This window comes from Dermacentor albipictus, chromosome 9 (assembly GCF_038994185.2).
Source record: "Dermacentor albipictus isolate Rhodes 1998 colony chromosome 9, USDA_Dalb.pri_finalv2, whole genome shotgun sequence".
Lineage (NCBI taxonomy): Eukaryota > Metazoa > Arthropoda > Arachnida > Ixodida > Ixodidae > Dermacentor > Dermacentor albipictus.
In genome coordinates, this window is record NC_091829.1 from 94850874 (window position 1) to 94922962 (window position 72089).

At 46.5% G+C, this 72089-nt stretch overlaps 3 protein-coding genes across 4 annotated transcripts in view; all 3 read right to left on the reverse strand.

The window, feature by feature from the left end:
* Nucleotides 1–3382: 3382 nt before the first annotated feature.
* Nucleotides 3383–4580, reverse strand: LOC139049508 (transcription factor Jun-like). The gene has a single exon (XM_070525038.1). The coding sequence runs from the start codon at nucleotides 4433–4435 to the stop codon at nucleotides 3596–3598; it is 840 nt and encodes a 279-aa protein (XP_070381139.1). The 5' UTR covers nucleotides 4436–4580; the 3' UTR covers nucleotides 3383–3595.
* Nucleotides 4581–26764: 22184 nt separating this feature from the next.
* Nucleotides 26765–47266, reverse strand: LOC139049509 (gamma-secretase subunit Aph-1-like). Of its 2 annotated transcripts, XM_070525039.1 has the most exons (7): nucleotides 46901–47266; nucleotides 45277–45420; nucleotides 41808–41819; nucleotides 38001–38086; nucleotides 32444–32566; nucleotides 29051–29178; nucleotides 26765–27125 (listed from the first exon to the last, which is right to left on the reverse strand). In XM_070525039.1, the coding sequence occupies exons 1-7, from the start codon at nucleotides 47011–47013 to the stop codon at nucleotides 26949–26951; spliced, it is 783 nt and encodes a 260-aa protein (XP_070381140.1). In that variant the 5' UTR covers nucleotides 47014–47266; the 3' UTR covers nucleotides 26765–26948. The 2 variants fall into 2 exon arrangements, with proteins under 2 accessions (XP_070381140.1, XP_070381141.1); XM_070525040.1 differs by lacking the exon at nucleotides 41808–41819 and having other exon boundaries at nucleotides 46901–47264.
* Nucleotides 47267–68238: 20972 nt separating this feature from the next.
* The window catches only part of LOC139049924 (uncharacterized), an 8418-nt gene continuing 4567 nt past the window's right edge, over nucleotides 68239–72089 (reverse strand). Inside the window, exon 3 of the mRNA XM_070525800.1 lies at nucleotides 68239–68671. Coding sequence (XP_070381901.1) covers nucleotides 68283–68671 — 389 coding nt within the window. The 3' untranslated portion in view covers nucleotides 68239–68282. The remainder of the gene's footprint in view (nucleotides 68672–72089) is intronic.

Here is a 72089-nt window from a genome sequence, read left to right on the forward strand (position 1 = left end):
CTGCCGTGATTTATCGCTCACGGTCAACGCCGCAAACGCCGACGCCGACGACACCGGCTTTTCTGCGACACGAGCTCCTTAACGCTATCGCGTTAAAACAACTTGCCACTTGTGGGAGCCCGACCCACAACCTCGTTAAAGAAATGTTAAACAGGGTTAAAAAGAAATTTAAGCGAAAGCTTTTAGCTCGGGATCTCCTAAATGCACGAGAAAGGAGAAACCATTTAGCTCGGCATCAACTGCACCGAATTGCATTAGAGTTATTGCAGTCGAAACAAAGTTAAAATGCTGTGTATACTGTAAGAAGCGGATTTTCCATTTATGCCCCGTCAATTTCACAAATACCAATTATTGAAACGTTAGAAAACACAACTATCCAGTTTACAACTTAGTAACTAAATAAAAACGATATCACAATTCTGTAAGCCGCGCCTAGTAACACATCTGAAGCGGACACAAATTGGTGTATTTTAAACCCGTCTGAAGTGTATCGCTAACTTGTGAGTAAGATATTGCAAAACCCTCGCGAACATTGCAAGATTGTCTTGTGAGCTGTAAATTCATATATCAAGTTTGTCCGTTTTAGATGTTCAAACAGACGCAGTTCTTTAAACTGCGATACCCGTTTTTAGTGCACAGTTGCGGATTTCTGATTTTTGTTTTTCGAAGCTTTTCAATTTCTGGCAACATTAAAAAAAGACGGTCGCTAGAATTCAACGTCCTCTCACAAATGCAACAAATTTCATCCAAATCGGTCTAGCAGCTATCTTATGAGAGCCTTTTTGCGTATTACATGCAAAATTTGATTAGGGAAATCAGCGTTGGTGTCGAGTTGATGCGATAAATGACAGGTGATGCTTTTAGACTTGAATGCGATACTTTTCACTCACTCAAGAAAATAGATCAGCAAGTGTCGAAAGCAAGTCGAAAACGACCCGATGCTTCGAAATTTCGGTTATTCCGGTTATTGTCGGGAAGCGAAATTGTGGGTACCGACCAACGCCTCTTTGTTATCACTCTTCCTCTGAGCGCTCAACGTACTGCTTGGGAGGCTTTGCTTGGTGTAGCGTAGCGGGCTTACATAACTTCATAATCTTCAATCGTATGCACCATCTAGCCCAAATGAATGTTGTCCTGAACCATATTATTCGAAATGGCGCGTGCGTTCGAAGAACGACGGGCTCCCGTTATCCCTGCCGCTTATCGTTGCCCAAAATGGTCCTAAATTCGCCTAGCAAATCATTTACATAAAACGTAGAAGCGGCTTTCTGTTGGCTTTTACGTTCGCGCCTTATCGAAAAAAAACTGATAGTTTTGCGCGTGTCAATGGGTCTGCGTGTTACTTCAGAGGGTAAAGGACAACGGAAGAGAAAGACCTCGGATGACTTGAGCAATAAGGAAAAAGAAAACAAGCAATAATAAAAGTTAATGTATAGAATAGTTACACAACTTTGCGATCCCGTCAAGAGTACGAGTTATCCAAATGACGGAAGCGGCTCCTTTGCCCCACATCACTTGTAACATGTGCGCTCCCTATGCGTTCTTTATCGGCGCCCGGAGAAGGGTGAATCACAGCCAAGCGAGAAAGCCCATTGCATCATAGTGTGAAAGCGACAAGTTCAGAACTGCGCACAGATGGCGGGCAAGGCCAGGCAACCCAACATCCGGTTTAATGTTGGGGAAGGGGGAGAGGGGGCTTGCCCGAGCTAGGGTGGATTCTAGCCACCCTACCCGAGCTTTACCACGTTCATGTTGCGTCCATGCTTGATAGTCTGCGTCATGTGTGCACTGCAGCAAAATGTCCATGAGCGATTCGACATAGCAGCAGTAAAAGAGGTCACTGCAATAAAGGAGTACCGACTTCGCGTGTTAGACGTTGTGTGTGTGTGTGTCAAGGTCCAAACGCTCTAAACCCTAGAAAAAAAAAGAATCCGGCCGTGTAAGAGCCTGAAACAATTTCCTGTAACACTTACCAAACAGCCTAACACTTACCAAACAGCCTGCCTTACCTCTTCTAGGAACTCAACATAATATATCTGAGTAAAACAAGTTTTTTTTAAAGTCATTTTTAAACGGGGACTCCGGAAGATAACACGAACCGCTGCAATTTCACAGCAAGGAGTACGTGCAAGGAGTAGGGAGACTCCGAAAACCTGGAAGTCGGCTGCCCTCTGGGTCACGAAATGTTTTTTCTTTTTTTAGAACTACGTCCGCATTTTTTTTTTTTTTTTGAAAAGCCGAATGGGCGCGCCACTATCGCTCCATGTTCTTATGACCACGAGGAGGTTGTCCTTTTTCAGATTGCAGAGTTAGATCTATTCTAAGACACTATCCCCAGGGTAGTGACGGAGAAGATAATCTAACGGGGGCGGGGGCATTGTCGGGAAGCGAGATTGTGGGTACCGACCAACGCCTCTTTGTTATCACACTTTTCCTCTGAGCGCTCGACGTACTGCTTCGGAGGCTTTGCTTGATGTAGCGTAGCGGGCTTGCATAACTCCATAATCTTCAACCGTACGAGCGATACCGTATCTGTGCGAGCCAAGCAATTTTTTAAGCGATAACGCCTACGATGAACTCGGCGATATGTATAGGTTGGCGATAGCGCAGCTCGTAATGTGGGGGGGAAACGGAGATAGGTGCAGAGTTCAACTAACCGAACGACGCGATTGTACGGGCGAGGTCTTCTACAGCGATTTCGTTAAGCACGCCCATACGTACGAGAAATCGCAGTTAAGTAAACTAGGTGGTGACAAGCTCTAGAGAAAGCGCCGGAATGATTTCAATTCCCCGATCCTGGCGCAAAATTTCCAAAAATCAGCGTTTTCAGCCCCAGTGTAATTTTACCTAAGTATCCCCGAAACACACGGACCATTGTATCGTATCCATACGAGCTAATGGCACCGCGGACGCTAAACCACGCCCCTGATAAACACATCACAGCGGAAGTTCGAGCAAAATATTATAGACTCTGCGCGGCCTGTACTAAATGTACTGTGTACGTGTTGCCTCGGGAGGCACTGGCATTACGAGAACGGCAGGGCTACTTTCGCAATCCCGTGGCCCCGCTAATTCGCAGAATTCAGCAAACCGCGATGTACAAACGAAACCAATTGCACACAGAGAGAGGCTCCTCCCTCTCCCCCTTTCAATCGTTTCGCAAGACGCAACGGGTCGCGCGCGCTGCGCACTCGCGCGACACAAAGAGCAAAAACAGGCAAAACCGCGCGACCTTGGGGCGTGCGGCGCAGCAAACACACAAGCGACGCAGGGCCGAGCGCGGCACAAAGAGAAAGCCAAGCCGCGCTCGCGTCACATGGCTCCGAAAGCGGCGGCGGCGGCCGACGGAGGGGAAAAAACAAGGAGCGGGGGCGACAACCACTTCGCTTTACACAATGGCGTTTTATTGGACAACGCCCGAAACGCGCACCGTTTCGCAGGCGGCACACGAAGCGTCCAAGCTCTCGATCGGTGGTTGTTCGGGGCGGTGGTGGTGACGATGAAGGAGGGGCGATAGCGAGATTCATCAGTCCATGTATGTACACACGGCGCGAACACCGAGTCTCTCAAGTCCGGGTCCAAGTACGCGCGCGTCCTAGGGCGCGTACGACGACACCATGATCTGACAGCCCTGCTTGACGTGCGTCATCACCTCCTGCTTGAGCCGGCACACCTGGTCGCGAAGCAGGCTCACCATGGAGCCAAGCTCGGCGTTCTCGCTCTTGAGCGCGTTCACTTTCTCCTCGAGCCGCGAGATGCGCTCGAGCTTTCGCTTACGGCACTTTGATGCCGCGATTCGGTTCCTCAACCTCTTCCGTTCCAGCTTAATCCTCTCTTGGTCGCGCATGTCGATGGGCGACAGCGGCGGCGTGGCGCCCAGCCGAGGCACCGTCTGGGGCTCGTCTTTCACGTCGCCGCCCGTTGCCGAGTGCTCGGACGACGAAGGCAGGATGAAACTGTCGTTGGAGGTCGAGGCGCCCGAGTCGGACATGTCGGGGCCCGACGTGGTGTGCTGCTGGAGCGCAGGTGGCTGCTGTTGAGGCGCTTGCTGCTGCTGGTGAAGCTGAGCGAGCGCGTCGACGAAACCGCGCGCGTACTGCTCCTGTTCCTCGGTGGCGGTCCGCGAGAACAGCGTGGTCGGTGTCGGCGTCGGCGTGGTCACCAGTCCGTTGTGAGCGATGATGAGCCGCTCGAGCTCCGGCGACGCCAGCTGCAGCATGTTCAAGTCCGGAGAGGTGAGCAGGCCCGAGCAACGGGCCTGCTTGCTGCGCTCGGGTCTCCCCGCGCTGTTCAAGTCCAGGGTCATGCTCCGCTTGCGCGAGCTCAACTCCTCGCGCCTCGACAGCTGCTGCTGCTGCTGTTGCTGTGCTGGCTGATGCATCGTTGGGCGCGCGCTGTTTCCTCCGCTACTGTCCTCGTAGAAAGTGGTCTCCATCGCGGTCGACCGCGCCCCTCGCTGCGCGCACAACTCCTTCCAGCGGGCCGCGCTTTGCTCGTGCACCCCGAAAAAAACACGGACACTGCGATGCTCCTCGGACCGACACGGGTGTGAGTCACGCGCAAATTCCCCCCCACATCGCCTTTATAAACTGGTGACTCACCGAGATGTGTTCGGAGACGTCACTTCCGTCTGACATCATGTAGAGGCAATGTGATTCGCTAAGCATGATGTCATATGGTTCACGTGATCCGTGTCGTCACGTTCTTGGTTGTTTCCAGGAAGAGCGGAAATGGGGAACGATGAGAGTTGTTTTGTCCTATCTCAGTGGGTGCGCGAAGGGAAAAGCGTGGGGTGAAATTTTTATTCTGGCGCTGTAATCGCTTGTGGTCAAAAGTGCACACACATATGTGAAACAAGAATCAAACTTTATATGTGTGAAAACATAAATTCAAAAGCACTGAATTACTCAAATATTCTAAGCAGTGTGAATGAAGTGCTTGAATCTATGAATATAAACATACAAACGTCGTTTCAGTGTTTTATCGTTTGTGATAGCAGCGCTTTTCTGTTTGAGACGACAGAAGTACGAAATAGCAACGTGGCAATAATAATGGGTCCACTAAGAAACACCGTTTCATTTTTAGCGATTTGACTCTCTGCGTGGGTAGGAACGGGCGCCTTTTTTCCGGTTCGAAATTAGAGATCACGTCATACTCCCTGCAGTGTTTATGCTCGATTCGCCCTTGCTTCTGCGGCCGGTACGACCAGTACTACGGCATACGAATGCGCTCAAGTTGGTTCGCGCGTACACCAACGAGCTTGGTACAGGCACTCGGTCAGCATGCCCCGCTGGGCAGACGGGCGTCAAACCGTGCTGTCATAGAATTTGGTTCGTACGAAAGCATGTCAATAAGCAACCAGGAAGTAAAGGCTCCACAATGTATAGATCTGCGGCGCTTGAACGGTCATGCGCAGGTTCACGGGGTTGCGTTCCGTTCCGGAACAGGGCAGCTAGCCAAGTTGTGCGAAGCAGCCGCATACATGTCTACTAAGTGGTGCTGGTGGTGCCAAGAAAAGGAAAACGAGACAATTCTCACTTGCACGGCCAAACAACTCGGGGGAAGGTGGTGCTGACTGGGAAGTTTGTCGCGAAGGGCTTAATTCTGCCCGCAACAATATTTCTTGAACGCGCGCATCTTCATGGGAAACTCGGACAGGGGTGGAAACAAAATGATGTTATGGAAAGGGCACAGGCGGCAGATCAAAGAAAGTGAATACGGGAAAAACCGCTAGGTCTACAAGAAAGAACGCAGGAAAGTGGGGGCGAGACAAGCGATGTTTTGTTTTTATAAATAATCTTGAAAATGTCCATGACCAGCAGTACCCCTCCTTGAAGATAACCAAAGCCGCGCATTCCACGACTGTCTCGGATATCGAATTGTCCACAACACCGACGGTCTCTGGAATCGACGTTCAACACCTGATCCGAAACTCGCGAGTTGCGATCACGAGCCTGTTTATCGCATAACGGAAAAGAACAATGCGCAGTAGCCGACGCAGCGTTCGTTGAGCGATGGGCGGCTGTCCCTGCTGTTGCAAGGATTCCTGGATGACTAGCACCAGCAGGTGTTTCTCATTTGTTTTTTCCTAATCATTCTTGTTCATTTTCTCTTTTACTTTTCTTTCCGCGGAAAGTTAGTATTGCAGGCTTCCCTTGTCAATTAACATTCCAGAGCTGTAGCGTATCGCGCGAGATTCACAGGCGCTGTTATCGCTAAACGAAAACAGCAATTAACTGCAGTACTTGTGCAGAAATGGCAATTCGATCATGCTCTGCAACAGAGATAAGCCTATGACCGCCCGCACGTCCGGTCGATATCCTACAGGCATCGAGTGCCATGTGCTCAATACGTACAGTGGACGTCCATTGCATGTCAGGCCGCGCTTTACACATGTCCTGCAGACAGCCCTTGTACGTCAGTGGGGTACAGTCAACCGCAAAAGTTTACGGGACGCAGGATCTGCCAAAAAGCTGTATTCTCGCGAAGCGTGGTCACACGGCCTCGAATTAAATGTTCCAACATGTAGTAGCCTTCGCCACCTACACAGTGATTCATTAAATACGAAGTGTCATGCCTTAACAGCACAGGAATTCACATTTGAAGGGGAAACCGCATCCCATAAACCTTTGCCGTTGACTGTACATTATGAGGGGGGGGGGGGGGGGGGCATACGTACTGTGTGCATTGCACGAACATGTTGGGGCCTTCTGCACACTTTTGGATATAATTGCCATGTTTAAAGCACTGCCAGTAGAATCGCTGTGAATAGCCTTAGTTATTTGTACATATGCATGGCAATCTTGCAAATTTAATGACGGTTACATAGTAAAAAGTGTGCATGGCTATTGTGTTACCCTTGATTCATGTGCACAAACATTGGTGGTTTTGTGCATCGAAACTGACATGTCTGTAAATTGTGCTAATCTAGTTTCCATAAAATTTGTGTTTTTTGCTTGTGTATTGCATGAGCACGTTTCAAAGCCATGGTATCACCACCCTGAGACACACTTTTCAACATTCTCTCTCTCTCTCTCAACGTCATGCCGTTTGGCTTGTGCTATGCACCTGCAACATTTGAAAGGTTTACGGACATGGTACTGCGCGGCCTGAAATGGGAGGTTTGTTTATGTTATCTAGACGACGTCGTCATTTTTGGCTGCACTATTGTGGAGCACAACCATTGACTGGACATTGTTCTCACGTGCCTTGAGCAAGCTGCCCTTACCCTCAACTCCAAGAAATGTCACCTTGGCCAACGAGAGGCGCTAGTACTTGGACATCTAGTAGACAAATAGGGGGGGGGGGGGGGGAGGTGACCAGACCCACAGAAGGTCGCTGGAGTTAGCGGCTTTAAACAACTGCAGTCACAACGCAAGCTGAGGAGCTTCTTGGGTCTTTACTTGTACTCCCGACATTTTGCGCCCAATTTTGCTGGTACTGCCTACCCTCCCACTTCGTTGCTGCGCAAGGATAACCCTTTCACCTGGACAGCAGATTATGATTCCTCAGTTCGTCAACTAATGTTGCTGCTCTCTTCCGGACCCATACTTCACCATTTTGACCCCTCTGCCACAACAGAATTGCACACCGACGCGAGTGGAATCGGCCTCGGCGCCGTCCTCGTCCAGCATTTTGGTGAAGCCGAGCATGCCATTGCCTACGCCAGCTATTCGTTGAGCAAGGCCGAACAGAATTCCACTGTCACTGAGCAAAAGTGTCTCGCTGTCATCTTTGCAGTCCAGAAGTTCCGCCCATATCTCTATGGGTGCCGCTTCACGATCGTTACTGATCCCCATTCACTATTTTGGTTGGTTGGTCTCCGCGACCCGTCTGGCCGCCTTGCTCGATGGGTGCTACGTTTGCATGAATTTGACTTCGCAGTCCGTTACAAGAGTGGCCGACATCATGTGGACGCCGACTGTCTTTCGAGGCTCCCTCTACCAAGAAGTGCATGTGACGCCAACAATTTCGATCCGTTTCTGGCTGCCATTGACGACAATCTTTTTCCCGACCTGGCCACTTTCTGGAAAGAAGGCAGTGTGACGAACGCAGCCTCGATGCCCTCTTCGCCTCAGCTGCTCAACTACCAAGTAAAAATGGTTTTGTCACCCAAGATGGCCTGCTCTACAAGAAAAATTATGCAGCTGATGGCGCCCGCCTCCTCTTAGTGGTCCCTAAGAATTTGAGAACCCACATCATCATCATCATCATCATCATCAGCCTGGTTGCGCCCACTGCAGGGCAAAGGCCTCTCCCATGCTTCTCCAACAACCCCGGTCATGTACTAATTGTGGCCATGCCGTGCCTGCAAACTTCTTAATCTCATCCGCCCACCTAACTTTCTGCCGCCCCCTGCTACGCTTCCCTTCCCTTGGGATCCAGTCCGTAACCCTTAATGACCATCGGTTATCTTCCCTCCTCATTACATGTCCTGCCCATGCCCATTTCTTTTTCTTGATTTCAACTAAGATGTCATTAACTCGCGTTTGTTCCCTCACCCAATCTGCTCTTTTCTTATCCCTTAACGTTACACCTATCATTCTTCTTTCCATAGCTCGTTGTGCCGTCCTCAATTTGAGTAGAACCCTTTTCGTAAGCCTCCAGGTTTCTGCCCCGTAGGTGAGTACTGGTAAGACACAGCTATTATATACTTTTCTCTTGAGGGATAATGGCAACCTGCTGTTCATGATTTGGGAATGCCTGCCAAACGCACCCCAGCCCATTCTTATTCTTCTGATTATTTCCGTCTCATGATCCGGATCCGCCGTCACTACCTGCCCTAAGTAGATGTATTCCCTTACGACTTCCAGTGCCTCGCTGCCTATTGTAAATTGCTGTTCTCTCCCGAGACTGTTAAGCATTACTTTAGTTTTCTGCAGATTAATTTTTAGACCCACTCTTCTGCTTTGCCTCTCCAGGTCAGTGAGCATACATTGCAATTGGTCCCCTGAGTTACTAAGCAAGGCAATATCATCAGCGAATCGCAAGTTACTAAGGTATTCTCCATTAACATTTATCCCCAATTCTTCCCAATCCAGGTCTCTGAATACCTCCTGTAAACATGCTGTGAATAGCATTGGAGATATCGTATCTCCCTGCCTGACGCCTTTCTTTATTGGGATTTTGTTGCTTGCTTTATGGAGGACTACGGTGGCTGTGGAGCCGCTATAGATATCTTCCAGTATTTTTACATATGGCTCATCTACACCCTGATTCCTTAATGCCTCCATGACTGCTGAGGTTTCGACTGAATCAAACGCTTTCTCGTAATCAATGAAAGCTATATATAAGGGTTGGTTATATTCTGCACATTTCTCTATCACTTGATTGATAGTGTGGATATGGTCTATTGTTGAGTAGCCTTTACGGAATCCTGCCTGGTCCTTTGGTTGACAGAAGTCTAAGGTGTTCCTGATTCTATTTGCAATTACCTTAGTAAATGCTTTGTAGGCAACGGACAGTAAGCTGATCGGTCTATAATTTTTCAAGTCTTTGGCGTCCCCTTTCTTATGGATTAGGATTATGTTAGCGTTCTTCCATGATTCCGGTACGCTCGAGGTCATGAGGCATTGCGTATACAGGGTGGCCAGTTTCTCTAGAACAATCTGTCCACCATCCTTCAACAAATCTGCTGTTACCTGATCCTCCCCAGCTGCCTTCCCCCTTTGCATATTTCCTAAGGCTTTCTTTACTTCTTCCGGTGTTACCTTCGGTATTTCGAATTCCTCTAGACTATTTTCTCTTCCATTATCGTCGTGGGTGCCGCTGGTACTGTATAAATCTCTATAGAACTCCTCAGCCACTTGAACTATCTCATCCATATTCGTAATGATTTTGCCGGCTTTGTCTCTTAACGCATGCATCTGATTCTTGCCAATTCCTAGTTTCTTCTTCACTGTTTTTAGGCTTCCTCCATTCCTGAGAGCATGTTCAATTCTATCCATATTATACTTCCTTATGTCAGCTGTCTTACGCTTGTTGATTAACTTCGAAAGTTCTGCCAGTTCTATTCTAGCTGTAGGGTTAGATGCTTTCATACATTGGCGAACCCACATACTCCACGCTATACACGATGATTCGACCGCTGGGCACCTAGGTTTCACCAGAACATACCACCGCATTCAGTGCTGATTCTACTGGACTAGTATGCGATGGGATATAAAAAAGTATGTGGCCAGTTGTAACAAGTGCCAGCAATTCAAGCGCCCTAATACTGCTCCAGTTGGACTCCTTGACCCTGTGGAGCCACCATCATTTCCTTTCGAAATGTTTGGACTGGACCTTCTCGGCCCTTTTCCGCGCTCAACAAACGACAACCGTTGGATTATAGTCTTCGTCGACCATCTGACGCGTTATACTGAAACCGCAGCAATGCCAATGGCCATGGCTCTTGATGTTTCGAGCTTTCTCCTGTCCTCCGTTATACTGCGTTATAGACCCCGCCGTGTTATTGTGAGCGATCGTGGTCGCCAGTTCATGGCTGACATAGTCAAAGAGCTGTTGCGTCTCCGTGCTTGCCAATTTCGCCATATGACCCCATATCATCATCATCAGCCTGGATATGCCCACCGCAGGGCAAAGGCCTCTCCCATACTTCTCCAACTACCCCAGGCATGTGCTAAGACCCCATATCACCCACAGACAAATGGTTTCGTCAAGCACACTAACAAAACTTTGACCAATATGCTTTCGCTGTACGTTGATTCCAGGCACAAAACTTGGGATGATATCTTGCCTTTAATCACATACGCCTACAACACTGCAAAGCATGAAACTAACGGCTACAGTCCTTTCTGTCTTCTTTATGTCGGACCACCCGGCAGCTTCCTTGACACCATTCTACCTTTTACTCCTCATGCGGACTCTTCTATTGCCCAGACTCTCTGCTGTGCTGAGGAAGCATGCTGCACAGCTCAGCTCCATACGTTGGCATTCCAGGACTACTCCAAGATGAGCTACGATTCACGCCATAAGAATGTGTCATACGACAAAGGGGATACAGTTTGGCTTTGGACACCAGTTCGCAAGCGCAGCCTGTGCCTGAAGTTTCTGGCTCGTTACACCGGGCCTTTCGTCATCACAAATCGTCTCTAATGGTTACTGGTCTAAGAAGACGCAGCTTGTTCACCTCGCCCGCCTGAAATGCTGTCATCCCCGTGACTCTGAGTGGACGTAACAGTTACTCGCCCAGCGGGCTTCGTCTGTGAAGGGAGGAGTGTTACACTAAAGCTACAGGAAGAACGGATGCAGAGGAGAACGAAGTGCGCTTGTCTTTTCAGCGGCTCGGTGTCGGCGCGGCCCCTTTTCATCAATTCATCTTTAAATAAACGCACCCCATTGTAACAAAATATTTATATATATATATACATATATATTGCAACTGTCGGTGGTCTGCAGCAGACCATCCTGAGTTTGAGCCTCGAAGAGGCAAGATGTGTGTCGAGTAAACCTGAATAACACTTTGCAATGTAGTGAACCTGGTTTATATCACGGATCCGGGACATCAAAGAGGCGCAACCTAATGCTAATGCATTTCTCTCGCATTTACTGCTAGATCTCCACTGAATTTTTTTTTTTCTAGGTGGGTTCCCTTAAGGCCATAGTTATAAAACATCACATACACTTTCAACTTATGTAAAAAAATGGCGGAACTCATCTCTCAATGACTATTGACGGTAATGCAAATAGCATTCGAGCAATATAACAACAGACTGTACTCCTAAAGTCACATTTATTTACGTGCTTAGTGTTGATCGTGAGAGCTTTGTTGCTTTGGCTATGTATACATACTCCGATATCATCCCACTTTGGTAAGGTTCTCACTTGAAAAGGTCGCCCACGAGTATGGCATCATGACGACAATTGCATGACCCCAACACAGTGACGATGGAATGGCGAAAGAAGAATGATATTGATAGAACAACAAAGGAGTACAATGATGACAGCATGACGACAATGAGATGTAGATTAATAAATTATGTAATGGTGTAATCACAAGAGCATGACAACAATGAGATGACGATGGCTGTATGGCAATGATGGCGTGATTACAATGGTATTACGAGAACCAGAGGAAGAAGCTGGAATGACGAAGATGCTGCGATGGTGGCTCCATCACGACGGCAGCATAATCACGATTGAATGACATGATTACAATATGATAACAAACAAGGAATGACGTCGGTGGATCGACGAAGGTGGTATGACGGTGACAGAATGATTAAAACTGTATTATGATGACTGTGTGATGACGATGGCTCACAACGATGGCATGACGAGAATAGGATGCCGAAGTTACTATGACAACAACACAATTACAAGGATGGCATGACAACCGCATGAGAACAATGGGATGGTGATGAGTGTATGATGACAATGGTGTAACATTCACTGTATTATGAAACCTGTATGACAATGATAGCATAACGACATGGCATGATGAGTGTCAGATGATGAAGCTGGTGTGATGACAATGGCAAAACACGACGGCATGATGACAACAATCTGACATCAAGGCACGATTGCGACCATCTCACAATGACGGCATGACAAAAGCGGTATAATCACAAATGAATGACGACTGTATAGTTATAATAGAGTGACGAAGAAAGATTGCCGTCAATGGAATGACGAAGGCAGTATGATGACGATGGCTTGATGATATTACTGAAGTGATGACAATTATAAAATGATCATGTGACTATGATGGTGTGACAATGACAGCATGATGAGAGTCGGATGACAAAACTTCAATAAAGACGATGCAACTACCACGTGCCCATATTTAATGGCACGCTATTAGACAACTGGGGGACTGAGTTGGGGCAGAAGGCGTGACTCATGATGACGGCATGACAAGAGTAAGATCACGAAGCTAGAATGATGACGATTGTATGACTGCAACAGCATCATGGTGGTGGTGCAAGGGATGCATGATGACTGTATGATGAGGAAATTATGAAGAGAGTTTAATGACGAAGCTGGAATCAAGACGATGCAATGACCACGACAGCATCACAATCACGAGCCCATACTTGGACAACTTGGGTCACTGGATTAGGGTAGAATGACAACGACGTCATGATTAGAGTAGGTTACGAAGCTGGAATGACGCTGATGAGAGGACCATGACGGCATCACAACCAGCAGCACATATGTAGTGGCCCAAGCTTGTAGACAGCTTGGTCCATTGCGTCAGCATAAAAAGCTAGATGGATAGATATAGATAGGCTCAAAATGGCTGAAGTAGGCGAAGAATGCTTTTCGCATTAAAAACTTAATATTGCTTATATACAAAAGCATATATGTCTCAATGGTTATACTCGCTGCAATAAAGAAAGCAAGCAACAGGGCACCACAGGCATTGGGAAGCCAGAGGAATTGAAAATGTTAAGAAAAATTCAAGTTCGACAAGTTGAGCACTCCAGTACCAGCAAAGGGAGCATCATGATGCTTGTTTGGCTGATCGGATTTCAGGCTGGCTTGGTATGTTGCACACCGCACATTATCTGACCATCACAGGCGATATGATGGTGCACACCAACTAACTTCCAACACTAGTGAATGTCTTTGCAAGAAGTACCACAGTAATAAGGAAGCTACGACTAAAAAAAACATCATAAATAAAGACTTCTGTGTTTCCCACAGCTCTAATAATGACAGCAATAATGGCAGTGTTGTCAATGCTACTGGATTAGCTTACTAAAAGATCATCTAGTAACGTTGGCAGTGTGAGTGTTGAAGACAGTGATAAATGGCCCAAAGAATGGAAAATGAAGTGTCCAGTTTTGCTATAGTAAACTTACATCTGACATGAAGATAACTTTTGTATTCATTACACGCATACCCTCTGATATTGGTGAAAAATAGTGCAAATTTTAAATTAACTTTATTTGATATGTTGTTATATCGAGGCTCAACTTGCATTGTTTCATAAGACAGACTATGATAAAGCAGGCCGCTGTGTCGTTTTCGCCACCAGCAACATAGCACAGTTGATGAAGGTGGTTAATATTTCCGATTGAGACAAAAGGTGGTTGAGTTGAAAAGGTTTTTGCAACAGCTGAATATCAAAAGTTAGATGAAATTCTTTTTAAAATCCTTGGAATTTAATTTCTGGCTATGCCTCGCAAATTTTGTTAGGACATCTGGGGCGTTTATGCTTATACCTGCCAACCAGTGAACTTGAAAATTCATAATATCCCAATGATATGGATGGGGGAGGGAGCACACATTTGAAAAAAATTTTGTTCTGAGCACACACCTTCTAACTAACACATATGCCCATCATTAACAATGATTTACCTTTGATGCAGCATGTAAGCAGCACTAAACTTGGAACAGTAGATAGTGACAACGAGAACACTGTGTTTAGATCACAGTGACTTGTCTTGGCAATTTTGCTGTTGCTGATTTTTTTTGCTTAGAAACTTGTCTGTATAAGCACTCTTGTGGCCTTTCACCATCGGAAGATTTCCAATGGAATGTTTGGAGACTGGCGAGCGAGACTTTGTGGAGAACACAATCGATTTTTTGTAGAATGTTGCACAACATTAGTAAAATTGTAGAACATTATGGTAATATTCGTAAATGTTACAAAATATTTGAGAGAGTTGCCAGGTATGTATTCTGGAAGCCGTTAAATGTCATCATATTGGCCTTCTCAGCCTGTCAAGAAAAGCATAGCAGCACCACCATGAGCCAATTAGTGATGAAAAACACAAACCCTGAACCTGACGGGTCTCTGGCCATTGACTTGCACCAGGCCCTGGTTGTCACTGAGCCACAGACGGAGTGTTTAGAGTTAGAGGAAGGAAGATGTGACCTTAGCACAGATACATAAGCTGTTTCAATGCGAGGCCTTCTTTGCCACTTACCAGATAAATTGCAGTAGGTAAATTTCTCTGATCGCCGTGTTTGGAGCCTCTTCAATAAAAAGAATTGCGTCCATTGATGAGATTTTAACCAGGGGCTCCCCATCTCTATGGGGGACCCTGGCTGACCGTTGCCATAGCTGGATATTCCATCCATTAGGCCACAAATGCATACGCAACCCAAGTGAATCACAACCTTACCACTGTGCTCTCCTTCCTATGTGCAAGCCAATGCTCTGAAACAGTTTGTGCATGTGTCATGTCGTATACCAATAATTTTCTTATAAAAGCAAGAGCATGACAGTTTCCTTCATCTTTCCCTGATGGCAACTAGTGTTTTTGAGATGCTGTGTGGCATTGCGCTGTCATCAGGGTCATGAATGAATTAATGGTGGAGTTTTACATACCAAAACCATGATTTCATTATGAGGCACGCCTTAGATTAATTTTGACCACCGGGGGATCTTTAAAGTGCACCGAATGCACGGGACAAGGGCACTTTTGCATTTCGCCCCCATTGAAATGCAGCGGCTGCCGCCAGGATTCGATCCTGTGACCTTGTGCTTAGCAGCGCAACACCGTAGCCGCTAAGCCACCATGGCAGATCCTTCGGGCTCAGCCCAGGTCTCAACAAAGCAGAATGTAATGCCAGTTCACTGATGAGTAAGAACTAAATGTCCTTACTTCATCTATAACTGCTCATATTTGAGATAGACCGTTAAGCGATGGGCCAAACAGCCGTGCTGTTGTCATTACATACACACTTGTGTCACAGACACATTGTGCCATCTGGTAACACTTTGCGAAACTCCATACAATGCCAGATAGCCAGGTAACCACAAAATGCTTCACGTAACATTTATTCCAACAGTCCGTACGATCTGCATATTTATTCTTTGTCATACATTCTGTGCAGCGGACATTGTACAATAAACTTTTGACCCTCCCCCACATCTCCAATGACTGTCTCACTGAACACAAACCTTCACTGCTATACCATGCACCTGCCACCTTTACAGGCGTTTAGGTTTAGAGGCAAGGACGTTCATTCGCAACTTCTGAAATCCTGTTAGTGGAATTTCACGAAGCTGAAGACTTTGGAAACACTTTCTGCATGTGTTATGTTTCCCAAGTTTGTGGAAATCCCGCTTACTTGACCGCAATGCATTTCATCGAGCATGAAAAAAAGATAAAAAGCACTTTTGTGCTTTCACAGAATTGCTTATAGAAGGTAGTAGACAGAAATCTCACCCCAGTGTCTACGGGAACGTTAAGCATAGCGGTTCTGCGAGAATACGAATGATAGACAGTACATGGATTCACTTAAACCTTATTTTTCTGGCTTCAAATGATTTTGTGACTTCGCAAATTGATGATGTTCAACGAGATATCGCATTATGTATGCAACAAGTCGCAATGATACTGAGTTTCTGTCCCATTATGTCACTGATGGACCTGTATGTTCTCTGCTCTCTAGCGAGGACCATAATTAGAATTCATGTGCCATTATCTATGTCACTTCTCCCTTCTGAATGACCAAAAATAAGCCATTGTGTTCACTGTATACTATTCGAGAGACAAAAAAGAAAGATCACACTGGGGGTGCATCCCCTTTAAAAAAAACCAATACGAAAGGGTTATTAAGGTCTTCATTTATGTTTAACTTTACTTAGTACATAAATAGCAGTTCCCTGCTTTCTGCGAGGTAGAGATTTTCAAGCCCTTGAGGCTTTGGCTGGCTTGAAATTTCTGCTGTTGCACTGACTGATTGAAAAATAAAGGTGTGCCAAGAGTTTCATTGCTTTCCTGAGTTTAAAAAAAAATATGATTGCTTAGATATTCGTTTCAATAAAGACAGATAAAGATTAATTAATTTGCAAAAATGTTTTAAGCATGAATACTAGAAAAGTTCATGTGGCACTGGCAATCCTTCCCTTGATAGCTCAACTGCAGCAATGCCAGAGTTCCATACTAGGACTCCCTTTAAGATAAACTTAGAAGAGACCATGAAAATGTGTTCGTTTTATCGAAAACTCGTCTTAACAGAAGTGGTCCACAGAACCCAAAATCTTCTATTCCTGGAGCACCCGAATATCCATGACAAAAAATAATAACGAAATGCCATTAAAACCAAAAGACTGACACTAGAAGAGACATTTACTCTACTATCTGCATGATGCAAAGTGCTGCTTCATGTAGTCAAACAACTAGGCAAGAGTTGCTTGTCGGCACTGTATGACTTTGCATACAGTCACAATAGCTGGCATTTCATCTAGCTTGCTCATAAGTTTTGCGGTACCCTCGCGTTGAAGAAAACTCACAAAAGCATTCCCGGCACTGCAACCTGCCTCAAGTGTGAATCTGATTCTTGTGGTCCCTGGGGAATGTCCTTACCTAATTGCCAGCATGCTGACACACATCGACAACCTCATCAATTATTGTTTGTATATAATATCAAGTATGGTAAGACCTGGATGGCCTTAGAGGATATCTTCAGTCACACCGAGAGCTCAATATTACTTTCTCCGACAATGATTAGCCGTCGAGACGGGCAAGGTCACTGATCAACCTCTGTCACTCTTGCACGTGTTGAGGGCAGTCGCGCAGCAAATGTGACTCCCTATGGCGGCCTTTAAGCTATGATGTTGGCCTTGCAGGTTTCCACCTCAGTGCTAATGCTTGTGTAGCAGTTTTTTTTTCGCTGAAGCACCATTTGCCTTCTTGTATAGCTAGCAGCTAGCCTCCAAGTCTGCCTATCCAGGAGCTATCCCTGTATCCATGATAAGCCTTTGTGCAAACAGGACAAGACTTAAGTAGACAACCTGAGCGCCTTGTCCTGTCTTTTTGCATTGTCCTGTTTGCATTAAGGTTTATTATGTACTATACGCATTAATTAGCTCGTCAATGCATTCTGCTGAGCTCCTACTGAACAGAGTAGCACATTCCAGTGGGAGCTATGAAAGTTTGGCTTAACCAAATAAGCAGTTCATGTTATGCAGATTTCTTCTTCTTGTACATGGTCTGTGGGAACCAACTGGACCCTAACACATCATTCCTAATACAATAAAACCTCATTAATATGTATCCACTTAATAATCTTTTGCCATTTAAACACAGTCTCGATGAATGCCCCACCTTGTTGCCATTTAACTCAATGTATTGACTGACCGCTTAAGCTGTAGTCACTTAACACATGCCTAACGGTTACTGTGTTGTGACGACTTCATTTTCTGGCACGTACAAGCACGTAATTGATTAAACGTCATGCGCATAGACCATACATAGCAAAATTGCAACACACGGATCTTTCCCGGACTGCAGCCGCCACCGATAGTTATGTCAAAACATCGCAGCCATGACGTTTCCTACTTCCATAGATTCTAGCGCTTCCACATGATTGTCATGGATGACGACGTGGATCATGGCCTTTCCGTTTCCGACACGGCGAGTGTGTTGACCGTCATGAGGGCGTTCGCAGAGAAGTGGGGCTTGATGGAGAAACTGGCTTGCGGCCTTCCAGAGTTTGAAGATGCCATTGTCACTGCAAGGCTGCCATGGCAGCAAGTGAAAATCACTGAACTTTTTGCTGCCTGCTCGCAAATAAAACTTGCCTGCATGTGTGTTTGAGTGAGAATTAACATGTTTCTTGGGCTGGTAAGTCCATAGCTGCTCATCTGCCATTGTCAATTAATTGGTACGTCGCTTACTGCGTACGTTATCCACGTTTCCTGCAAACTAAATATTAACTAGGTTTTACTGTATCTGAAAATTCAATTTAACTGGGTTTGTCTTAAAGGAAGTCCACAGTAATTACAGTATGAAACATTTTATGCACTCCTTGATAACATTACGCTCTGCATCAATACAGGTAGGCTAATTTGTTGAGTGTACTTCATAATAAATGTATACCTGCCAACCTGTGAACCATAAAAATCATAAAATACCATGGTCACTGATATGGGGGAGGGTTGTCTGGTTAAGTAGCACACATTACTTAAAGGGACCCTGAAACCAGGGGCCCTAAAGCTGAGTCGTAGGAGTAGGGCCTCCTGATCATTAATTGACACATCTAAGTGCTCTGCGTAAAGCGTGTAATTTATTAAAAGGTTTAAAATATGTACATCGCTGCCGATCACAGTACATCGCTCGGCTGAATTTTGAGCTGCCTCTAACCATTTGATGTAAATTGCCCTAATGATGCTAGTAGGGCGAGCTATCTGATTGGCTGTCCAGAACACGTCATCAATCATTTTTCCAACTTTATGGTGAACAAAAGTTGTTCATAATAGTTGGAATGCTAGTTAATTTGTTTATATAAAAAGAAAGTAACAGAAAGAGATTGCACAAGAACAATTTCACACTACACTTAAGCACTTCTGGCACACAGCAAGCATTGTCTGCTTGTGTTACTTGCAACACGCTCCATTTTGACGAGAGCTCCGTGGTCAGTGTCGGTCTCAGTCTTTCCACGAGCACCATGATTCGCCTTTGTTGTGTTGTGGGCTGCAAACATAGCAACTGGCAATATGTCAAGCTGTGACATTGTGTCCCTCTGCAAGGCAGCAGATGAGCGGAGTGGCTGCAGCGCATTGGACTGTCACTATCCGATCGGCGCCAGGATTTGTGCGTTTGCAGCTGTCGCTTTACACCGGAGGATTACTACTACAATAGCGTTTCGAGAGTCCGGTATTCAGGTAAACGCAAGCACAAGGGGACAGGGCCTGGCCATGTGACCCTGCCATTTGGCCATTTCACGGGATCAGCAGAAGCGCAGTGGTCTGCACAGTTCAGCCACCGGGCGACACAGAACTCAACCACACACAGTAGCAGTAACGAAGTGTATTCTTCTTTGCTGCAGGTGCAAATTTTTCGCAGCAGCATAATTATTCACACGTTTTTGTAAATGCTTAAATTCTTTTACACTTGGTTAGGGCAATATTAGCTGTTTTGGCTGGTTAAGCTGTGCTCCAACAGGTGGCTGGACTGTGCCGACTGATTAGTCCGCTTACGCAAGTCTACGCTAAAGTTCCTTCATCAGCTTGAGTTTACGCATCCAGCCGTCCGTCGAAACGCCCAGCTCGCCTGTGGTTGCCGGAATACCAAACACATTCGGCGCTGTGACAGAATGCATGCAACGTACGCTGCTTCATTAGCTCTCGCTTGGGGTCGACTGCCAAGCAGCTGAGGGACAGGTTCAACAGGCTTCGCACGCTCGCTCTTAGAGAACCGGAAGTAGACGACACAAATATGCCATGATGACACAGAGCCAGTGAAAGCGGAGCTTAGCCCCGATCACTCTGCGAACGAGTTGAGGAGAAAATGCATGGCTATGGAGGAGGGTAACTTGTAATCGTCCGTAGCTCTCTAAATATTGTTGCGGGAAGAAAGCAGGCCCACGAGTGTAAAATAACTTATATTTACAAATGATGGATATGGCGTTCAGGCAACCGCCAGACTTCGTCTTTTTTTAGTCCAACTCAACGTCTTCCTTCACTTCACCGTAACATCACCCTCCCGGTGGGGGAGCTCCGTCCCAGTGCAAGTTAAACAGCCTCACTTATTGGGGGGACATAGGGCTTGAGCCTGGTGACGTGAACAACATCACTGGTTAAGTTGGGAGGCACGGAAGGCTGACCGAGTGGGGCGATCTCGTAGGTCACGTCGGACAGTTGGCGTAAGATCTGGTACGGACCAGAAAAACGGGACAGTAATTTTTCCGACAAGCCGACACGACGTGAAGGCGTCCAGAGAAGGACAAGGGAACCAGGTGAAAAATGGTGGTCTCGGTGCCGAAGGTCGTAGCGTCGCTTTTGAGAAGCTTGCGAGACTGTGAGGCGATGACGGGCGACATCTCGGGCCTGGGCGGCTAAGTCAATAGCCTCGCGAGCGTAAGCAGTGCTGGGTGACTGTACTGCGGAAGGTAGCAACGTGTCAAAAGGCAAGGTGGGGTCGCGGCCGTACAAAAGGAAAAATGGTGAAAATCCGGCAGTGTCGTGACGGGACGAGTTGTATGCGAAAGTGACGTATGGTAAAGCGACGTCCCAGTCGCGGTGATCGTTGGAGACGTACATGGCGAGCATTTCAGTGAGTGTGCGGTTGAGTCGCTCGGTGAGGCCGTTCGTTTGAGGGTGGTACGCGGTAGCAATCCGATGTTCTGTAGAACAGGAGCGGAGCAGATCATCAACGACCTTCGATAGAAAGTAGCGGCCGCGATCCGTCAGCAACTGGCGAGGGGCGCCGTGGTGCAGGATGACGTCTTTTAGTAAGAAGTCGGCGACATCTGTAGCGCAGCTGGTTGGCAGGGCTCGTGCGATGGCATATCTAGTGGCATAATCGGTTGCTACAGCAATCCATTTGTTTCCTTTGATGGAAATTGGAAACGGACCAAGGAGGTCGAGGCCCACACGGAAGAAGGGCTCTGTAGGTATATCAATGGGTTGAAGCAAACCAGCGGGAGGCATAGCAGGCGTCTTCCGGCGCTGACACAGGTCGCAAGAAGCGACATAACGGCGCACAGAGCGATAAATACCAGGCCAGAAGAAGCGGCGCCGCAGGTGGTCGTAAGTACGAGTGACGCCCAGATGTCCAGCAGTAGGAGCGTCATGAAGTTGCTGGAGCACGGTGAGTCGAAGGTGCTTGGGGACGACTAGGAGGAGCTCCGGGCCGTCAGGACGAACGCTACGACGGTATAAAGTTCCATCGCGCAAGGTGAACATCCGAAGGGACGGGTCATTGGGCGAGGAGCTGAGGCGGTCCATAAGTGTTCGAAGAACAGGATCCTTGCGCTGCTCGTCGCCAATGTGGAGGAAGCCGGAGAGGGACAGAATACTGATGTCCGAGTCTGCATCGGTATCGTCCGGTTGATCCACGGGATTGCGGGACAGGCAGTCAGCGTCTTTATGCAGGCGTCCTGACTTATATATAATAGAAAATGTATATTCTTGTAGGCGCAATGCCCAACGTGCAAGTCGTCCAGTTGGGTCCTTCAAAGAGGAGAGCCAGCAGAGGGCGTGATGGTCGGTGACAACGCAGAAGCTCCGACCGAAAAGGTACGGGCGAAATTTCGCGACCGCCCATACGAGCGCGAGACATTCTCTCTCAGTAATGGAGTAATTTCGCTCGGGCGTGGAAAGGCGGCGGCTAGCGTAAGCGATGACACGGTCTTGGCCCTGTTGACGCTGAGCGAGGACAGCGCCGATGCCATGACCACTCGCGTCAGTTCGTACTTCAGTGGGCGCAGAAGGGTCAAAGTGGGAGAGAATCGGGGAAGTGGTAAGCCGCTCAATCAGGGTAGAGAAGGCTTTCTCCTGTAGCGGTCCCCAAGAGAAAGAGGCGTCTTTCTTAAGAAGGTCAGTGAGAGGGTGAGCGATGTCCGCAAAATTTTTCACAAATCGCCGAAAATAAGAGCATAAGCCCAGAAAACTACGGACATCGTTCGTTGAACAAGGTACAGGAAAATTTCGCACGGCGTGAACTTTCTGTGGATCAGGTTGGATTCCGGCGGCGTTGACGAGATGACCAAGCATGTTAATTTCACGGCGACCGAAATGGCACTTGGAGGAGTTTAGCTGAAGGCCAGCCCTGCGAAACACGGAGAGTATGGTTGTGAGGCGCCGCAGGTGGCTCTCAAAGTTCGGCGAAAACACAATCACATCGTCGAGGTAACACAGGCATGTAGACCACTTCAAGCCGCGCAAGAGAGAGTCCATCATGCGCTCGAATGTAGCTGGCGCATTGCATAATCCAAAGGGCATGACTTTAAATTGGTACAGACCGTCCGGTGTGACAAAGGCGGTTTTCTCGCGGTCCATCTCATCGACGCTAATCTGCCAATAGCCGGAGCGGAGGTCAATTGATGAAAAGTATTGGGATCCGTGAAGGCAGTCAAGAGCGTCATCAATGCGAGGCAAGGGATAAACATCCTTCTTTGTTATCCGGTTGAGGTGACGGTAGTCAACGCAGAAGCGCCACGAGTTATCTTTTTTCTTTACTAAGACAACCGGTGATGCCCACGGGCTACTGGAGGGTTCAATGATGTCCTTGTCCATCATCCTGTCTACTTCTTTCTGTATGATGGCCCTTTCTGTTGCCGAGACACGATATGGCCGCCTATGAATGGGGCTGGCGTCACCGGTGTTGATGCGATGCGTGACAACAGATGTCTGGCCAAGTGGACGGTCGTCCAAATCAAAGATGTCCCGATAAGATGACAGGAGATGACGAAGAGCTGTGGTTTGCTCGGAAGGAAGGTCGGGGGCGATCATCTTAGAAACATCGTCCGCAGGCGTCGAGTACGAAGGAGTGGATGACAAACGTCCGTTCGTACTGAGGAAGGATTCAGAGGTCAAAACAGAAATCTGAAATTCTTCCAAAGGAGTGATATGCGCTATGGCGATACCGTGTGGCAAAACATGTGACGAGAACCCAAAATTGAGGATGGGCACGCGAGCGCAGTTTTCGCGGATCCGAATTAAGGTGCTCGGTAGGGCAATATTACGCGACAAAACCACGTCAGTAAGCGGCGACAGGACGTACTCGCCATCAGGTACGGGAGGACAGGGCGTCAGCAGGACATTTGTAGCAGCCTGTGGAGACAGCCTTGCAAATTCAGCAGCACATAAGCGGTGTGGAGCACAAGTGGTTGCGTCGGCAGGAAGCGGCAGGTCCAACTGTACAACACCTGCGGAGCAGTCAATTTGGGCAGAGTGTTTCGAAAGGAAGTCGAGGCCGAGAATTAGGTCGTGTGGGCAGTGTTCAAGGACGATAAATAGAACAACGGTATAATGGCCCCCAATGGTCACACGTGCTGTGCACATTCCAAGGACAGGTGACGTACTCCCATCGGCGACTCGCACGGTGCACGGTACGGCGGGGGTCAGAACCTTTTTGAGCCGGCGGCGGAGAGCAGCGCTCATAACTGAAAGCTGCGCTCCTGTATCAACGAGAGATCTAACAGGAACGCCATCGACTTCAATGTCCAGCAGGTTTCCACATGTAGGCAGGGTCAATAGAGGATTTGTGGGCCGGGTCGGAGTTGCAGCTTCACCTCCGGGAGCTGCACCGCCTAGTTTCCCGAAGCGAAGCGACCGGTTGCAGAAGGGGACGAAGAGCGGTGAACGAGAGGCGAACGGGACCTACGACCTTGCGGAGACGGGGATCGGCTGGATCTTGGTGGAGCACTGTCGGCGTTGATGTTCCTAGTCGGCGTATAGGTCGAGAAAGTGCGATTGTCGGGTACTTGGCTGTAGTGACTCGGAGACGACCACCGAGGAGGCGACGACCAGTGGTTGCGGCAATGACGGGCGATGTGTCCAATACCGGAACAATTAAAACAGATGGGTTTATCATCCGCTGTGCGCCATTCAGCTGGGTTGCGACGGAGTGGTGGAAAGCTTTGCGTCCGGGAGCGAGCGGTCGGAGAAATTTGGTAGGTGTTGGTATGGCGGACTGAGCAGAGAGATGGAATGCCCAAACTTGCTATTTCCTCCCGAACGACCGCTTGTATAAGGGAGATAGCGGGTACGCTTTCCCGACAGTCTGAACGAACGGGAGCCGGGGCCATGGCCTGAAGCTCACGGCGAACGATGCGCGTTATTTCTTCCGGTCCTGCGGGCTGAACGAACCGCGGCGGGTCTTCGCAAGAAGATGTCGCGGCGGTATTGGGCAACCGGTCGAAAGTTTGAGTGACGCGGCGGCCCTTCGCTTGTTCGAAGCGCCGGCACTCCTTAATAATTGCATCCACAGTGGCACAATCCTTACACATCAAGAGATTGAAGGCATCGTCTGCAATACCTTTCAATATATGGCCAATCTTGTCTGCCTCGGTCATGTTGTCATCAGCCTTGCGACAGAGGGCCAGCACATCCTGTATGTACACGACATAGGATTCTGTGGACGTCTGAGCGCGGCACGCAAGTTCTTTTTTTGCTGCCAGCTGACGACCGACAGGTCTGCCGAACAGGTCTCGCATTTTTTCTTTGCAAACATCCCAGCTCGTTAGGTCAGCTTCATGTGTGTCATACCATTGCTTCGCAGTTCCCTTCAGATAAAATATTACGTTTGCAAGCATCATTGTAGGATCCCACCTGTTGTTGTCGCACACTCGCTCGTACATCGTAAGCCAGTCCTCGACGTCGACGTTGTCCGTGCCACAAAATGTTCCCGGGTCCCGTGGGTGAGTGAGGATGACCGTGGGCACGGGCTGCCGAGGCGTTGTCGCTTGTGTCGGTTGATTTGCCATTGTGGCAGCAGGTAGATGACGTCCGCTGCGAAGTTCCGTGGTGGTACCCCGCACCTTCCACCAAAATGTTGCGGGAAGAAAGCAGGCCCACGAGTGTAAAATAACTTATATTTACAAATGATGGATATGGCGTTCAGGCAACCGCCAGACTTCGTCTTTTTTTAGTCCAACTCAACGTCTTCCTTCACTTCACCGTAACAATATGCAATGCTTCACACAAATTGCGGTGTGAATGATTAACTTTAGCTGTACCCTACGTGCCTACAAAATTAGTCGAGACCATTTCAGGGGCCCTTTAAATGCTTGCTTTGATCACATGCATTCTAAGGAATACATATGCTCCTTATTGATGCTTTGCAGTCTGTTGTCAGAAGCAAACCATCATCAGCAAATGACTGTTCCAGTCTGCTTTCAGTGGTACCCACTGAGGCATCTTAAACTGCATGCATTCGTTTTTCCTGAAGTTATAAGGAGCCATCTTTTGGACAGTGAAACAGGTGTACTGAACTTCTATTTTACCTTGTTCCTTAAGTTGGCAGGACTATACAAAGCAAACAAAAGGCAAAAAGCAACATTACCTCCTACTCTTTTTTTCTCTGCTGGCCAAGAAGAAACCTCCATCTGGCCGAGAAGAAACCTCATCTGATTATTAGACCAATGACACCGACTAGAAACACAACACGGAGAACATGGCTGCCGTCGACTGAGCTGACCACTATGGCATGAGCTACAACATGTTTTCACGAAAATCTGTGAAATTGTGGTGAAAACCTTTTTTCTGACTTGCTGAAGTTTTTTGCAGCAAACACCTTTCTGCTTCTTGGACTAACGCAGCTGAAGAAATGGGAACTCAAGCCATTGCAATACTCTATATATTTAAGGAACCTCATCGAGCAACATAAGAGTTCAACCCCACCCCGCCTCCCAAAGAAAGGTCCCTCTTCAGGTGTTGACTGTAAGCAAAGGTTGGATGGTAGAGCTCACTTCATGTGCAGGAGCCCCAATGGAAACAGCAAAGATTGTGCTCTTTGCAGCGATTACAATAGGAAATGAGGCAGGAAAGAGACCTCATTTTTTTTGCAAGACCTGCAGAGGACACCCCACACTGCACCCTGGGGAATACTTTGAATGGTACCTTACTGTTTTAATGTGCCACTAAAGGTCTGTAATGGACAACAACAGAGAAAAAAAATAAATGCATTTGCACATTCGAGTGCATTTTTCTTGTGGTGCCTAAAACTAATGAAATAGATTCGAACTAGATCGGTGGTAAAGTGGATTTGTGCTTAGGATCACAAAAGGTTAACAATGATTTACACTTAGGTGCAGCACACAGGCAGCAGCAAACTTGGAACAGTAATAACTGACAAGCAACATATTGTTTTTAGACTACAGTGACTCTTTCAATGACTTTGCTGTTGCTGATCTTTACCAGATTCAGGAACTTGTCTGCGAAGACTTGCTTTAAGAAGCAGCCCTCCTGTGTCTTTTTCACCGTCAGAAGGCTTCAACTGAAGCTTCTGAGATAGACGAGCGAAATTTGTGCTCAACAGAAATTATTTATCATAAATATCAGTGCAACGTATGGAAAATCATAAACCGAGCTCAAGCTGGTAAACTTGACAAAAATTTAAAGAGAGTTGGCAGGTATGTAAATGACCTTTCTTTAATCAATATCACATATATCAATAAAATTGTTTCGGGGTGACATTGTCTTCAGAACAGATATTCACAGAATAAACAAAAGCTAGAGAACGAGGAACATATCAGTCCGTCAGTCAGTCCCGCTGACATGTCACAAGTGAGCCATCATGCCATGGATGGATCGTTGTTCAATGAGGTGAAGCCGGCTGCTGCTGTTGTTGCTGTGGCAGGCTCTGGCCCTTGAAGCGCGTCAAGGCGTGAACCCGTCCACCGGCTGCGTGGAACGCCAGCACACCCGACACCAGCAGCAAGAGGTAGATGGGCACCAGGGAGGCAACGTAGAGGCCGGCCGGGTTAAGCAGTGTCTGCACAAGAAATGTTTAGTGGCTGCAGTTACAAGATGCCATGACACGATGGTCCAACTATTCTCGGTTATTGTTTGTAACTGAGAGTAAAGGAGCCAATATGGTTACACAGAAAAAAACCTGAGCTGACAGCGCATGTTTTAACCCAAAACTTGAAACTGAAATAATTTCCTCCAGTCCCCCTCCACTGAGAGCGAGTGCCATTTTGGCATGCCTTATGTAATGTCAAAAAGCATGGTGCCATTGCTTTGTCGTTTGCTCGAAACATTCCGAAACCGTGTTCGCGCCATGCTAGACTAACCTTGCTCCACACACTCTGCCACTCAATGGTAAAACAAGGTCACTGCCATTGCATTGTGCTCGGATTTCTTTCACCCACGTAAAAAAACAGCGGAAAGCAGAAAATTCCCAAAGAAACTATCTCAGACTGATCACCGAGACGCACCTGTGAAAACAAAACCACTGACCTTGCAAAACGCACTTCATTTCGTCACCTGTCAGTGCTGCCAGACAGCGGTACAGTTAATGTGCAACATAAGTTTGAATACAAATTTACTACCGTCCCAAATGAGCCTAAATTTTGCCAGCTTGCTGCAACACATGCACAATTTAACAAGCAATGCATAACTTCATCTCGAAAATTTGGTGTCATGACCCCTATGTGATATATACAGGGTGTTTCAGCAAACACTCAAAAATTTTCAAAAATTGCCTGTGGCACATGGCACAATTCTAGTCCACGAGCTGGTCTACTCGGAGACGTGAACATTACCTGCAAAAAAAAAATTAACATGCACATTCGACTAATTAACAAAAGTTCACTAATTAAATTTCTAACTAATATCCTTGGGCACATATTGCAATTTACAAATTGTGAGCGGTCTCTTGACCACTTACAAACACGAAAAGCACAAAGAGGCATTGGCATTGGGAAAAGGCATTGCTACAACATCGCGGCCCTGGTCTTTTTGGCACAGTCTCAGAGTGAGTTCACAAGTTCTCTTGTGCCGCCGGGATCGATGGCAGGTTTTAGCCAGATGGTGCAGTCAGTGTATAAAGAAAGAGCCCATGAGGGAATGTGGAATCTAACTGACTACACAAGCCGTATTGAAGGAGGAGACAACAGTACATTTTTTCATGCAGTCAAGTGGAAGGCTAATAACAGCAATAACCATATCCAAAATTTTCCCCAACAGGTTTCCAACTGCTCAAGTGGCAGCGTTTACAGTGGACCACATGTTGCATCACACACCATGCTGTATTGTGCCTTTCGTGATTACCTTGCTTCCCACATGCACTTGTTCTTTTCCAGAAAAACTTATTATTGTTGATTAATACATCAGTGATTATTACATCATAGTATAGTGTGAAGCTGACATACAAGACATCAAGCATGCCTCATGGGAAACATTTGTAGGAAAAAGAAGAAACCTGCTCTGTTTTGAAAAATGAGATCAAAGGCAGCCACTATAAAACATAGCTCGCAACAATGTAGATGACACAAAACCCAGCCATGCACAAACCTAACATGTAACGAAAAATATGCAAGTGACAGAAGGCGCAACTCGTAAAGCAAAGAAGGAATAATTTTATGACAGCCTACAAGCATCTTTGCACCCTGGAACTAGCATACTACTAGTAAATTAATGCAAAGGCAGTGATGAAGCCATTTCGAAGGCATTTAAGGCAGCGCTTGTTGTCAACATGAAAATGATTTTACATACATTACTGCATTACTGCAGTGGATGTTGAAAATCCTTTAAACCGCAGGCGTGACGCAGCACATGAACTTAGGAGCAGGCAACTAGCCAAAACACCCTCGTATGCTACCTCATGGCACAGAGGCTGTCAAAGGTCAAGGCCTTCGCTAATCGAAGACGCTCCGACTCACTTAACATTCTCGCATACTGGCATCAAGCACTCACCAGACATGAGGCGACTAGGTGGGCGATGCCAACAAAGGCCACCAGGGGCCAGCGTCCATGGTCCAAGGCATGGAAGGACACCACACCCCAGAAGGTGTGGAGCAGCACGAACGCACTCGTTGTCAGAGCTGGACACAGGATTTAGCGTCAACTCAGCGTAGCAAATGTGATACATTGGGCCTACAGGGTTAAAGGCCAACTGCTAAAAAATTTCTCTTCGGCTAAACTGGTTGTAATTGCAGACCCTCCAATCTCGAAATAAATTTGTTAAAAATATGCTACTGTTGAAGCTAAACGAGCAGCGGTACAATTGCACCGACAATCGTATATCTTAAGCCACACAGAGAGTGTGCAAGTCCTACTTATCTCGATAACTAATTCCTTAATGTCACAACAGGTTAATTCCAGCTGAATTGCTCACTCAAAACCACACCGAGAGACTTTTGTGAAGTTGCATGCTCAATAATTATATTTTCATACATATTTTTTTTATTTCGTGCAATAAACAGAGCATAGTTTAAGAATGTTCTTTAGTTAAAGCTCGTCAGGACTAACCAAGCTTCCAAAGTGCTGCAATTGCACATTACATTGTACCTCCAAGGCTACAGCTATACTCACTGGAGAAACATATTAACATCAAGGTTTGTGTGCAAGATGACAAACTTTATACTGTTGTGTTTGTGAAAAAGGCTCCTGTGTGGAGACCAAATAGTCAAGATTTTATTAATTTCTTCGCCTTGGTCGGTGTCAGTTTGTTCTCTTCACAATTTCTCCTGACTAAATGAGATTTTGTCAGACACTCAATGCCGAGTGTTTCTGCATATTGAAGACACTGAATTGTGGCCTCCGTCGCCAAAAATCGAACCCTTGCACTCAAATGCAGTGATACTTACTCAAAAGTTTCAGTAATTATGCCTTTCATAATCATGTGACATGCAGTTTGATGCAGCAACATGCACAAGGGTGATGTGAAAGTGAATCTTGTAGAATCCATGTATCATTCAGGAGTTTGTGGCAGCGAACAAGCTTGTTCCAATCTACCCCCTAGATAGAAACTTCCGTTATTTCTTGACTCCAAGGTGGTGCATCATTACCTCTGATAAATCGCAGCGAGCTCAGAGTGCGTCTAAACTCTAGTGCAATCTTGTTGACTCATCATCAATGTGAAGCATGCAGATTATGCCTGCGAAATAGAACAAACCATTGTAACAGTTCCCAAAGTTTCATGCGTCATTACACACTATTCCTAAGAGGCACATGGTGGGGCTTTGATGAAGTTTAAATTAAATTATGAAGTTTAAAGTCTTGGATCTGTACAGCGAGTTATGACTGATGGCATGGTGGATGGCTCCAGATTAATTTTGGCCGCTTGGTGTTCTGTAAGATGCACCAAAAGCATGGTATACAACTGTTTTTGCATTCCACCCCCATTAGAATGCAGCTGCCACATCCGAGAATCGGACCCGCAACCTCGCGCTAAGCAGTGCAATGTCATAGCCACTAAGTCACCGTGGCAGGTTGATGCAGTTTGAATGATCGGACGAGACTGAGTTGTCAGTCATCTACTGATGAATTCTGCAGAAAATTAATACAGTAACAGCTGGCAATCATGATAAATTCGAGGGCAGTAAAACCTCGTAATTCAAATTTCCTGGGAATGGAAGAAATGGCCGAATCAACCGAATGCTGCCTTATCGAATGTTTTACCAAACAGTACACAAATGCATACTACATCAACATGCCTTTGTTTGCTGAATAAATCTGCAACACCCCCTTTTATTTCACATAAAACCAGCTTGAGAGCTGCAATTCCTGTCATCTCTTGACCGATAAGCACTCGTAGCGGCAGGGACCTCGAGACTACGTTCACGGTGTTACAGTGTGGTGAGTCATATCTCTTTTTGCGAGTAGACATGCTTTTCGCTACCACAAGCACATCCCGGCTATTTTGATAACAAGTCAGCAACCGATCACCCGTGACAATTTAGCCGGCAGATTTGATACGAGTGTGCAGTGCGCAATAAAACACTTTTCATTGACAGCTTCCGGCGCCGCCATCGTGCGCCCCCTTCACTCATACAAAATGAAACCGCTGCTCTCTGCAGCCATAGCAGGTGAATCTGTGGTCGCCGTCAACATGATTATCGATGTTGACCACGCAGTTCTGAAGATAAGCGGCCGATGTGGCAGAAATGCATGAACCAGTAGCTTTTGTTCATCTTCCATTTAAAGTGGTTTCAGGGTTTTAATATTGTTCCCGTACGGTTCTCTCTAATGACTATGACACACCTACCAACCTGTGAGCATTAAAATTATTGAAATCTCGTGTGAGATACATGCAACATGCAACACTGATAACTAACAAGCACCCCATAATTTTAGATCACAGTAGCTTTTTTAGTGACATTGCTTTTGCTGACTTCGCATGCTTCAGGGACTTGTACACATGAACTTGCTCAAAGTAGGTACCTCTCTTGCACCATTCTACCATCATAAGATTTGCAACACAGGGTCTGGAGACCGATGAGTGAAACTTTCTTGCGTAAAGAAATTAATTTTCGTAAACAGTGGTGCAATATTCGTAAAATTATGAAATGAGCCCAAATTCGTAACCTTTCCGTACAATTTGGGAGAGGGGGTGTGTACGCTATAGTGATGTGGACTCTGCCACTTTGTTTCAGCTGAATGCTAGGACCGCTTTGCTTTTTTGCATTGTAGAATTCGGAGTTCTGAGAGTTGTCCGGATTCACTAGTGTGCGGCCACACACATCTGAATTAGCAAGACTTTGGTGCCATTTGATAATGCATATGCTTGCCAGGACCACACGGAGAGTCAGAATTATCTGATTTTACTGTATTAGGAGTAAAAACAGTATAATTTGCACATATTCCTTATTAAGAAGTGTACTGCAATGAATGAAGACCCCAATTTCTTCTTTTAGAACATAGTCCAGCCTGCACGTGCAGGAAGTGAACTTATCTTTAAAAATTCAAGGGGCACTTAGTAGTTATCTCTACGTGGATGAATGCAAAAGCAATGCGACCACTGCATAATGCTTAGACATTATACCACCATGCAAGGTCGTGGGTTCAACACCCCACAAAGTTTGTGAGTCCAAGTGCCTTAATGAACTACACCTTAATTAACTGTGCCTTAACACAAAAGGGCGTGGAACTGAATGTCATAATTAACTATATAATAATTAACTGTGCCTTAATTAGCACCAAAGGTCCAGGGTTCAATGACTTTTTGCACCATCGGTGGTCACGCCAATGCCGACAACTATGCCAAGATTTTCAGCCTCACGAGCCACATAATGCTTTAGCATTAAAAATACTTTCCACACACTTTTAGCTATTGCTGGTAATTAGGGAAAGAAGGTTGTTAGTCACCTGATGTAAGGAAGAAACCAGTTGACCCGCCATTCAGTCCAACCGTGCCGGGACCAATGGCATCAGCGAGCACGTTGAGTAGCGAGAACACCCCACTCATCACACCGAAGCCCAGGCCAGACACTGCAGAGACACGAAGTAGAATGAGCAACATCAACGATCACAGGTGCTTAGAAAAGAACAGATATTTGTCAAGGAGTGACCGATTGCACACCCACATTCATAAAGTGATTAACGGGGCTGAAAATCTCAGAAGTAACACATGAACCATGAGAGATGCCTTAATACCAGAAGGCCCTGGTAGATGGCAAGTCGGAATCACGACTACTATACACAACTCCAGCCTGTGTGAGGGCGCTCACAGTAAAATACCTGCACAGAATTTTAGCTGAATGCCCGAATGAAGAAAAATATGACATATGATTGAAAGTGATGCGCAGGCAGTGTGGACTTCCTTGCCTTTTTTTACAACTTCAGTGACTCATTGGTACTGTTCACTATCAATAAAACTCTAGCACAAGTGCTACAAATGTCTTATTGAAATACCTTTTACGTAATAGTGAGTAAGAATATACAGCTTAGACATCACTAGAGTAAAACCTCATCACAATTAAGTTTAAGGGAGGGCCAGAATGATTTCGTTAGTATATCCATTACTTTGTTACATCCACTATTGCATATAGTACTGCACTATGAATCTATATAGGTATTTAAGTGTAATTTCACTTTCATTTTATCATTTGAAATAATGAATGTTAGTTATTTTCTCAATACCATTTCGTTATAACGAGGTTTTATTGTACAGTAAAGTCTAAGCCACTGCGACAGACGAAACACAGGTTGCCAGATGTGTCTTCACAAGGTGTCCTGGCCCTCCAAGAAAGATGCCAATATGGCGGCCTTACTTCTGACATTTCTCTGCATACAACAGCACTCAGCACTACATCTTCCTGCACTTAATTGTAGAAACTCTTATGGCCATGTCCCACATATACTTCAGCCTACATAAGGAAGGTTCCCTCGATCTCCCCAACCTGCTGGGGGGCAAATCTGTCCGCACAGCACAAAGCTTCCCATGCGGGTGGCCACCTTGGGAGACAAGGACACCCAGAGAGTCATACACGAGCAGAAAGCTAAAGACCACAGGGCCCAGAGTCGTGGCTGTGGCTCTGTGCTCGGCAGGTGATGAAATCACATCCATTCATGGAGCAACCAGTGCTGGGCAGTGGGATAAGCAACGACGGGCTCTGTGTGATTGGCTATGATGGAACTACATGGGGTAAGGCCAAGCCACTGGCACCAACCATTCACTAAACAGGTGTTCGTCCCTGTTGGGAATTCCTCACACTCGGCTAAACTTTTCCAGCTCACACATGCAGGTGATGCCAATCCCTCTCCTTATGATGAATTATGTTCATTGAACGGACACAAAAGTGAAAAATAACTTTAGCTGTATTAGTAAAGTACCTTTCAACAATAATAAAAAAACTGTCTACCACTCAGAACATGGCTGCCATCTTGTACGTGTTCAAGAAGCCAACGTCAGTTTCGCCTCACACGATTGGCCTAGATTGGCCTAAGCTGCACTATCGGCGCTGCCTGGACAATCACGTGAAGCGAAACCGAACGTAGGCTTTTTGAACGCGAACAAGATAGCAGCCCATGTTTTTGTATTGCGGTGGGAATGAGAAGATTGTGTGTCACATTGCAGGAAACGAGCATGCTTATATTCCATAAACAAGGAATTATGTTTTTAATTTGGCTCTAAAGGTGGTGCGAAGATGACATGCAGCGTCACTCGATGGCAAAACAATGTCAACCAATCTGCGCACCCATCACGTAATCAAAAAATTCCACGAAGCTAGAGCTATCTTGCTTCAATACATTACTGTACTGATAGAAATTGTGCCTTATGCAATGCTGCTAACTTTTCTTCGTGTCAGGGAGCAATTTATTTTTTATTTCCAGTTTACGTGTGCTTAAAAGTGGCATTGCCTTCAAGCAGATGAACAGAGTGCGGCATTGATGGAATGAATGTTAACATGGTAATGCACAACAGTTCAAACAGCGTTGTGGAAGACGTGCAAGGGTCGGTCTTTCTCAGGATGCTGAAAGTGCAATGTTCTTTTAGGATGTGCCAGCGTCATGGCAACACTAGTGTAGACATTCCTTACCACAATGTGCTTGCTTGACCATTGCACAAAAGGCTTGGATTGACTACACAGACTGGCCACTAGGCAGCACGACAGACTATATGTGGCCACAAACACAGATTTATGAAGGTGATTACGTGCTGAGGGTGACCATTCGGTTCATAATTTCAGAATTCAGTGTTTTACTCTAAGTAACCATTCCTGCAGAAACCCGATGCATTTCCAGTTTCTCCCATTTACCAGGATGGCATTGCCATTGCATCCAGTGATCAGTGTTGTGGGTACCAATTCAACAGTTTTACACAGTTTTGAGTGCACAGTTTTACAAGGAGACTATGCGGACTGAAAGCTTCTGTTTTAGTAATGTCAACTTACTCTCCGCTGCACATTTAGACATTCTGGATGGCAGGCTTTCTATCCCGACATAAAATAGGAGGTCACTCTTGAAAGCTGCCCTTGAAGTGAGAAGAGTTTCCATAATCCAGAACAAATGCGAAAACAAAAAGGGGTGTCACGGCAACCTTGAAGTTTCCGCACTAGCTCGTTGTGATGTTAAAAATTTTGAAGGTGTATTCTTGGGCCTAGTGAATCTTTTATTGGTAAACACGAACTACATTATGTTCCAAAAAAGACAGAACCTGAATTTATCAAGTTTTAAGAACGTTTACTAAGACACTAAAACTGAAATATGAAAGAATGCTGTGAGATCTGTGGCATCACACTGATGTACCAATGCTAGGGTTTCAGTGAAAAATTCAACATTGAAACACTGGCCTTAATTTTCTCTTCAAATAATCAACACCTTATCACGAAATTAACAAAAAAAATTTTTCAAAGAATACTTTGTCAGTCTCAAAACTGACAATGTTTCTCTCTAGCGTCCCTTAAATGGGCGAGTGTCCCTTAAGTGGGCAATATTGCAGTAATCTGGTACTGTGAGATGTGTCCTTGACTATTAGTGCTATGTAATATAATGATACTTGTCCTAATGCGATGTTGTAAGAAGATGTAGTGCCACAGAATTAAGAAATTGTTAGCAGAATATTAACATAATCAAATAGGTCCAGTGCAAATTAAACAATCTGTGCAATTAGATAGATTAAAAAGACAAGCCCACCTGTCGAAACATTGGCTCTTGCTTTTACCTTGTTCTTATTTTGCTCATTGTCTTAAATAGATATGTGCAAGTCAGATACAGTCAACTCTCATGAATTTGATCCTTGCGGAACGGCAAGTGCTGGTCAACATGCGAAAGGTCAAAATTAACAAATTGCAGCAAAAATGAACAGATTCAAAAGTCTCTTATTGCTTTAAGTAGTTTGTCGTTGTCGTTAGACTACTTCAATGCTGTACTACATTAACTATACATGCTGTCATCGGTGAGTGGCCCACTGACCCCCACACTATCGTCGGTGCTGACAAAATTATCAAAAGAAACCCTGCCCGGTGCACCACACAAGTCATCATCATCACTACAGGGTAGGTTGCTACTGTCATTGTCATCGCCTAGAGAATCACTAGTGCCGGTTGGTGAGTTTTGGCAACCGCTGCATACATGAGAGGGCACAGGTGGGGGTTCAATTAACTAAAGCAGCATGCTTCTGCATTTGGACTAAACGGGCATTTCTTCCATAGCGTTTCTCACCGGGACTTTTCAGTGCGCTTGAATCAAGCGAAAAGTCAAATCAACGGAAGTCGGCTGTATCTCCAGTAAAAGGCTGTTTAAGATTCTTCACCAACAAATTTAGAACCCTAGTATCATGTGATGTGCGTGCATGTGCAGACAATGTTAGTTCTGGCAACTAAGGAGGGCACAAAATTCGCATAGAAGAAAAGAGACGAGAGGGAAGAGGGCATGCAACAGAGCAATAAGAGAGAGAGAGAGAGAAGTTTAATGATACGAAATGCAGAGAGGTCGGCCTGAGGTATATTTCTCTAGCCAGCTACTCAGCGATGGGAGAAGGGGAAGAGGAATAAAATATCACTCTGATACAGGCTGCTACGAGTTGAGAAATTATGATAAATGAGTGATCTTTCTACGAGATAAGCGCCAAGATTAGGTTTCAGTGCTGCTATGCCAGAGCGATAGATTCATGGAAATTAACCTCCTAGAACAATACTGGGGCAACGGAAGATGCTGTAGTGGAGAGCTCCAAAGTAATCTCGGCTTCCTAGATGCACGCCCATATTTGAGTATGCCAGCACTGCAGGGGCTGAAAATTCAACCTTACACCGCTGTGCTTAACAACATAACGCAACAGGCACTGAGGCACAGCAGTGGTTAAAGAAGAGGGTTCTGTCCACAGCGAGCGGCGGTGGAAATGACACCCAACGCTCTGGTTTACCGCCCACCATTCCAAGGTTTACCAATCAAACTTTTCCAACTCACTTATTTTTTTCTATCCTTGGGTGTTCCTTTATTGTGTGGGGAAATATAAGAAAAAATAAATGGTGTAAAAGTTAAAAAAAATCATGCTCTTCTAGTGTGTGTGGACACAAATTTGGTGGACAGTAGGGAGTTGGGAGATACCATTGCACTGCAGAGAACAAGGCTAGGCAGGCTAGAATAATAGCACAGCTTTCTCTATATGCAATGCTGCCATTCTGGAACCTTCACAAAAGAGAGAGATCCCAGTTTCAGACAGTCACAGTGCCATGTTCCGGCATGAAAAAATCAAAGCAGAAGAAGCGAACCAGCGTTGCGATCCGTTACTGCTGCCATGTAGACACAGGAAGATCTCCTATTGACTAACGCATGTTTGAATCGCCGGTGTGAGTTTCGCATGCATTTTGACAATGCTCGGCGAGCTGTGCATTTCCTTGTCTTGGTGAAATTTGGTGATCGCGGTAGGATGTGTCGCTGGTTTCCGTTGGTTTTGATAATCCGTTCAAAAGGAAAAATTGGAAAACAGAGATTCGAAATAGTGGAATAGTCGCATCAAAAAAGAAAAGAGAGAAAGAGAGACTTAGTTGGATGTGCAGCATGTACATCCACCCTGATTTTCCTTCCGGAAATAGTATATACGGAAGTAAGGAACAAGAAACAAGGATACACATCAAAGGAAACAAGAAAACATTGCATGAATTCTCGGTTTTTCTTTTTTTATGGTTTCTGTACAGGTTGTTACATGAAGGAAGGACAAGGTGGATGTGTTCGCGAAGGAGTTTACAATGGCCGAGCGAAGATGAAACAGACTACATACACAATGTACTTTGTTGTCTCCTTGACCAAATCTCATATCCCTTTCAACACTATAACAACATAAACATTGCTATGAAGTAAATGGAACTTCGCACTCATTGTCGTGTCCTGTTGTTTGTCTTCAAAGAATCATTCACACAGTTCTGCCACATAGCAACGCATCACCACGCCCGAGCAATGGCCAAAGCTCCCTGCAACTCACCATAGGAAAGCGTGGTCCGAGAGCTGGAGACGACAGCACCATCCGCGCCAACTTCTGTGACCTTCTTTAGACCCAACTCAGCTTTCCTGCAAGGCATAAATTAAATTCAGGGGTGTAACGTGCCATAACCACGACCTGATTATGAGACACCCCATACCGGGGGCCCGGACTTCAAATGAATTATGACCAACTAGGTTCATTATGAATTATGACCAATGTGCACTAAATCTAAGTACATGAGCGTTTTTGTATTTTTCCTCCATTAAAATGCAGTTGCCACAGAAGGCATCAATTTGTCAGCAGTTGTTAGACATCAAACACAACAGTGAACCTTGTTAAATATCTAGGCATTTTTCTGCTCAAACTAGTATAAGCAATCACATTCCACTGTCTTTTCTTCTTAGTACTTGCGGTGGGTACTAACGTAAGGTTCACACTAAATAATAACTTTATCTTACTGAAAGCTTGCCGCAACTACAACAAAAAAGAAAAACAGACCAGCCAGAAAGAAAACGTTTCAGCCATATCCTGGTGAAACATGCTACCATTTGTAGTTACAACTTCAAAAAGCACACAATTTAATTAATCTAAGAAGTGTTCTAGTATGTGCCCCATACTAAACGTGGTATTCCATTCAATCAGTATTTATTTTACTACACTACTTATGTCACCATGTACTTGTACATAAGCTTGTACTTTCGCAGTCACCCATCGTCCTCCTCTCTATCCCACTCTTCCCCCTGCACAATATAGCTGGCTAGAGGAATGTACAGAGGGGTACACTGTTAAAGCGAACACTTTAGTGCAGAGCATGCCTGCATTTGCCTCTACCGCAAAAGTACAATCACCTGGATTTGCAGCAGATAAATTTTGGCTGGTAGCTCTGACTCCTTTCAACACACCTGGGCAGTGCACTGACATTGCTTGCACAGCCACTTGCAGCCAGGGCACCAGCAAAGTGAGAGGCACGCTTTTGAGTATTCCCTTTAACAGTGGGCCGCACTGTACCTCAGGCCAACCTCTCTGCCTTTCTCATCGTTACACTATTCTCTCTCTACCTTGTTATGTGTGGAGTCTTCCATGTGTGTGCAATTATTAAATGTTATTTTCTTCCATTTCCTCCCTTCCTTTTGCGTATGAATTTGCTACTGGCTATTGTGTATTTGCATATTATTGCATTTGTTAAGCACCGCTAGATAACCCAGCATGTTCAGTGGGAAGCGGGGGAGAGGAGCCCTACTGAGGCATTGTGCATGATGCATTTCGGTGGCGACAATACGGCACGTCGCTACATTCGTTCAATGCTAATCGCCATAACGTCGACATTAAGTGTGAAATGGGTTCTGCCGGAGTTTTCTATCCCACATAAGCCTGCCCACTTTCTGCAAGTGCCTCAAGGACCACTCACAACTAGTGAAGAGTTCTCGCCTTCTTTTAAAGTGATACCTCTTTTTGGCTTTTCCCTCCACTTTACAGTATGTATGTCTCTGGCCAACTTAGAACACTAAGTACCGCTGGGTACAGGGTCTCTGCTAAGTTGACATATGCAAATTCCCTGAGTTTTCCATGTTTTTCTTGAGTGCCTTTGCAAAATTCCCTGAGTGAGACATAACTTTGTTTTATGTCAAGACGAGCTGACACTGTTACGTACTGAACTTGGTCACTGAGTGTGGTCCATGGACTATGATTATGGGGAGTGCCTTCTCACAGGTACAGAAGCATATACAGGGTGTTTCAGCGAACACTTTAAAAAAATCTTTAAAAGCTGCCTGTGGCAGATATTACAATTATAGTTAATGAGCTGGTTTACTCGAAACGGCGGAAAATACTTTCACAAAAAATTGAGATACAATATCGACCAAAATAAAAATTCACTTGTTAAGTTTTTAACTAATTTCATTATGGCCCATATTGCAATTTACAAATTCTAGCTGTGGAGTTCGCAAGGCGGATCCACTTAAAACAAATTTTCAAGATGACACCAGTTTCTAGGTATAAATTCCTGAACTTTGCAGAGAAATGCATCAGTGTTCCAGTTAATTTGTCAACGAAACATCGTTTCATGCACTGAAGCACCCAAGTAACTGGAACTCCTCCAGCCGACGACACAGCGTCAAAGACCATTTGTTACGATTTCACTCCTTTACACAAGCCAGCATTAGCGCGACTTTCGTTCCTTCTCAATAAAATTGCAGCAAATTTTCTCTGATAGAAACACAAATTCCCCGAGTTTTCCCTGGGTATTTACAGACTATTCAAAATTGTTGAGGATTCCCGGCTGGTAGACAGTCTGGGGTATGTGCCCAATATATATATATATATATATGGCTTGCGGCAATCACACTGGCTCCCGGTAGTCAAATGAAGAAAAAAGAGTAAAACGTACGTTGAATAAGTACAGTATATCGCGCCGACGTTTCGGCTGGTCGTTTCGACCAATGCTCTAGCCATTAAACCTTCAGCAGATGCCCGAAAAGTGAATAAAACACCCTTAAGAATTTGTGCAAGCCAGTGCATATAACGCATGGCGCATTTTGTTTGTCGCTTAGCAAAAATTTGCCTATAAATGTAGGTGAGCGCTTCTTGACTGACGATGAAGAAAGCAGTTAATGGATGCATTGGCCTCTAAATTCGCTTTGCATTGCTCATCGTACTGTGGAAAGTTTTTGCAAGGTCAAGTACATCATGTCTCGTGATTCAACACGTTTTAACTAACAAGTGGTGCTTGCTGCTTGTCACTCAGTGTTCGCCGAAGACATTTAGCCAGAAACTTTGTACTCAATACTAAAACTTGGCAAGAAAAACTTTTTTTCTGGTATGTTGCCTGTAGGCCACATTCGTCAATAAAGGGTTAAAAATTGAGTTTACAGGCACTTCCAAAGAAAAACGAGTGCCACAGCAAGATAAAAAAAGGATCATTTTACTCTTTTCTGTAGTGCAGATAACAATACTTGGTGAGGAGCTTCTTCACATGCTTAGGAACCAAAAACAAGCAAATTTAGAAAATGTGCTTTTCTGGTGAAAATCCTGGTTATATCCTCGCGTCCTCCTTAAAGAGTCTGAATGTAATAGCTTTTTGTAGCTCTGTTTTCTTTATATTTCACAGCCAACATTACTGCACACACCTCTGCCATAAAGATACTTGTTTCCGGGTGCTGGATGCCACATTCAGAAAAAGATGGACTAACTGCTGCATAAGACACACCAGCACACAACTATGATACATCGGTACAGAATTTCGGGCAAGAATATTTCAAATTAAGTTCTAGGAAGTGCATTCAAAGCATCTCTGGGGCATGTTTTGTGACTGCTAAAAAGAGATGTGTCCCATTTTTACAAGCTGCCAACAGCTAACAGCTTTGCTGGAGACGAGGAGATTTTCGAGGAGTGGCACACCCATTTCCTTATTGAGTTTTCTCTCACACATCAAGAATGGCTCTCTCACTACAGGTGAGCTTAAAACAATTTAAATAATTATGTGTGTTACAGTTGGATAAGAAAGATCTTTATAGTTTGAATGTAGTGCTTTCAGAATATATATGTGAAACTGAAGTATGACCTTTGCAGATGGACTGACCACTCAAGTTAACAATGTACAGGATTTGTCCTGATTTGTGGCCAGACAGATGGCCTATTTTTGTGAACAGCATTCCCATCCCCACTCGAGAACCAAACGGTTCTCAAATGTGGTTTTGCGGGTCAAGCCACAAACCCACTGACCGCTTCTCTCGTTCTGTACATACATATTCGACAGGCAATCTTTGCTGCAGAAGCAGGGGATTCGCAATAAGAAAAGCATTTACTTACGTGGCTGATATTCTGAAAGTAAGAAAACTTGGCCTCAGCTGTTGTATCTGTCTAGGCACTTAACTTCATTTTCAACAACCCCTCTGTCACCTGTTTATCACACTTATTCTAAGACATCAGCATCCAGCCAGACAAAGCAGATGAAGCTGCATACTGCATAGGTCACCTTGCACGTAGGGCACAGCAACCTGGAAATCGCTGCCTTCTTGAATGTTGCCAAAGTGAGGCCAATTGTCATTTGATGGAAAGAGAAATATGCACAGCCAGTGGTCTAATACCATTCAGGCTGTTGAGCTTATCCAGAAGGTGAAGGCCATGATGAGTTAGAATGCCGAGAGGATAATTATGGCCATTGCCCGGCGGCTTCAAGTGGCAGGGCCAACAGCCAATATTTATGCGCACAATGTCATTACTCATCACACTCAAGTAATGAACTAGCTTGCTCCCGGTGGGCCTCCGCGGCCCAAGAGTGGCTGGCTAAGATCAACAGGGCTACTAATTTCTAGGAAAACTTCACTAGACCTAAGGACATTAAAGATTGTTTAGAAAAATATGAGTCTTTTCCATATCTAGGGAAATTTCACACCGAGACATTGAAATACAGTGAAACGGCTGACATGACAGTGTCTTTCGATTTCAGTCTCCGCAAATTGTCTTCGTCTTAGCATGCAATATGTAATTTTTAATCATACTGCAGTGCAGTGCACATAACTCGCCAAGTAAACGACAGTATGCAAATGCCTTGGGCACGTTAAGAAAATACTGCTACTGCAATTTCACCATTCGTACGTCTGGCTGTGGTGTCGATGTCTGTGCACTCTGAATTAAATATTTATCTGTCACTGTCAAAATAAACGTATGCTGCAACATCAAACAAAGCAGCACGGGCAAATCTGGGTGTAATCAGACACACACAACACATACCTAGCACCGAGCACGACAATGTGGTTGTATTGCTAAACAGCCAAATATGCACATGTATACTAAAGTTTGCCAGGAACTGCCCATAGGCAGAGTGATGTTGAAAAAGAGTGCCAGTAGTCATGTCTTCGCCTGAGCTTTGCTTTGGAAGAAACACAAAATTGCTCATGTATCAGCTTGCTTTGCTGCAAATGATGTGTAAGCACTTAAGTGTGGTGGTGCTACGTCTGTAGAGGGCGTGCAAAAAAAAAAAGCAGATATTCACATCCATTAGATTGGTGTTGTCGAGCAACACATATTGACATGGTGGCATTTTGTGGGGGATGCACGGTGCCCAACTTCCTTACAGCTTGAATAAACTTATGTGTAATCTTGCTCGACATGCAAAACAAATTTAGACAATAACAAAGTATAAATGTACCGATGCCGTCTACGAATAAGGGGTTAAGCAGGAGGCATTTTTTTAAAAGCTAGCGTGGAAATAAATTTAAACTAACATTTGCAGTCTATTTTCATAATATGCAAACAGCAATTTATCTTAACGAAAATAATATTGACAAACTCATTAACAACATTTTGCAATAATATAGAGAAATATTTTTGTCAAAGTTAGAGGAAAACTGGTTTCAGAAGTTGACAGCTCTGATCTGCACCTACATCACCCTCAACGAGTCGTCCCTAGCTCAAAAAAGACGCCTTCTACGCTCTGCTATATGGACAGAGTAACTGAGAGGGAGACTAACTGGGAGCCACACCTTGTTAAAAGCTCGCTAAAAGCTGCTATCACAGAAGCACGTTGCGGTTATCTAAGTAGAAATGGCTAACAAAACAAAGCACAAAGGTGGTTTTATGCAATAGCCTTAGAAAACAGCAGTAAAAGTCAACACAAGATATTTGGGCCACAATTCAGATTCCTGACTGAAATATTGTTGGTAGACTTGAAGTTGTCACATTCTCAAATGCGTCCTGCACATGGTATCCGATCCGATAGATAATCCTCACTGCAGAAGCAGTGATATGTCATTACAAAAGCGTTCCTTAGATGACCGCTATTTTAAAAGGAAACTTGGCCTCAATTGCTGTTTTGTTGGGTTTGCCAGTGTGCAACAAGTACCCCACTTGCTCGCTCCCTATCTCGCATTCGTTATGTTGCTTTCCCCACATGGCTCGCACGTCTTCTGGAATCCAGGCGCTTCCGTCATAGCACATGCTGCGAAGAGAGCTGGGGAGGTATTCTGTAAGAGTCCACCTAGTGGACATGTCCATTTCATCTGCTGCTTAATTGCTTATTGGCTGGGCTGGGCTGCACGCACACAGCAGCAAGGCGCTGCAGCCAATAAGCACTTCAGCAGCAGACGAAATGGGCGTGTCCACTAGGTGGACTCTTACAGAATACCTCACCTGGTGTCATTAGCTGTGCAGTGCGAAGAGAGACAGTGTGAGTGTTCCTATGCTAGCACCACCTGATGGCATGGATGCTCGGGTGCAAGAGTTTCCTCTTCTTTCGCTTAGGGTTGTTCATCTCAACGAAATATCAGAAGCACCAATATCTAATCCTCAGCCTTCATTTCCCATTGTCACAAGAGCCGTTGGGCCAACCATGGCTCAGTGCGGATGCGCTGATGCAGGTGTTCCCACAGCCTCAACAAGAGATCATGTGGCCACCGGCGAATATGACTTTGACACAAGGATGGGCACTTGCTGCCCGTCTCTGGGTGAGCGGTATGACAACTGGTTACACATGGTCGACAGGTATTGCATGCTCGGCTGCACTCTCGTCTCGATTCCAGCCAGTGCCACTTAGTAAGTGGCGCTGGCAGTGACATCTCAACTCCATCTCAGTCAACATCTCAGTCACAACTCCAGAGTTCCAGTTAAGTGTGACAGCAACAGTACATGTTTACGGCAAGAAGCACTTTTTTTTTTCCTAAACACAGAAATGATGGTGTGACATTGTGTGTAGTGTTGGCATGCTGATTCTGCATGCTAGGATTTCCTGTTATCTCGCGACATTTCAGACACTTTTCCTGGTTGCTTTTTGCATGCTGTGGCAACACAACAATCTAGGTCAAGTTTGCACTAATTTACCTGATCACTGATGGCCAGATATGCCTAAACCACTTCATATGTGACTTCACATCTGTGACGAATGCGTCATGCAGTTAATTTCAAGCTTATTCAAAAATGTATTGAAGGCAATTTGCAATAAGATGTACAGTGCTCAGTGATTAAAATGTAATAAGACTGCCTGATGGTGGGCATTTTTGTGTGCTACCAGTGATCACTGAGAGGTCAAATGCAGTCACAATGCGTAACAAAGGCTCTTGCTTTCATCACGCACCATAAAGCATCAGCTCGGTGTCTCCATCATCCACCAGTGGTGCGAAAATGCCAGCATCCATACACTCAGAGTATCGCGCTTGAATCGCTGAACACTGTGCAAGGGGTTTCATGAGGAATCTGACACACCAACTTTGAACGAACACAATGACACAAAGCCAAGGAAGGAGAGGAGAAGACTTGAACCGAGATTTGGCTCCAGACGTACCTGAGCACTCGGTAAAAGAGATAGCGGCCAGCCTCCTGGAAGGCCACGGAGCAGACGACGCCAAAGGCCAACTGCTTCCGAAGCGGCACCACTGCAAACCACACGATGGACGACAACAGCAGCGACAGCAGCCAGAAGAACGCCCTGCACGTCCCCGAAAACCAAACATCAAGTACTCGTTGCAAGCGAAACTGCATAAGGGTAGCGATCAGTGCACAGTGAATGCTCTCACCCGAGTGAGAAACCGAAGTTTAACCTCCCATAGCAACACAAAAGCCAGGAAAGATTGTCTGAGTAATTGCTGAAACTAGCCCAACATCAAGCTCTTGCAAGCTGAGTGTAATAAACAAAGAAGGACGTCTTCAGAAAGGAAGTTTATGGCAGCCTTATATATTGTACTTGAATGCTACTAGCCCAACAGCTTCTATTCCCTTGTGCCCATTCACATGTGTGCTAATCCAATCAACTCTGGATAAACAAAACTTGGCTAAGGTTCTTTCGGCATATATGTCTGCTTTAGGATAGCCAGACATGTGCACAATGATTTAATGTGACTGCCAGGTTTATAAATGAAGTGTAATAAAACTATCTTTATGTTCTCTTTGGTTAGACAGAATCGCTTGTCTCACCTCTGGCAGCATATGGGGCGATGCCTTCATGGACTCATTAAAGTTTCATGCTCTTCATTGGAAATGTGATTGTGCCCCAGTGGTAGTCACCTACATCCACTATTACTGACATAAATAGGTCAGGCCTTCAGGTATGTCTTGCATGCACATATTATTTGTTGAGTGCATGTCATTGATTTTTTTTCTTTTTCTTTTTTTTTTACTATTTGCCAGTAAATTAACCTGGTAGCTCAGAAAAGCAACAATCATACTGGAAATTGGGTTTCGCTCATTCAGCTTCAAGACCCCGCAGCAAAGGCAGAGCAAGCCTCGGTGTTAACAGGCAGCTTTCTTTTTTTATTACCTTCTCAAGCACTTGGGTAATAATGTGTTCAGTTGCATGGCAGAGTTGGCCTAGTTACTTGACATTCGTCATGAGTATTCTAAGTCACAACAAGTGCAAGAGAAAGGAACGCAGTTCTGTGACTTGAAATGCTCATGATGAGTTAGCCGGTGCTGTGGGAATGGGTGTGAAGCGCATTCAGGTAGTTTCACGGTAGTTTCACTGACCTATGACGCGATGCTTGCAGGCATCGCGTCACAGTACCAGTGCAGTACCACAGCAACAGTCGAAACTGTGCAACTCAAACTGGCTGCAGTGTACAATGTATATGAAAGTGGCTCCAAGAACGTTGGTACCACGCACTTGGGTTATAACGGTAGGCAGGGAAAAGGTGAAAGCGTAAGCAATGTTGATGACATGAGAAGTCCGAGATGACTTCTAAGCGATATGATACGCTAGGCGACAAGATATGGTTGCGCCCGTATGCTGTGCTGACAGGTGGACACAAGCAAAACGACAATCGCGCACCCCTGCGCGACACTGCACGTTATGCATGTGCAACGTAGATCGGTGAAATCGCAAGACGAGCATAGAACTGTGGACAAGCGGATGGAGGGAGGGGGGACACACACTACGACTTTCACTTCAGGCGAGCAGCAGGGCATAGACTCACGCGGTGATAAGTATGATTATGCGAATCGGGTCTCTGGCGATGGTGATGGCGAACATGGACAGCGCCGGTCCGAATCCGATCAGGGTGCAACCGATAAACTCCATGAGCGTCATGACGCCGCTGGAAGTCCCGCCGGGGTGCAGCGCGTCAACGCTAACGATGCACAAGAAAATCGCTGCTCGGTGTTGCGGCCCAGCGGAGACGTCGTAACACGGGGCACGTCTACGGGTGGTCCGACAACCACACTAAAATGACAGCCACGAAAATGAGACACTACTACTTGAAACACCGTTCCTCGCTTCCCATACAGGCAGGTGGGAGGCAGAAACAAAACTAAAGCCGTATGTAAATCGCCATCGACACCGTTGCATTTGACAGGTAATCGCTACTGCTTGCAGCGACACTTACGATGGTTGCACGACCAAGTGAGACACGAAAACCTTGACTCAATTTGATTTCTTGCAATCACTGTACTTACAATATTCTTGCAATAACTTCCAGCGCTTGACGCGCAAAATACACAGCCTTCAAAATTGCCGGCGATGCGATTCCCCATACAGCACGCCTTAGAGTTTACAGCAATAGAGGCGTATGTTTCCCCCTTAAAATTGTAGATAAAATGTTTTACTAGCACTGATATTCTGCCATACGTGGTATCCAATTAACACGTAATCCTAATACACACCCCAGTGCTGGCGCCCCCTAGAATACAAGTGCACATCTTGAAGGCCATGCTTCTGCTGGTTGCACGCGGCGGATGCGGTTGCGAGAGCCAGCAACACGTTATAGATGCCGGGGTTTAGACCACCTATTGCTCGAATTTTGCAGAAAGATTGCATTTTTAGGGGGCATTTTTCACTACTGTTGCCTGGCTCGTCTAGAACAATAATTGAGGCAGAACCCATTTCACAATTACTGTTGACGGTAATGCGAGTTCTAGTATGAGGCGTATTTTTGAGCCCCTCAAAGCGAAGAAAAACAACCTAAATAAATATGAGGGAAACCCACACCATCAAGGTATACGCCTCGTGCACCGCCTATAGAGGCGCCACTGAAAGCCACCTAGCGGACGCTTCCAACAGAACACGCGGGAACAGTAGCAGACGACAACCCTTTGCAGCAAGGATGACTGAAGTTCGCGGCTGCGATTTCTCCTTTGTTCGGGTGCCAGGCTGCTTCTTCTGCGGTGACAGCTGTAGGGAAGATGCTGACCTCTGTGCGAGCGGGTATGAACACGATGTTACCGGTGTCCACATACGTGCTAGGTGTGTCCCGCAGACAAACGTCATGAACCCCATTTACATGACGTGGAGCTCATGTTCACTAGCCGATAAATTTTGTTGAGTGATGCGATCTCTCGATGGTTCCTTTATACTACCCTTGCCACAACGCTGCCTCTTTACCTGAATAATAAGCAACTGTCGTTAGTGCAGACTTATATCAAACAAATCCGCACGGTGCAATCTCTGCATATGCGGTTGTCATTTTTCTGCCGATGAATGCATGTGACGCCGCCGAATAAGTTCAGTCGAAGTCACCTCAAGAAGAGCAATTGCCAATTTATTGGTGGAAACGCGTACACTAGCCAACGAAGTCACCAAATACACGGGCTAATAAAAGCGTGTGTTAGTGCTGTACTGACAATGCAGTTCTGCTGCATACGCTGATGAACTACCGTTCCCGCTGCAGTTTGGTTTGTGCAATTTTGAACTCCCCAAGGGAGCTGCTTGGCAACGTACAAAGCTAAAGACTTACTAATTTTTCAGTACTTTATTATATTACTAGAGAGTGCCACATGATATATTTAAAGGCAGAGCAGCGCCAGTCAAAGTAGATGAGCGCTGACCAGGCACGTACCCAGGATTTTTTTTTCGGGGGGGGCCCACCACCCCCATCATCATCATCACCATCATCATCATCATCAGCCTGTTTTATGTCCACTGCAGGACGAACGCCTCTCCCTGCGATCTCCAATTACCCCTGTCTTGCGCCAACCGATTCCAACTAGCGCCCGCGAATTCCCTAATTTCATCGCTCCACCTAGTGTTTTGTCGTCCTCGATTGCGTTTCCCCTCTCTTGGTACCCATACTGTAACCCTAATGGTCCAACGGTTATCTAACCGGCGCATTGCATGACCTGCCCAGCTACATTTTTTCCTCTTGATGTCAATTAGAATATCGTCTATACCCGTTCGCTTTCTGATCCAAACCACTCTCTTTCTCTCTTAACGTTATGCCTAGCAATCTTCGTTCGATCGCTCTTTGCGCGTCCTTAACTTGCTCTCAAGTATCTGCGCCATATGTCAGCACTGGCAAAATGCACTGATTGCACACCTTACTTTTCAATAATAATGGTAAGCTTCCAGTCAGGAGCTGGCAATGTCTGCCGTATGCGATCCAACCTATTTTTATTCTTCTGTGAATTTCCTTCCTATGATCAGGGTTCCCTGTGATTAAGTGACCTAGGTAAACATACTTCTTCACAGTCTCTAGTGGCCGACTGGCGATCCTGATCTCTTGTTCCTTTGCCAGGCTATTTATCATTATCTTCATCTACTGCATATTAATATTCAACCCCACTCTTACACTCTCTCTGTTAAGGTCTCCAATCATTTGTTGTAACTCGTCTGCATTGTTGTTGAATAGAACAATGTCATCGGCAAACCGAAGGTTGCTGAGATATTTGCCGTCGATCTTTACTCCTAAGCCTTCCCAGTTTAATAGCTTGAATTCTTCTAAGCACGCAGTGAATAACTTTGGAGAAATTGTGTCTCCCTGTCTGACCCCTTTCTCTATAGGTATCTCCCTGCTTTTCTTGTGTAGAATTAAGGTAGCTGTAGAACCTCTGTAGATATTCTAACGCGAAAGAGGAGTCAGTAAGACGAGAAACTATTTACAGATTATATTTACAACAACGGTTGCAGCACTGACCGGTTAGATTCACAGCGCGAGCCCAGTTCGTTCTTCCTCCTCTTTTCTGGAGTTATGGCGCCTACGCGCCTCGTTCAAACAAACAAATACCACACGAATGTAGCAATATTTTCCAAGCTTTTTACGTAAGCGTTCTGTACTCCTTGATTACGTAGTGCATCTACGATTGCTGGTATCTCTACTGAATCAAATGCCTTTTCGTAATCTATATAAGCCACATAGCGAGGCTTATTGTACTCTGCAGATTTCGCGATAACCTGATTGATAACATGGATGTAATCCAGTGTGAAGTATCTCTTCCTGAAGCCAGCCTGTTCCCTTGGTTGACAAAATCCAGTGTTGCCCTTATTCTATTGGAGATTATTTTGGTAAATATTTTATATAATACTGGGAGCAAGCTAATGGTCCCATAATTTTTCAATTCTTTTACGTCTCCTTTTTTGTGGATTAATATCTGCATTCTTCCAGTTTTCTGGGACCCGTGCAGTCGATAGACACTTCGTATAAAGAGTCGCCAGTTTTCCAAGCATTATCGCTCCTCCATCTTTGATTAAATCGATTGTTATTCCACCTTCTCCTCCCGCTCTTCATCGTTTCATGTCTTGCAGGGCCCTTCTGACCTCATCGCTAGTTATAGGAGAGTTTCTGTGTCCTGTTCATTACTGTTTCTAAGTGAGCTATCGTGACTCCTCTGGGTACTGTATACAGGTCAGCTTAGAATTTTTCCGCTGCTTTTATTATATCTTCGAGATTGCTGATGATATTACCCTTCTTATCTTTTAGTGCATACATCATGGTTTGTCCTATGCCAGGTTTTTTTTTTTTTTTACTGATTTCAGGCTGCGTTCATTTTTTACGGCTTCTTCAGTCTTTCTCATGTTATAGTTTCGAATATCAGTTATTTTCGCCTTGTTGATCAGTTTTGACAGCTCCGCGAATTGCGTAACGCTGTGCGGCCGCCAGTCCCACACAACCGCGTAGAGCGCAGGACTCTGCGATTCTAGACGTACTGCGCTCACCGCGAAAGGTTAGAAAAACACCCACATAAGCACAGCAGAGAAGTGGCTACGTGAGGCGGTTCAAAACAAGTAATTGTTCTCCACTTCCGGCGGCGTTTTCTCTACTTCCTTTTTAAATAAAAAGATGTTGATCCATAACTATTCTCATAAACAACGGTTAACTTATTTATTATTCGCTTTTGCTTGCAGTTTAGTTGTTGCCTTGGCTCTCTCCCTTAGTAGACCGCCTAATTTCTCAACTCCTTGCGATTTTTGTTTCCAGTTGCCAATTTTGCACGAAAAGTGCTATACAATTAGGGAAAAACAGAAAAACAGACGAGGTAACGGGCGGCAGTCATCTTACTTATGGGTTTAAGGATTATTGCAGGGTTTCATGATGGACGCTCTTTCACATTATTTCATTTCCCACCTTATCTAATCCATATCAAGTGTATATGGTTCCGAGCATCTTCCAGCGTCGCGGCGAGCCGTAACTCAAGGAAATAATGAAGCAAAGGGAAAAGTTAAACGCAATCGGCGTTTTCTCCGGCCGCAACTCGTACCACGAGAGTACAGACCAGCTGAGTAACAGCCGCATCCCTCTCCTGGTCCAAGGACCAGCCTAAACAAAGAAGGTTGAACTAACAAAAGCAACAGCTATGCGCGGGACGGTGCGGAATCTATGAGAAAACTGTCCTTCACATTACAAGAGATGCCGACAACTACCGCCATCTAAAAGGGGTGAAAAAGGCAGCATAATGCTGACCGATGAACAGCTGCCAAGTCTCAACATTGATCTGGCGGCGCTTTAGGAATGTGTGAGTAGTGGTGGCGTGGGCGGGGAGGGGGGGGGGGGGGGTATGCCACTTTATTTCGGGGGGGGGCCCGGGCCCCCCCGGGCCCCCCCTTGGGTACGTGCCTGGCGCTGACGGCAAGGCCCGGTTTAGTCGTCTGCAGCGTAAGTATAAGAAAGAATGCAGTTGAGTAGAAAACTCACATGCAAGAAAGGACTACGTTGTGAAACAAACAAATCACTCGGCGTGTTAAGTTTGCTCAGGCAGCATCGAGGTGTGATGACTTCCCAAACGGGACGCGAACTTTTCAGCGAGAAATGGAACAAAAATACCATATGCAGCAGCTATTAGCAATTCTCGCCCTGAACTACCTATTTTCTAAACACATTTCCAAAAACGCAAACAATATCCAAGATGCCCTCGGGCGAAAAGGATAAAGCTGTTAAAGAACCACTGCCTTGGTATCATTCCGATAAGACGCGGCGTGATTTATACCCTTTACAAACAAGGCAGGGTGAAAACTTCGCAGCTCAAAAGAATTTACAAGACTTATGCATGGAGCAACTAGCAACAGTTAAACATGTGCAAAGCCACGCATAAAATCGATGTCAAAACATGAAGTGCGCGACAGCTGGTGCAACGATTTACTGCGCCACATGAAACCATCAGTTTCAGCTCTTGCAAACTTCAGTAGCTTTAACATACAACGCAATGCGCTCGTGCAGTCGTGCTGCCTTGCTAGCGCAACGTGGTAAAGAAGCGGAAAACAATATAAGCGGCAAACAGCATTCCGAACTTTAGCGAAATGCCTTTAAACCTCATGCTGCACTGCAGACGAACTTCGTTGCTCACGCGTGTAACTATGATCGAGTGGAAAAAAACACCGACGAGACAAAGGAAAGGATGAGAACAAGAAATTTCCCTTCGAAGCGACGATCCATTTTTGCTACCGTTGCTCCCGCTGATGAGGCTTTGCCGGGGATGATTTAGCCGGCACGTTTTCACCGGTGTTTGAGCCCCCCACCCTGCAACAATTCTTCTTCGACATTCCCTGAAGCTTTGGCCACCCCACACGCGCGCATGGTGTTGCCTATCTTGCTCTGAAAACGTGAATAAGACAGAGGAGCACGATCAACGACACTACAAACTACGGCGCACGCCGGGCTCCTCTCCCGCGTGTTCTGCTCAAGGCCACCACCGGTGGCGCGTCCGTCGGCGTGCACGGCGCGTATAGCAGGTTTAAGCCAATTGAAAATAAACGATGTAGGGTAAAAACCCAAAGTGCAATTTGAGAGAAAGCCAATTGCAAAAAACAAAAGAAACCCCCGAGGTAAGCCGACGGGAAAGGAATATCAAGTAGGGATCGCATTGGCACGACATGAGTCGTCTCGAGATTCCGGCCAGCGCTTTATTATGGCACATTGCAAAAGAAAAGTAGGAAAACGGAAATGTAGTGAGAAAAGAAAGGCAACAAAAGAAAAGGAAGAAGAAAAAAAATCAAGACGAGAACAGAGGTCATGAACAGTGGAGTCCTAGGCAGATCCATCGGGATTCCAGGCAGCATATGGTTGCAAGAGGCTTGAAACGGACTAGCAGTTGGTAGCTTGGCTCCCCGTCGACTAACGCAACGGTAAACGCACTGAAGTCACTTGGTGCAGCTCGCATCTTGATTCAAGTACATCAGGCAGGTCCCGTAGAGGTCTTAGGTTGGTCCAACAGCGCTCCGGGCAGCAGGAGCAGAGCGCTGGGTCGGCTTGAGTGCAGCACGACGCCATAACTGCGAGAAGCTTGAAATCGATGCCAAAACAGTTTCGTTAAGTGGAAAATGAACAGTAATAGAAGGAGGTAGACAGGAGAAGGACGGAAAGAAAGGGCTGAGTAGGGAGGTCAGGCATCCATAGTGTCCCCAGAGACGAGCTCCACCTTAGTTGGCATAGCTAAGACACTATAGGGTGGAAGGCGAGGAGCAAGGTGAGAGGAGAAGGAAAAGGGAAAGAAAGACCAGATGACGAAATATGTATGGCTGAAGGAAAGATCATATTAGGAGGGGTCAGGAAAAGTGAACGAAGAGATGGCGCAATAAAGGCGAGTGAGGAGTGCCCTTTTTCGTTGGTCAGTAAAAAGGGAGTGATAAAGAGCAGGCGTCACAGTAGGCTGGTGATTGTCCTTGAGGATATGAGCAATATGAGAAGTGAGAGGACAATCGCTGAAATAGTGTTGCAAGTCCGAGCAAGGGGTGACACATGTGCAATTACTGTGAGACAAAATATGAAAGTGGAAATAATAAAAAGGGGAGCGGCCATGAGCGGTGATGCGGTGACCGATGGGTCTTTTCGGCGGGAAGAAAGGAGGTGTGCAAGTAACGTTTTTAATCCATTGAAAAAGGGCAGTACCTGTCACTGTTTTCTCGCGTCCAATGAACATTCCACTGAGCGAAGGAAAAGGCGCGCATCTTAGTTTTTATGGAAGAAGGGGTGGCAAGGAGAAACCTAGAAAGACCATGGGAGGCGGCGGAATAAGCAAAGAGGTCCGCCAGCTCATCGACATCGACGCCCTGATGTGCCGGCACATGAAAAAGATGCACTCGTCAGCGTCACCAAGTAGAAATGAAAAGAAGGAGTTTCTTGATAACCCGAACATAGGTATTGGTGGTTGGTAAAGTATTCAATGCGGTAAGCAATGACAGACAATCGGAGTGAATATGCAGAGGTGTGGTAAGAGGCAGAGTCCGGATGTAGGCTAGTGCCTCTAATAACGCGACAGTTTCAGTGGCGTAAGAACAAGTGGCACCGATGAGTTTAAACCTGCCGACCTTCGTGATATGGCCATATGGGTTAAAAAGTAGGAAACCAGCGCCAGCAGAGTGAGAAGTATAGGAGCCATCAGTATACAGGTGGTAGACCGGGAGAGCGGTTACAGAGGGTACCTCATGAAGTTGAAGGCGATGATGAAAAAAAAAACGATGTTTGTGGCTGGTATGATAGTCCCGAGCGTTCAGGGGGTACCGGATAAGCGACTGATGGTAAGTGGTAGGGTCATAAAAGGTAAGGGCTCTAAGCGCGAATAAAGAGAAGTGTAGGGCATTAGTCAAAACCTGGAGAGTCGAGGTACGCGCCGTACCAAAAAGCGCCGGTGATTGTAAAAAGGAGAGTACATTGTATAGAGGCAATTTTGAGTTTAAATTGTGACGTATGAAAAGTCGGCCACCAAACAGGAGAAGCATATTTATTTATTTATTTCGAAGTACTTTACAGGCCCCAAGCATTGAGTAAAAGGAGCGTCATTGAACAAATGACAAAAGAAAACAGATGTATGAGCGCTAAAAAATGTGAGAGCTAAAAATGTTGATAACGATCACGTGCTTGCAAAACAGTGTAACAAATAAAAACGGTAAATCAATACAAAGAGTTGTCGGGAAAGGAATGAAAAGTACAATTCACGGTAACATAAAAAACGATGTAACACTCGCGCAAGACAACGTACATAGCATGAGCACATAAAGCAAACAAAATTGAAACAACAATAACAGCAAAAAGAAAGTCATGACCCGTATGGTGACACGTATTATATGACATGACATATGTCCAGATGAATACATTTGTTATGATGAAGACTGTAGGTTCAGTAGTTGTCTGAATTTATCATTGCTCATTTGAGCGATAGCGCTGTTAGGAAGCGAATTCCATAACCGAATCGCTCGTGGTAGAGCCGAGAAGTTAAATGCGTTTGTGTTGCCATACGAGTGAGGCTTAAATCATTGTAAAGTCGTCGTGATGTGCAAGACGCGCGTTATAGTGGCAAGTTTGATGGCTTCATTTGGTGAACATATCTATGGAGCAAGGACAGGAGTGCTATGTTATGTCGGCTACTCGGTGATTGAAGAGAAAGGTCGAGTTTTATTTGAGTAATGCTTGACTGGTAGCTGCAATTTCGGGAAATAAATCTACTAGCTCGGTTTTGGATGGCTTCTAACATGCGGATTAAGTATTCATGGTAGGGAGACTATATAGGGGACGCGAACTCAAGCTGAGGGCGTACAAATGATACGAATGCTAATTTACGGATGTTAGATGGGCAATTACGCAAGTTGCGACGAATATACCCAAGAGATTTGGAAGCGTTTGCGCATATGGTTGCAATGTGAAAGGCCCAGGAAAGGGCTGTTTGTTGCACCCAAGACGCTATCCTCCAACTTCAGCATCAAATCCTAAATGGCAAATCCCGTCACACGAAGGCGATCTCGGGCCTCGACCTCGAGCACGCCTTCGATAACATCGAACGCATCTTCTTGTCAACCTTGGAGAACGCACTTACAACTACGTAAGAGACTTTCTATCCAATCGGAAGGCTTTCCTCTCGGTCAGAGACAATCGATCGGAGGAACTCTCCCTCAGCAGCACGGGCACACCGCAAGGCTCTGTCATTTCCCCAATACTGTTTAATCTGGTTATGCTCGGATTAGCACAAGAACTACAAAAACTCGACGGCATTCAACACACCATATACGCCGACGACATTACAATCTGGGGTGCAAAAAGCAGTGACGGCCAAATCGAAACTGCCCTACAAGACGCCATTGTCGTCGTAGAAAATTATCTTCAAGGCACGGGATTCCGCTGTTCCCCTGAAAAGTCGGAGCTTCTCCTCTACCGCCCCACACTCCGTGGACGGCCCTCACGGGGCTCCACGAATAAACGTACGTCAATAAGAGGAAATCAAGCTCCACCTTAAGGACGGCAGACCCATACCCGTGGTCCCTAGCATCCGCGTTCTTGGTATGACCATAGAAGCCAATGGAGCTAACTCTACGGCTATCTCCAAGATCCTTCGACAGACTGCTAATACATCCAGACTGCTGAAACGAGTGACCAACTGACGAGGGGGTATGAAGGAAGAAAGCCTCATCCGCCTTGTCAAATCTTTTATCATCTTTCACAATACTTACGTTGCGCCCTTTCTCAACTGGTACAAAGCTGAAAAGACTAAACTCGACATCATCATCAGAGGAGCCTATAAGCAGGCCTTAGGACTAACCAACCACACCAGCACGGAACTTCTAATACAATTAATTATCCACAACACGCTAAACCAGGTAATCGAAGCGCAACGTCGATCCCGACTGGAGCGGCTTACCCTCACAGAAACGGGCCGCAGCATTCTAACCAAGCTTGATATTACCTACCCCCGCCAACATGTAGGCAAACACCCAGTACCACGCGACATTCAGCAATGGATACACGCCGACCCTATTCCCAAAAACATGTACCTAGACCACAACAAGGAACGCAGAAAGGCTCGAGCTATCTCCATCATCAAAGCTTATGCCAACACCGCCGGCGTCTTCGTCGATGCAGCTGAGTACCAAGATGGACGGCGCTTTGCGGTGGTTACCACAGCAAGCGGCTTGCTCCGACATGCTGCCAGCATCGTTACCTAAAATGCCGAGACGGCCCAGGAAGTGACCATCGCCCTGGCCACTCTTGACCCAGCCTGTTATACCATACTGAGCAATTCTCGCGCAGCAATCAACAACTACATCAAGGGTCTTATTTCACAACAATCACTCCGTATCTTATAACAAGCTTCGCATTCGTCTGAAAATCAGATCACCCTCGTCTGGATCCCAGCACACGCCATAATTGTCCACCCGCACTTCGCCGACTTCAACGAGGTTACACACTCCGTAGCACGAGGACTAGTTAACCGTGCCGGAGACGCAGGTGCACCCACAGGGCGCGACCGCCTTACAAGATACAACGACCTTGTGAAGTCATTTTACCTCGCAAGAACCTTCCGCACCCCTCACCGCAAGTTAAACAGAGCACAGGCAACCACCCTTCGCCAGTTACAGACCAATACATACCCCTCTCTCACACGCTATCACATCATATACCCCGACATCTACCCAAGCCAGACGTGCAAGTTCTGTAAAACTCAACCATCAAACACTCCCCCACATGCTATTGGAGTGCAAACATCAAAACCCAGACCTTAATCCCATGACCCTCTTGTCGAGATGGCACGCCGCCCTGCCCAGCTCCCATCTCGACGACCAACTCTGGGGCTACTCAGCAGGCCTAGAAGCGGCGAAGAGGATAGACCTCGACGTCCCATCGTGGGAGGCCTAGGTCCAGCCGACTAAATTGCTGGTTCTCATTAAAGTTCTCTCTCTCTCTCTCTCTCTTGCGTTTGTTTGTGGGCTAAGGAATAACTTTGTAAAGAACGAAAGGCAAGATATGAGCAACTTTGGTGGTAGAAGAGTGGTTGAGTATGCGTGGTTAAAAATTACGTTCGAAATTCTTTTTGCCGAAGCGACGTCCAATGCCGGACGTAGATGCCGTCGCCGGATTTCCTGCGACAGAAGCTCTTAAAGGGAAGCTGAAACACTTTTCGAAAAAAAATGAGTTCTCTGCGGCATTCTACAGTTTTGAGTCCCCTGAACACGAATATCTCGTTCAAAAAGGGCGGAAACAAGCGCAAGCGGCTGTTTGTTCATGAAAACGCGCACCAGCGCCTCGGGGCATCACGCGAAGGCCGCTGTTGCCCGTGATTGGTCGGAGCCGCTGTGACGTCAGTGGCGGCAGTCGCCGGTCGGCGCGTCTAGCAATCCGCCTTCTAAGATTACGGTTCCATTTTTGCTTCTTTAGTCTGCGCTCGATCACATAATCTGGGAATGCGCTAGCTCACCAGGGGCTAAAGCAAACATAAATTGTAGAGAGGCCTGGGAAGCCCTGCTGCGGAGCGAGGACCCTACTCCACAGCAACACGCCATCCGCCTGGCGGAAGAAGCCGCGAAGAGTCAAGACCTCTTTGCTTGCTTCTAATCGCGGAGGTTCCGGCCCCCGTCCCCAAGGCCTGTGTGCCGGGGACGGGGAGTAGGGGCCTCCTTATCCGGCGGTACAATAAAGTTGCTATCATCATCATCGCCGGTCGGCGCCGCCGTTTGAGAGCGTAGCACGCTGTTCTGTTCTGGCTGCATAGCTGAGTTGTAAGCATTATGGAACGTTCTCGCTGCCTCGGACCGCTTGTATTTTCGCCGTACATGTTCGAACCGACAGCCGATACGGAAAACGATGGCGGCAACGGCGGCAACGACGATGTTGAGTGTGCCAAAAGCGAGAGCGATGTGTACACCTTCTCGCGCGCTGGAAACAAGGTAAATGTACCTGGTAGCGAAGCTTCCATAGGAGCCCATACGTTCAAAACATGGTGGTCCATTGGCGGTCCATGGGGCTTAGCGCCATCTGTATGTGGTGGGAACACTTCCGGCGGAAAAAAAAATAATGTGACGCCATGTCCGTTAAAAGCAGAAGTGACGTCATTTTGTTTTCGAAGGCGCGAAATTTGTTTTGTTGTTCTTCCTTTGGAGCTATATATTCAAATGCCCTGCCATTCGACTGGATGGGCGTTTCGAGCTTTCAGCGTGGAAAGCGATGCAGGAAAAGGCCAGCCGTACGGTTGTCGAAATCGCATCCCTGCATAGAACATACTTTCTTTGGAGGCGGACGAAAGCTTTAGGTGTAGAATGCTGATCCTATTGTTGGATGCCAAGCCCGTCGGCCAGCGCGGTCGCACGAAAACAACTACACAATTATCTGGCGGTCGTAACTCACTACATTTGACTGAACAGATTAAGAAGCAATGAAGCTACCCACGTCACCAAATTCCGACAAACTTTGACAAGCAAGAAAGCACAAACTGTGAGGGGGACGTATTTCAACAGGTGATACGAGTGCGCCTTTCTGCCCATTTCAAGACGTGCGTTGCATTGCGAGTGATAGTGGCGTCAACGCCCCCTGTAGCGATGGGCGCTTAAAAGAAATGCATTTATTAATAATATAAAATTAAACTTGTATTTTCTTAACTCGTCAAGAATGTATAAAATTGTCTAGGAATTTTATTTTCGTTGAATGAATCTAACTGTGTCTCATTTTAATTAAAAGACGCGTTTTTCCTTCCCAATGTTTGTTCCCTCCAAACATAGTCGCGCTTCAATCGCTGCTCCCATAACCCCCCATGCTGATGTCGGTGACAATCTGTACTGAACCGCTTTTCGCCCGAAGCTTCGCGACCTATTTGGATCGACCTTGCTGGAAATCTTAGCTGTTACGTATGCTTTTTTTTTCATGTAGCTGCACGCTCCAATGATGGGAGAAAAAATGCGCTATAGTGTCACTGGGAACTTGCTGCTGGAAGAATGCCGAAGCACTAACTTCTCATTAGATTGTAAACACGGGTACGATTCCGCGATGTCAAGCACCTTGCCGCTGCTTGTCTGAAGTCCCGTGGTTTTCTGAGCGTTGATACACGATCACGAACATAAGTGCCGCGTTTCAAAGCGCGCACATGCAGTGCTGCGAGGTACAGTCATGGAAGTTGCTTATCATACACATCCAGATCGAGATGGTCAGGGGGATTATATGTGCAATCCTCAGAATATGGTTCGACGACTTTGCGATTGTGGCTCGATCAAGAATCGGTATGCGCGGTCCATGCTAGTGTTGACATAAAGATATTAGGCAGTTTTAGCACCGCCGTGTGGTAAACATGATAACTGCAAGCGTACGTCGAATGTCACTAGGCAAGCCTATACTCCAATTTATACCTCAGGTGCAGCGCTGTGGAAGCTACGCACGAAGTCCGGTTACCAAAATTTATTACTGCGCGCGTTTCCGTCTATGGTTCGCAGCGTGCCAGCGGCATTTGCTCGCGCGAGCATGCACGTGAAGCTGCCGCGACGGGCTGCAATTAAAGAATGCCGAAAAGAAAATTGATTTAAAAGAACGTGTTAGCAGCCGTATAAGTACACGGATTGTTTCTATGGGTAAATCCTTTTTTTTTCATTCAGAACTGAGCTTATATATGAAAAGTTTTCTCAAAAATCGGGTCAAGAAACACCGAACTTTTTCTAAGTGCGAACGCAGCCACTGCAAGAAATATCTCAAGCCTCCACAGCGTTGCACCTGATGTATGAAACGGAGTATAGCAACGCTAGCAGCAACGCGTTTCCGCATTTGTCGTAAGGCTATCAGGCTATCGCGGAAATGGTCCGAGCACAGCACAGTTGATTTCGTCGGCACGAACTTATCTCTCCTCACCGCACTGCGCTGCAAGCTTCTTGTGCTTCGGGAACCTGTGAAACACCACATCGTCTCGCCCGCGTGTGTTCGCGCAGCCGATTGCTGCACAGAACGAGGGCATGTTGGGCGCCCTTGGCTGTAGGCACACACGCAGCACAGAAGGAAAGAACAGTTTACGAAAATCGCAAAACAAACGTGAGCGGAGGCGGCGGCAAATCTCTCGTAGCGTCGTTCAGTAAAGCGCAGGACGGAAAGAGGCATGCCAGCGCATGCCAGCACGCCGATCCGGCAGCTCGGTCCCCGCCCGTGACGTCACTCTCGCCGGTTCTCTCCTCCGGTAACCTCCTCACCCGGCGCTCCGGGAAGCGATGGGGGCGTGTCCGCGGGGGTGATTTAGAAAGCGATTTCCGCCCCTTATATTAACAAAACGAAGAAAAAAATTAGGAACCGTAAATTATTAGGTCTGTTCTTCCCAATCCCAGCAATTCATGGAAATTGAAAACCGCTTCAGCTTCCCTTTAATACCGTCGTGGTAAAGTTGAAGAAGACGGTGCCTCGGTTGCGGCCACATCGTTCGGGAGGTGGCTTTGTTCTCTGCCGTGCTACCTGTGCTCTGATGTCAGTTGCCACCACATAACTCCCATGACCAGCGCGAACATCTGGGGAGCGCGAGGACCAAGAACGTGCGAGTAAACGTAAAATTAAAGTAGGCAGTAAAGACGTGGGGAATTACAGGCTATAAAAGAACTTGCGCGCTAAATACCAAGCTAAAAGTCCTATATAAGCACCGTGACTACAGATATTTATAGGCTCTGTGCAATGTCTAGCGCAGTTGTATTCAAGGGTAAGTCCCGGTCGGTAACACAGAGGCAAAATTGGCACAATTGAGCAGGAGGTCGCGTTGGGAGTGACGATCAGGATGTCGTTTTCTGAAAAGTGGCCAACAGGTTTTCACCGGGATAAGTACTGACTCTGGCGTTCTGGTTTAATCACGCCCTCTTCGTACAGTGGGGCTCTATAAGGCAAGGTCAAAGAGATATTCTGAACCATGGGCCCGTGATGAAAATTCGGTTGTTTTGAAGATGCAGCTAGAAAGAGCCCGAATGTATCGACACCTTCTGCATGTTACTCTAAAGGGCGTGTAGCGTTGCGAATGGTCATTGAAGCAACTAAAGCGTCGGCGCAGTTGATTTTGCTAGCGCGGGTCCAACGCCAGTAGGCACGGTGCAGGTGACATCTGTGGCAGCAGCCGACAGCTGAAAGGTGACCTTTGTGCAAGTTTCTTCGTAGCTCCTGTTCGATCCTGTTCGATCCACCTTACGCCGACAGGAATGGCAAGGTAAGCGCCGTTTTCAAAAGTGCGATTGGCAAGAGTGAGGCGACAAACGCCGTGGAACTGTGGCAGCGTGGTCGTACGGTATAGTGCTTCGCAAAAGCTGCCGCTTTCGAGAGGCTCCGGCTTGTTAGTGTCATCCAGTATGCGGGAGACGTCGAAGGAAGGATCAGTTGAAGCAACAACGTGTGTCAGCAGAGCCCGATAGAAGTTTTAGATGGCATGCATGTCGCTGACGTCGTGATGGTAGGAGTCGCCAGTCGAAGGGCAGGTGATTCGTTTCGCACACGACGGAGCAGACGATGAGGCCGTGCTGAATGAAGATGGAGCACTTGCTGTCGCCGGGCCTATGTCGTCTGGTGTCTGCTGTGGTGGCTGCTGTTTCGGGATGTCCGGAGGAATCTGCAGCGCTTTTGTCGTCGTGCCGGGCGAAGGGATGGGTACATCCGCGGTCGTGGCCATGAGCACACGAACAGGCTCGTGCCAGGACTCGACGGCGCGTGAGGAGATATGTGTGCCCATGCTAGTAGCATGAGACAATATCAGTAGAGGCAGGGGAGACGCTGAATGAGGCAAGGACAGGACGAGGGCGCAGTCTTGGCTGGCTGGCGTTCTGGGAGGCATTGCCGGGGAGAGTGTAGGAGCTGTTGAAAAGACGGGTGGAGTACCGCAAGCTTTCAAACGTGTGGTACTCCACCAAAACGTGGTTGAAGTGAGGGACCGCGAGCAGTGCGGGTGAGAGGGCATCGAGTTATGGCTTCGTGCCAACGAGGGTGTGTTGCGGCACCGGAGCTTCTGGTAGCGCCTGCACGAAGGACGGGAGCGCGGTATAAGCCTGCGGCCCTGGAGGAGAGACATCAGGGCGCAGATAAGAGGGAACTAAGCATAGCTACCATGATGAGGTACTGGTCCTGATGCGATGTGATGCCACAGAAGTAGCTTTAGCTCCAGCTTTAGTAGCCAGATTGTCGGGCTCCCGGCCGGAACTCCAGGAACGACGGCGGCTGGAGGGTGCTGCTCACCGCTGTATATTCAAAAAGAAGTGCCATGCTGCCGACGTCCGTGGTCACAACCTGAGGAGGTGGCGAGGTCGGACTGACATTCTCCAATTTATTACAGGGTTCCGTAGCAGGGCATGCCGTCCGAGTAGGGAAAAGAGAAGACGGTGCCTAGGCTCGGCCACAAACGTGCTTGATGCCAACTTGGGCAACCAGTTACTTGCGAGTGGGAATGTGCCCCTCTACAATGCCGAAAATATCCCTTAAATTTCGTGGATGCTGAGCGTAATCGAGCCCACGTCAGTGGGTTGTGTTCTTTGTTCCCATTCGTTCGGTTACGTCGAAGACGCCGAGGGACGCCGACGCTCAAGGCAGGAACTGCGTAACCGACCGAACGAGCACAGCGAAGGATGAAAGAGCAAACGCGGACGGTTATAGACAGTTATAGAGGTTATAGCGGTTAAAGACGGTTATAACGAAGACAGCGCGAGGAGGAAAACAGGGGAGGAGGGTATGGTGAAAATGGGAGAAAAGCGTAGTGTCGCGCAATGCGGGCTCTGCGGCGACAACCGCTGCGAAATGGTACGGACCAATGTTATGAAACAAGTTCAGAAGAATCTTACTACGTGAAGGTTATATGTTTTTGAAACATGCTGCTTAAAGTTACAGCTCAGCTGATCTTGTAAGATCAACTTTGATTATTGTATATTTTGACCTGAGGAAAAACTGTTCTTAGAGTGACTCAGCTACCTAGAGAATAAAACCAACTCACCAAGCAAGAGGCCAGGAGCTTCTTTTCAAGGAATGAAGTAGCCCTGGACAAGTGCTATGACTCCACCTTGAGAAGAAGCTTTAATTCAGGGCCAACTACAATTGGTATCTTCAAATACATAATACTTATAGAATGTGTACCAAGGGAAAGGAAACGCAGTCGAGGATGGCAGAAAATTAGGGGGCGGGGGGGGGGGGGGTAGCGATGAAATGAGGAAATTTGCAAGCGAAAGACAAGGGTAATTGGAGATCGCTCAGAGAGGCATTCGTCGTGCTGTTCTCTGTACAACGCGGAAAGGATCGAGTGTGTTATTTGGGTCCCTCAAGAAGACAGGAGTTCCTCACGGTTCTCTTCAGGGCTGTGTTTTCCCGCGCGGAAACTGGCTGTCTCGCCTTCTTTTAAGTTACCTGCAGGACATGGATTTGGCCTCCACATTGTGACCTTAGGAGTGACTATTTGTAATTGTGAGGTCTGTGGCTGAGTTATGTGATTTATTTGTTTTAAGTGTCGCTGCGGTGGAGCAATTGCCCGCAGCAACTGCAAGGCTAATCCCACCAGTAGCCTACAACCACTCTACTCAACTCAGGCTTTCGTCCCGCAGTGGGCATAAAAATAAGCGGATGCTTCTGCTGCTGCTGCTGCTGATGATGATGATGAGGCGTTTTGTGATAAAATTCAACCTATCTATTTTCTACAATCCAAATTCTCGGCGCTCATTCGGTTTGAAAGTGCCACATTACATTAGAGCATGCATTACAAATATAGCATAAACGACCCCTTTAGCCCGACAGAGTTGCTTTCCGCCCCACATGCCATCACCGCCAGGCAAGAGATGGCATGTCAAATTCGTCACTTCTGAATCTTCATGACGGCAACATGGATGATTGATGATGGTCAATAACTTCTGCGTCCCAGGTGCACTGCCCGAAGACTGGCTACGTTTGGAAGTAGTGCGCATTCTTGATTGTGAAAAGGCACCTCTCCGAGTGCAGCAAGTATATGCCACATCATTTCTACTCACGTCTGTTGAGGTAGCTCTGGGAGTGCACGGTCTCGGCTCGCATTTCCTTGTATTGAAAAAAAGAGGCTGGATCTAATGTTCTCCAGACCAGGTTCTTCTGAGCGAGCATACACACACAGATGTATGCGAATAATAGTTTGCACCTTGTGGGCAAGGATACATCCATACCACACCACAGTCACACAGCGTAACCAGACCTCTTTGTGGTTGTTGATATAAAACAGAATATCTTATATCAACAGGTCGACACCCGGTTGGACCAAGCGGTGATTGCCGGAGCTCGTGCGCATGGGTTCAATAGCCGCCTACCTAATTTCATGAAGGAATAATTGGTTGCCCATACTATTCATGTAGGTACTCAGAGCACTGGTACAAGACGCTATATTTATGTAGTAGGAAGGATCAAAAGATAAACTGTGTTTTACAATCTGTACTAATGACATTACACTGTGCGCATCTTCAAAAAAAAAAACGCCAATCAAGGGGCGTCACTCCAAACAGCACTCGATGTGATTACAGTATTACAAAAGAGTATATTTTGTGGAACCACGACTGGGTCTTAGAAGCATCTTTGAAATTATTTTAGAGTTAAGCTTCATTTTCTAAAATTCAATTATATCGGTAACTTCGTTTATCGTCAATTCATACATCTCACTTCTTTACAGCCTCAGAGATACTTCTTACACATCTGCACATCCAAGCCTTCCGACACATCGGCAGGCTTGGAGTTACGCCTGACACCGGCAAAAGATGCCGAGAGCGAGTGGGGCTATACTAATCCAGGTACAACCAAATTATCAAGCCCCACAAAGCTTAAACGAAGACACTCCCTCAGCAGAACAGGAATTGGCCTCCCTGGTGCAGTATTCGGCCACTGCCTCCCGAATGAATCCTACATGGCCCTCAGTCCCCAGCAGCTGTGTAGCACCTGATCAAGGCGGCGGTCAGACCCGTAACGCAGCAGAGTGCGCTAAAAATCTCTGGGTCCGGGCAGGCCGCCAATGGAAACTTACCCTGTAACCTTCAACAGCCGAACTGTGTCAAGTGAGGCTAACTTAGCAGGACTCTTAGAGGAACCATCAGACATTGTTTGGGTTATCATCGGCCTTAGTGAGATTAGAAGAACTGGTGAGGCTTATACATTGCTGAATAACCACCATGTCCTCTGCTATAGAGGTCTTCCTGATAAGACGCAATATGGGGTGGAATTCAGGCTCTCTCTCTGTTCTAAGGCTGCAAACAAATATGCAGCCTTAGAACAGAGAGATGAAGATGATATAGAGGTAACGAATGAAAACGTAACTAGGCTGGCTTCAGAGGCAGCAAATGAAACGGGAGGCAAGGCACAAAGGCAACCATTAGGCAAGCTCTCCGAAGTAATAAAGAAACGACAAAGAATCAAAGTTTCCAGCTCAAGAGATAATATAGAATTCGCGGAACTGTCAAGACTGATCAAAAAGGCGAAATTAAGTGATATTCCAAACTATAACGTGAGAAAGACTTAAGAAGACGTAACAATGGACGCAGCCTGAAATCAGTGAAAAAGAATCTTCGGATAGGAGAAACTAAGGTGTATGCACTGAAAGATAGACAGGGTAATATCGTCAGCAATCTGGAAGGTATAGTAAAAGCAGCGGAAGAATTCTGACGTGTATAGTACCCAGAGGAGGCAGGATACCTCCACTAGAAACAGTAATGAATATAATACAGAAACTCCTCCTATAGCTAACCATGAGGTCAGAAGGGCCTTACGAGACATAAAACGAGGAATAGCGGCAGGAGAAGATGCAATAACAGTCTATTTATTCAAAGATAGAGGAGACATAATGACAGTGGCGTAGCAACAGGGGGGGCCAGGGGGCCGTGGGCCCCGGGTGCAAGGGGCCGGAGGGGGGGATGTCATATACGCCTGAAGACACCCCTCTTTCCGCCGGCTTGACTGGGCGCAAATAGCAAAGAATGCTCCCGTATCCAGTAGCCCGAGCTCATGTACCCGATGGGTTGCGCCGCAGTATTTTCGGTTGCAGCTCTATCAACACTCCACGAAATAATTGCACGAATGTGCGGGCTAAAAAATTTACTTCGCCAAATGGTCACTGAACTACTCGCCTTAGCGCGACGTTTCATGTGGGGTGCGCTCGTGCCATGCATTCATGCTGGGAGCAGGCGTCGCTAAACATACAGTCAGGTGTTATAAGGCGTTGAGGCTCTTGGGTCCTTCTTCCGTCCCGAACGCGCAGCGAAGACGAACCAAGACAGCAGCGAGAGGGCGTTCAACGAGCGCGCCCGGCGCTCTCGTTTACGGCGAAGCGTTCGTTGAGAGCGACATTGCATAAGTGCGGCCGTGAAAAGTCGCGAATGGGATTCTCAGGATCGTCGTCAGACTCGGTGCTTGGAGTTCCTGGAATTTATCGCCAAATGCAACTTCTTACTTACTGTTATCTTTCGCTTGTTCCTCACGATCTGCGTGTCAGTTGCATCATGCGAAAGGAACTGGTCCAAGTTAAAGCTGATCAAGACGTCTCTGCGCTCCACCATGAGTGATGAAATTCTGTCAAACCTGGCGATACTGACCATAGAAAAAGAACACGTAAAAATATATATAATCTTTACTACTGTAATGTGTTTGCAGAAGCGAAGTGTCGGAAAAAGAACTTCTGAAGGAAATGTGTCCTTACCGGTCATTACTTTAGTGCAAAAGGCTCGATGTGCCACCATGCTTTGTGCATCAGCAATATGTATACTATGTTCTATTTATCAATCTTGAATCGTTGCATTCGTTCTCTATCAGTTTCGCGGTGTTCAATAAAAGATATTTCTCCTAACCCTAGCTAACCTTTTCTTTATCATTTTTTGTGTGACTTCATGTCACAAGTACAGTGTCTTGTCAGCTACATGGAATTGTATTAAAAAAAGAATAATTTTGTAATAATATTTCGCGATATTCTTTGACGTTACGTGTCTTTGTGATTACTAGGAACTCGGTAGCGTGAAAAATATGGCAGATAAGTTATAACCATATCCTGATTAATCCTTTAATTAGTACTTATAGAGGAAGCACTTCAATTCGAGAATCGAGGACTCAAAGTCATAGTATTAACTCAAGAAAAACTTCTTAAACAAAATAATTTTTGGTGCTACAGCCTACAGTACTTTGGCACTGCGGGCGGCGCCCAGTATGGCAGCAGCGACAGAAATATTAAATAGTGGACCAGTGACGTTGATCCCTCAATCATCTCCATTGCGAGTGCGGACCAACAGTAGTGCAAGCTTTCGCTGGCATGGGCTTCATCACGGCCTTTTTTTTTTATGGTGACGCCAAGAATCGACGCGAAGCGTGGTCTATTCTGCTCCCAATCTTGTGGTGGTACCGCAGCTCGGATAATCACGTTTGTCCGTATAGCAGCAAATAAAAACAAGGCTTTATTGATCAGAATAAAGAGAACTCGCAATTGTCATAGCATTGGCGCCCGCGCCGCAGGGAGGCGGGTGGCATTTTCTGATAGGGTAGACGTCTGCCCAACGCCGGGAGCGAGAACCTGCAGGCAGTGCGGAGCAAACAACCCAATTGAAGGACACCAGTGCCAACCAAAGTGCCTGGTATGTGGAGGCGAACACGCCGCCGGTACCAGGGACTGTCGGATGCGCCTCAAGAACATGGACGAGCTGCGAGGACGAGCCCCACAGAAAAGCCAAGGGCGGAGCCGGAGCCGTAGGCGCCGTCCCAGGTGGCTGAGCTCGGAAGGAGAGCAGAGCCGCTCGCGGAGCCGGGGCCGCAGCCAAACGCGGAGCCGCGACCGGAGCCAGTCCAGGAACAGCTCCTTCCCACCGCTGAGGCCACCACCTGCAGCCCAAGGGCAGGGGAAACAGCAGCCAAAACCACTACAAGAACAACAACAACAAAAGAAGGGCGGAGTTAAGGTAAGCTGGGGGGCAGGCCCTCCCAAATCACTGTTTCCGCACTCGGATAATAACAATAGCGACAACGAACTTAAACAACTAAGGGAAGAAAATAAGGCTCTAAGGCGAGAACTAGAGCAGAGTACGAAGAAAACAGAACAACTAGAGGAGAGAATCAAAGAACTAATCAGGGAACTGCGAGAGCAAAGGGTGGGTAGCCTGCCGCGTCAGCAGACTCCACCTTTAGCTATGGAGCAACAGCCACAGCAGCCGGAAAAGGGAACCGTAGAAATGCAAATGCAATCCTTTATGCAAAAAATGCAGGAGCAAATGAATTTGATACAACAAAAAATCGCAATGCAAGATCAAAGTTTTCGCAATTACATAAAAAATCAAAATACGCAAAAGATAACAAATGAGGCTAGAGATAGACTCTATCACGAAAAAACATTCGGCACCGAAAACCAAAGTGTAACAACAACCAACGATAAACCAACATGGCTAGACACAACACATTAGATATATGGCAGTGGAACTGCAGGGGCTACCGCAAAAAGCAAGGCCCGCTGCAGCAATTCATAAATTCACAGTTAAATCCTCCTGACATAATCGCGCTGCAGGAGACAAACACCGTGCCGACACTCAAGGGATACACGTGCCAAGAAAAAGATCGCACAGCCACCTTAATTAGTAAAAATCTAGTCGCCATAGCACACGATGAAATTCCGGACACGCGGATAGAACACATCGTGACAGAGATAATTCCAAAGAAAAAGGGAAAACAAAAAAGCACTTTTATCATAAACTTATACAGTCCACCACGACAAAATGATGGGGATTTTCAGAAACTTTTCATAGGAGCCAGCAAGCTAGCAAAATCCAACACTCTGCTTATAATGGGCGACTTTAATGCCAGGGGACAGAGCTGGGGATATAAAAAAGACACTAAGAAGGGTACGCAAGTTAGCGACGCAGCAGAAATCACAACCTGCACCCTCTTAACGGACGCAAACCAACCAACGCGCCTAGGCAACAGCGTTAGTCCCGACACATGCCCAGACCTGACATACGTCAGGGGAGCTAGGCAAGCCACGTGGGAGAACCTGCTGGAGAACCTGGGTAGCGACCATTTCATTATAAGAACGCAAGTGTCAGCAGAGAACGTCAAGCGCAAGATAGGAACAGCCAAAATAACGGACTGGAACGCTTTTCGCAAAGAATGCAAGCACATGGAGGGTGGAATAACTTCCATAGAGAAATGGTGCAAACAACTTAAGGAAATACAACAACAGTACACTCAGGAGGTCGAAAGGTCAGAGCAAACACCGGAGGTGGACTCGCGACTCCTCAGGTTATGGGAGGCAAGGCGTGGACTAACCAAACGGTGGAAAAAACAACGGCTAAATAAGAAGCTAAAGAAGAAGATAGCAGAGGTTACCAAGGAGGCAGAGGAATACGCAGCCCAACTCACACGACAAAGTTTAGCGACTCGCTGAATAGAACCCTCAGCACCGCAAAGACCTGGCGTATCCTCAAGGCTCTAATGGACCCAACCAAGACCAAGTCAGAAAGTAACAAGGCCATCCAAAGACTAGTACACCAATTTGAAGGGACAGAAGAAGAGCTACTAGAAAAAGTCCGTGTAAAGTGCTACGGACAAGATAAACCCGAAGCGTACACGGAGAGATACCGAGGCGAAGAAAACCCCGACCTAGACAGACCCATCACCAAGGAGGAAGTTTTCGCAGCAGTTAAGGCATCGACCCGGAACACAGCAGCAGGCGCGGACAAGATTAGAAATGCCCTAATCCGAAACCTAAGTGATGAGGCGGTCACACAGCTGACGAACTTCCTCAATACACATTGGGAAGCGGGGACACTGCCAGAGGAATGGAAACATGCTGAAGTAGTTATGATCCCCAAGCCAGGGAAAAAGCTACTATAGTAGAAAACCTACGGCCGATATCACTCACTTCGCGCCTTGGCAAGTTGTTCGAGCGAATCGTGACAAGGAGGCTACAACAATACATGGAAGATGAAGATCTGTATCCCCACAGTATGTTCGGCTTTCGCACGAAATTATCAACCCAAGATGTCCTACTACAAATTAAAGAGGGGGTTCTAAGCAACATCCCCTACAACGGAGAAAACATAATAATGGCACTCGATGTCAAAGGGGCGTTCGACAACGTCAGCCACGCGTCCATCCTCAAGGGACTGGATGATCTCAACAGCGGAAGAAGAATCCACGGCTACGTGACAGCGTTCCTATCAAACAGAACAGCCACGGTGGGGTTAGGAGACCTGCGGACAGACAAGTTCCACACGCCTAACAAAGGAACCCCGCAGGGATCCGTGATCTCACCGATCCTTTTCAACATTGCCATGATAGGGATAGCCCGGAAGCTGGAAGAAATCGACGGCATACATCACGCCATTTATGCCGACGATATCACCGTCTGGACTAACCAAGGCTCGCTCAGCCAAAAAGAAGAACGACTACAAGCCGCAGCAACATGCGTGGAAGAATGTGTTAGGGAAAGAGGCCTCGCCTGCTCCACGGAGAAATCAGAGCTCCTGAGAGTCAGAAGAGGAAAACGCTCGGAAGAACAAATCAGCGTCACCCTACAAGGACAAAAGGTACCAGAAAAAGAAGCCGTCAGGATTCTGGGAATGTGGGTGCAGAGCAATCAACGCTGCACACACGCCATAAACCTACTCAAGCAAGCGACGACACAGGTGGCACGTATGATCACCCGCGTCTCGCAAAAAAGAAGCGGAATGAAGGAGGAAGATACAGTCAAGTTGGTTAAGAGCCTCATAATCAGCCGGATTACGTACGCCCTCCCATATTACAACACAAACAAAGGCGAACGGGATCAGGCCGACGCCATCATAAGGAAAGCATTCAAAACAGCGCTTCACCTGCCGGCCAACACCTCGACAGAGAAGCTCCTGGCCCTCGGACTCCACAACACGTTCGAGGAGCTCAGAGAAGCACAATTAGGGTCGCAGCTACTCAGACTCCAGCAGACTACCACGGGCAGAAAGCTCCTAAAAAAACTGGGGCACAAAGAAATTGAAAGGCAAGAACAAAGAACGGCAAACCTACCCGATGTGTATCGCAGCACCATCAAGGTAGGGTCCCTACCAAGAAACATGGACCCAAATTTACACACAGCCAGGCGGAACGCTAGGGCAGAATATGTGGAAAAAAACCTAGCAACAAAAGCGAACACGGTATACACGGACGCCGCGGTGTATCCTCGAGAACGACGGGAAACACAACAAAGAGTTGTCGCGGCAGTAATAGACTCGGACTACAGGGAAATCGCTTGCGCGTCGGCACGGGATTGTACGGT

Coding starts and splice junctions, on each gene's coding strand:
- LOC139049508 (XM_070525038.1), bottom strand. CDS start 4,435: ATGGAGACCACTTTCTACGAGGACAGTAGCGGAGGAAACAGCGCGCGC.
- LOC139049509 (XM_070525039.1), bottom strand. CDS start 47,013: ATGACGCTCATGGAGTTTATCGGTTGCACCCTGATCGGATTCGGACCG. Junction 32,567..38,000: donor TCGGACCACGCTTTCCTATG/GTGAGTTGCAGG, acceptor GTGTCTCTGCAG/TGTCTGGCCTGGGCTTCGGT. Junction 27,126..29,050: donor ACCTAGTCGCCTCATGTCTG/GTGAGTGCTTGA, acceptor TTTCTTGTGCAG/ACACTGCTTAACCCGGCCGG.